Source organism: Pistacia vera, unplaced genomic scaffold (genome assembly GCF_008641045.1).
Source record: "Pistacia vera cultivar Batoury unplaced genomic scaffold, PisVer_v2 Contig859, whole genome shotgun sequence".
NCBI classification, from domain to species: Eukaryota; Viridiplantae; Streptophyta; class Magnoliopsida; order Sapindales; family Anacardiaceae; genus Pistacia; species Pistacia vera.
In genome coordinates, this window is record NW_022196733.1 from 264,175 (window position 1) to 336,263 (window position 72,089).

The following is a 72,089-nucleotide window of genomic DNA, read 5'->3' on the forward strand; positions in this document are numbered from 1 at the left end:
AGAGGATGAAACGTGGATAGTTTTCAATACCAAGGATACTAATTTTGATTCGCTAAACTTAGGGTGAGAAAATATATTTCGACCTTTGTTAAATGATTGAAACCGTTTTGGGTAAGCTATAAGCCCATGTCTGTTTAACACAAATGAAAAAAAGGGTTCCTCTGGTTTGATTATATATAATGCAAAAATTTAGGGTGCATATTAAAGCACACCCATGCCATATTTGGAGCCATACATTTAATTATTCAAACATTCAGGGTGCAATAAATCGTAATTAAGATATGTAATAATTAATGTAAATATAATTAGGGGCCATTAATAATCATAATTAACACTACTTATTATTAATTACTGTTGCTTATAATTCGTACACTGATCTTACTGATACAAATCAATCTAACGATCTGTTCAAGTCAATTCAATTCCATTTTCCACATTCTAATTAAGTCAGCACTTACGTATTAATTGCATACAAATTAAAAAAAAAATTGAATTGCAATGTATTTTATCCAGAAGAAGTAATTTCCGGGAGCCGATTTTGACTAACTCAATTGTTCATTATCAATCAAATTTCCACATTGGTTAGGAGATAAAAGTCTGGTCAATATTAGTCACGATGTTAGTCCAAACTCCAAACGAAATTTGGTGACCCAACAAGAGAAATCAACCAAGTCCAAGTCTTTTCCAGCAATAATCCAGGTCAAACCAGACTAGACAGTGATAGAAATTTTCTTTATTTTTGAGGAATTTCCCGCGATCCCCGTTTAATAAAATCGGAGGAAGGGCCTAGGATAGGGCTGCCTGATGTTTTGGGGTTGTCGTCCCTATATATTAGTGAAAATGTCAGCTGTGAATAATAAATATTGCTATATTATGTTTGGTATAAAAGTTAACTGAACAAAATTACTTTACATAATTAACATATTCAAATTTGACTAATAGCCAACTTTAAATAACCACCAGCCTTATGATCAGACGATAAGACTTTAATTATCTTTGTGTTCGAGTCACACAAAATGATCATTTATCACATTTGTGATTTCTTTGATCTATTGAGTTTGTAAAGTGTTTAATTGATGATAGAGATTAGTTGAGATGTACGTAAGTTGGCTTGGACATTCCGTTTCTCAAAAAAAAAAAAAAAAAAAAAATAATGTTGTTGTAATACATAATTCTAAAAAGTGAAAATCTTTGTTAGTTGCAGATGCCTACTTTCCTCTAATTAGTTGTAGCACGCTGAAAAGTATTGCAAAGTTGTGGCAAATTAAATCCTTTCTGTGACATTATATATCCCATCGTAAAAGACATTTTCTTTGTAGTGCCATATAAAATAGTTTAATTAGAAGGCATTCAAGTTCTTTTTAGAAATCATCAAAATTTATGTTATGATTATTATTTTATTTAAAAAAAAAAAAAAAAAAACCTATCACGCATGAGAGATGATGCTTGAATTTGAGGTCAACTGCGTCAGTATTCTACAAGCATAGAGGTGGAACCAAAGCCGGGCTGCAGCCCCTGTCAAAATTTTCTTAATTTTTTTTGGAATATATAGGATGAGTTTTGGGGAAACAAAGAAAATCAATTGTTGTAGGTTATATTATAAAAACTTGGTTTAAATATTGGGATTTGTATTTGTGCTAATTCTTTCAACAAAACTAAAGATGAAAGGTGAATTCTACAAGTTGCGTAATTGTCTATATTGAAAGAAAATTTGCTTAGAATATTGATTTGGATTCAATGATTGATTAGTTTCACTCTTTAAAGCATTGTAAAACACAACTTCAATTTACCCTGCATTTTCCTTTACTTTTTTATCATATAATTAGAGATTTTTTAGATAATAAAACAAATTTCAAAGGATTAAGGCTCATTATGTCCCCATTAGTGTATAGTTTTTTCCTATTAATAATTTTTTTCATATATTATTAAGTATTATTTTGAATAAAATTCCTGGTTTCGCCCTTGTTCTAGCATATGCATGACTCATGATACTCAGCTATTTATTTTTTCGAATATAATTAATAAACGGATTGGCACTTCATATTCAAATATAATAAAGAAAAGTTGTTTTATATGTAAATTGTAATGACTGGAAGGATTTTTGTTCTCTTCATAAAAAATATTGCACTACATCAATATTTCATCTCATTTAAGTAAAACACAACGTTTTGCATAAATGGTGAATGACACTGATACAGCTTTGTTTACTCTAAAAAAATGCCGAAGTAGAAGACAAATATTGCAAAATCAACAATGGAACTGCAATGTGGACAACAGTTTGAGACAGGTTACTCTCTCTTCCTGCGAATACTATAAATACAATCTGATTAGCAGAGTAACGCAATATTGAGTTCAAACAACTTTCTATTAGATAGATGAATGCATAAAAAAATGTTTGTGGCTTCCTCAAATCTCTGTTTGCAATTAAACAAAATCTTTTGTTGTCATTCTGTAAAGAGTATTTTTCGCAGGGCGTATTCATGCAGAACAAGTAAACAGTTATAAAGATCGATTTTAAATATAGAGCAAGGTAGACCTCATTTTTGTGATGCATCAAGCATGAAATATACCTCTCTGTGTTGCAGAATTAGTTGGCGACGGAGGTGGAGGTGGAGATTGCGTGGGTTCTTCCGATGCTGCCGGGTGACTTGCTGGTGATGATGATGGTGTCGGTGAAGACGATGATGGTGATTGTGGTGATGGTGTTGGTGAAGACGATGATGGTGATTGTGGTGATGGTGTTGGTGAAGATGATGATGTTGAGGGTGAGGGTGAGGGTGTTGCCGCATAAACTGTAGAGTCATAGAAAATACCTTTCTCGTACCTAAAATTACAACTAGGTGCAATGACTCTCCCTCCTTGTCTTCCATCACAACATTGCGGAATCAATGAAGTCGCATTATTTAGGCAGTCAACACATTCCTGCTCAGACAAGTCGGGAGTACACTGCATAAGTGCATATATGGACTGAGAGCTTGGCGTAGTTGAATTTCCTGTTGCAAACTTACGAAGAGGACCACCAGAGGCTGCTTTTTTTGTCAAGTTATTTAACAACTTTCCCAGGACTTCACGGAATTGACTCACTTCCGACACATTATTCACATTATACATCCAAGCATAAGGCGTATATTCCATATTACCAAACAAGGAACGATTTGAGTACCTTAACATACAATCGTCGTACCATACAACGGCTTCTTTCTGGTTGGGACATCTTTTTGTGAGCTGAAGAGATGAATTTTTGATACAACTATGGCAGATATCCGGCTTAACATCTCCTCTAAAAAGTGCCATTGCGTTAACTTTGTCAGTATTTCGGCCATACGAGGCGTTGTAGAAGCCATAGTCGATTTCATTGTTAGAAGTGAGAGAGGAGAGGAGGCGATTGAGGTTTGCCTGGTAACTACTATTTGCGGTGAAGTTTCCCTTGTCATTTAAACAGACGTTCGACAGCAGTTCATTCTGGGCAATGGTGAGAGAAAAAAGGTATATAACAATGGAACACGAGATGAAAAGCAATTTTGGAGAAGCCATTGCTGTAGATAGTATCACTCACCTTACTTTTGTGGCCTTTAAATACCAAACTTAATGACTGATTGTTGTTTGAAATGGTCAATTACTCTGGTGTACCAGAAGCAATTTAAGTGGTCAGTGCAATGTTTGCTTTCATGTCACGTGAACTGTATTCTTCCAATCTTCGATGTTTGGGCCCATTTTACTGAGACTCTTACAGTCACAGCTTAAGATGATTTTACACGTCAATTTGATTCAATAAGCGATTGTAACAAGGAATTTTAATTGTTTAAGACAAACTTCAAGACTACACTAAGATCTTTGGAAACCTTTCAATCTAACATTTGGATTTTTCTCTGAATTTAAATTTGTTTTAGCCATTTTGAAAATTTTTATAATATATTTCAATACTACAGGATCAAAATTTTTGTGCATTATATATCTGTTATTCACAAGCGTTCATGAATATATGGTACTACTACAGCCATTTACTTCTAATTTTTAGTATTCCTTTAATTATGGGTTGACTGGTCTTTGCCCAAAGTGACCACTCAATTTCTAAACTCTTACCTAACATTACCTTGTTTGATTAGAAGACTTTCACTATATATTTAAAACATCTGGAAAAAACTTTAATTGCAAAGACAGTGAAGAACGGAGCAAGAAGACCTAGACTAAGTAATAACAATGAAAAGATAATGCACAAGTATGACCATGTTTTGGGTTCAAAATACTAATTTCCAGCTTGAGAAAGTCTTCTATAATCATGGTTCTTAGCTTTTCACCAGGATTGACGTTAGAACAAAGGAAACTTTTAAAAACCATAACCGTAAGATCTTCTCTTTTATTTTTTCACCATTATTTATCTTTATTTTTAAATATGTGAAGCTCTGTCCATTAAGATCATGAAATCTCTACCTTTGCTAACTAGATTTTCATCAAAGACATAACTTGAATTTAAAATGAATAAGAAGTAATTACAATCTTATTATTTTGGATTGCTTTTGTTAGGTTTAGAGCAAAACAGAAGAAAAAGACGATGAAGAGAAGAGAAAGAGGAGTAAACTGAATATGTTTCTTTTCTGTATTTTTCACAAAATAAGTACAGTTTACAATGAGGCTTTTATAAGCTGCAGTAAGCTTATTGTTGAGTTGAAAGATAGCCAACATTTACCGGCAGTAACAACTGCTTTAACAAACTTAACAGAGTCTTAAACAGACTCTTAACTTCTTTACTAATATCTTCCCTCAAACTAAACTGGGTAAGACTCTTTGCTTCTTTACTACTATCTTCCCTCAAACTAAACTGGGAAAGATTGTTACATTTGTTCTTGCTGACCTCGTCCCTCAAAATGAACTGGGAATTGTTTCTTTTGTACAATCATCTGCCACTTTTACTATCATCTTTCCACAAATTGAGCAGGAGTATTTCATCACATGTAACTGATTGTCAACAACATTAACTGAACACTACACCAGCAGCAACTGATCTAAAACTGAAACTTATGCAACTAACCTCAAGTAAACTGTCACTACACCAGCAACAACTTATCCCAAGTGAAAACTTACATCAACTGAACACTATAGCATTTGCAAACATGACAGCAAACGGATTACCTTTAGCACCACCATCTCAGTGAAGTTTACATTAGCACCAATGATCTCAAGTGAAGTTTACTGCATTTCCAAACATGACAGCAACCATTAGCCCCAACTAATCTCAACTGAATGACAGCTAATTGTAGCAGCTGATCTCAAGTAAACTGACATCAAATCACCACTATACGAGCAGCAACAAATCTCAATAGTAATTGATTATCAATCAACCTGATCAACCTACCATCAAGCAATTAACAGCCCTTTTAACACACAACACCAACAACAACTAATCTCACGCAATAACTGATTATCATCACCCTGATCGAACTGTATCAGGCAGTAAGCAGCCCCTTTTAACACCAACACCATCAACATCATCAGCTTTTTAACACACAACACCAACAACTAAACTCAAGCAGTCGATTATTTCAACCTGATCATAATTAAGCAACCTTTTAGCACACAGACCTTGAACATTGTAGTATACACCCAGTTAGAGGTGGAAATTTGGGCCGGGTTAGGCGGTCAACCCTAACCCAGCCCGAGAAAATGCGGGTTAAACCCGGCAGCAACCCTCGGGCGGCCGAGCTGCACAATGGCAACCCCAATCCGACGGTTGCTGTTTTGTCTCTTTTGCAAGAGACTTGGCAACCCCCGGGTTGGCTTTGTGCCCCCCGGCAGGTTTACGTTACACCCGCCCAACCCGGCGTTGGCCGAAAAAATAAAAAAAAAAATTTTTTTTATTTTTCAAATTACTCCTTTACCCTTGAAATTAGCCGTTGGAGGGTCTTTTTCGTCATTTTTTCTTCCCATTTTTTCCTATAAATTGGCCTTAAACTCTCACACTTTTCTCACAACTCAAATTCTCTCATTCTCTCGTATTCTCTAATCTCTAATCTCTCAATTATTCATTTATTAGTTTTTGCATTTGCTCATATTTTAATTTTATTAGTTTTTAAAATTTTTAATTCATATTTCCAATTTTCCAAATTCTAATTTCCGTCCTCCACCTCTTTCTTTAATTTTTATTTCTTCTACATCAATTTTTTTTTTCAACTACAATGGATAGATATTTCTCTCCCATCAATTACAATGATGACGGAAACTACTATCCTAGTCCTATCCTGCTGATTTACTAACATAAATGCAGGAGGAGATTCAAATAGTCCCGCTTTCCCATTCTCAGAATCCGATACACCTCAAACTATGCCCCCGATTCCAACAGTTCCCGGTGGTTCTAGAAGTCGTCCTTGTAATCTCGTGCTCATCAACTTCATTTCAAGCTGAGGCGGGATCATCAACTACCGTCGGAAGCGAAACAGACACACATCAACGTTTGGCGCATTTTGACAAGTTTTACGAGACAAAAAATGGCGTTCAAGTCAAGAAAGCAGATGCAAATACTGTGGAAATATTTATAAGCTGATTCAGTAATGGTACTAGTACTTTAAAAAGGCATGCTAATAAACATATTAATCAACATGGAAATAGAGAAAGCAGTCAAACTCAAATAACTAATATGGTTATTGACGTTATAGTTCTGATGCATATAGGGAACAGTTAGCTTTATATATTGCTGCAACTGATCAACCTATTAATAGGCTGAAGATAAATATTTTGAAAGATTTGTTCAAAATTCATTTTTTCAGGATTTAAAAGTTATTCTAAAACTTCAACTAGAAATGACTTTATAAAATTGTTTAAAAAAATGAAATTAGAATTAAAAAATAAAATACATACTTGTCATATTAGTGTGGCTCAAACTGCCGAATTTGGAGTGGTAGAGCTAAACAAGATTATATTTGTATGACTAGTCATATTTTATAATGAATGTAAATTAAATAATCTTTATTAGGATTTAATTAATGGATGTTGATCATAGTGGTGAACAAATTTATAATAAAATTGTTGAAGTTTTAGAAGATTATGATGTTGTTAGTAAAGTGATAATTTTAACTTTAGATAATGCAAGTTCTAATAGTAAAGCTATAGATTATTTTCAAAATAATTATCCTTTATATAATAATTTGAAGTTTTTTCACCAACGTTGTGCATGCCATATTATTAATTTAATTGTGAAAAGTGGTATGAACAATTAAAGAAAATATTAATAGAATTAGATTGTTTAGCTTGGATTACTAGTAGTAATAAAGAAATGTTGAATTTCAAGACGCTTGTAAAAATCAAATATGTCTCCTAGAACTTTTGCATTAGACATGCCTGTTGATGAATAGTACTTATTTGCTTGATTCATGTTTACCTTATGCTAATATAATTAGTTATTTTGTAGCAAATAATAGAGTCCTCATTATTTGGTAGAAAATGATTGGCAAATAGCTAAATATTTCATTCTTTTTTTAAACTTTTTACCAATCTACTTTACAACTTTCTGGTGTGTATTATCCTATTAGTCCATTGGTAATACATACAATATAAAAATTTCCGAGTTATTTATAAAAACAAAGACAATGTAATTTAAATGCACCGATAAGCAATGGAATTTTTTTTTTTAATATTGGGAGGTGCTAGATTTGATCTAGAATTAAATTAGCAGGTTTATGGTTTTGACAATTTGTGAAAATTTACAAACCGAAGTATGTGCCAATCAAATAGGAGAGGTAAAAAATACATTTTTCGAAGTTTATTTCCAGTATGAAAACAGGTATGGGAACTCGCAAAGAGGCGAAACATCCAGGGAAGCTGCATCAGAAGAACAAATGAAGCTTCTACTCTTGGGGTGCACTGAATAGCCGAAAGGACCCGAATCCAAGTACAACCTCCTCTTCGAGGCTCCACCAACAACAACAACAACAACTAATGTACTGTCTTCCATGCAGTCGCAGAGTAATGAGCTTCAATTATTTGGCAACCCCTGAAATGTTACCATAGATCCACAACAGAGGCCAACATTGATCTCTTAACTATTGGAGAGCCAGAAAATGTATTTTTTCGGTATTATCAAGACTTGCCTTGGATTTTTTCGCTGTTCCTGTCTCAACCGTCTCATCCGAACAAACATTTAGTGCAAGTGGAAGATTTTAAATGAAAGGAGGACTAAACTACTCACCACAAATGATTGAAGTCCTCACATGTCTTCGAGATTGGAACGGTCGCGCCATCAAGGTCAATACGAGTTGTCGACGATACTTTAATAGAATCATTTCAATTTTAATATAGATGAACGGATGCGAGGTCCTAGTGAACCCCAAAATTAGTTGTTTTGTAAATTGTAACTTGTAAATTAATTGTCAATTATTGCACTCTTTTTTCCTTACAAAGTTTTTGTCCTATTGGTTTTTTCTTGGTGGTTTTTTTAACGAGCAATAATTATTGTAATTTCTTATTTTATTTTTAATAAATGAATAAATTTATTATTCTTATATTACAATTTTAATGTATTAAAATGATTAATATTTGGAATGTTAACAAAAAAAAAATTTTAATTTAATTATTGATATTTGAAAAGAAATTAACAATTAACTAAAAACAATTAATTTATAAATTGTTAATTATTTATTTGAAAAGTTAATTACATTAAACTAATAAAAAATAAAACAAACAAAAATAAAAAAAAAGTCAAAAAGCGATTAACCCGACCTAACCCGCGCCAACCCGGTGGGTTAGGGTTGGCAGTTCGGGTTGGGCCACCAATTCTCTAATGTTGGCGGGCCTAACCCACCCGCCAATGTCGCCGGGGGGTCAGCAACCGACCCGCCATTTGCAGCAACCCGTCGCGGGCTGGTCGGGTCGGGTGGGGCCGGCGGGTTGCTTTTCCACCTTTACACCCAGTCTGAATATGTATATGATTATCACTTCTATTTATCTTTAGTGACCTCAGGAAGAGATTCAACTGTACCAGCAGCATTTGTACCTTGTAGTTTGTTTCTAAGAAATTCAAACCTTAAGTAGACAGGATTTAGTGAATATATCCACTGTTTGATGTTCAGTAGTTACATATTAAACTTTCACATACTAGAAGCAACTTGTTCTCTATATAGTGTGCATCGAGTTCAATGTGTTTAGTCCTAGCATAAAAACTAGATTTGATGCAAGAGAGCCAGCACTCTAATTATCACACCAAAGAACTGGGATTTCAGGAGGATTCAAACCAATTTCAGAGAATAGACTTCTGAACCAGGCTACTTCTGTAGCTCCTTGAGCAAGGGCTCTATATTGAACCTCTATAGAGGAAGCTTACGAGAGCTCCATTGCTATAAGTTTGAGCCAAGAAATAAGCAGCAGCCATTAGTGGATCTTCTGTCCTGAATACTCTCTGCCCAGTCAGCATCGGTGTAGCACTCTAGGTGAAATCTGTGAACTTTGCTGAATTGAATTCCAAAGTTTGTTGTCCTTTTAAGGTATCTAAGAAGTCTTTTACAAGCTTGCTAATGTAGTTGAGTAGGAGCCTTAAGGAATTGACTTAATTTATTGACTAAGTAGGCTATATCAGGTCTTGACAAAGTTAGATATTGTAGGGCTCCAATGGTGCTTCTATAAAGTGCTAGATTATCAAATAACTCACTATCCTCAAAGGTTAATTTGTTGCCTATAGCTATCAGTGTAGAACATGCCTTGGAGTCCAGCATTCCAGTTTTTACTAGAAGATCTTTGGCATATTTTTCCTGACTCATATGAATGCTTGAGTCATGGCTAAGAACTTCAAAGCCTAGAAAATATTTCAGGGAACCCAAAGTCTTCAAGGCAAACTCAATATTCAGTTTGTGCATAATTTCACTCACAAATGTAGCATCACTACCAGTTAGGAGAATATCATCTACATAGACAACAGCATAAGCAACCTGATCATTTTGTTTGTAAATAAATAGACTAGAGTCAGCCACAAAATTGACAAAATCCCACTTGAGAAAAACAACTCTAAGCTTATCAAACCAGGCTCTCGGGGCCTGTTTTAGGCCATATAATGCCTTGACCAGTTTATAAACATGGAGAGGGTTTTTGTCATCCACAAAACCTTGAGGTTGAGACATGTAAACTGTTTCACTCAGCTCACCATTTAAGAATGCATTGTTTATATCTACTTGTTGAATATCTTATCCATAGGTGACTGCTAAGCTTAACACAACTCTGATTGTAGATGATTTAATGACTGGATTGAATGTCTCTAGGTAATCAATTCCAGGAGTTTGTTGGAACCCCTTGACCACTAACCTGGCTTTGAACCTTTGAATTGAACCATCTGCATTATGCTTAATTTTGAATACCCATTTGCACCTAACTATATTCATGTGAGGCTCAGCTAGAACTAGTTCCCAAGTATTATTAGTGAGCAAGGTAGTAAATTCACTATGCATGGCTTCTTTCCAGGCTGGATGAGAGAGAGCTTCAAAAACACTTACTGGTTTAGTTGTGTCAAGGTAAGGGTGCATTGTTTTATGAAGTGTGGTTTTGGATCTAGTAAGCATGGGGTGAGTGTTTAGAGGCGTTGGAGCAGTAGGTAAGGTAGCTGTAGGCTGTGTATTTTCAGTAGAGTTAGTGGAGGGAATATGAGAAGAAAAGTGGTTGTCAAGAGGCAGTTCAACAGCTAGTTGAATGTTGTCAGGATGGGAATTGGAAGTAGTATGAATAGTAGGCTATTTTTCAAATGGTAGTTCAACAACTAATTGGATGTTGTCAGGATAAGGATTGGAAATAGTGTGAGAGGAAGGCTGTTTTTCAAATGGTAATTCAATGGTGAGTTGAACAGGTTTAGGAGGGTGACCAAGCAGTGTTCTGGAACTTGAGGGAATGTGAGGTGACATATTTATAGTTGTATCTTGCTAATCATGTGATGTAATAGGACAATCAAGTAAATGTTCTTGTGACTCAGTAGGTGTGGTAAAGAGATGTTCATGTGATTCATCATGTGTGGGTGAAGCAGAGGAAACAGTAGGTAATTGAAAAAGGAAACAGGGGAGTGATTAGCAGACAAATCAGAATTATAAAATGATGATGCAAAAGTGGATGTGTTATTGGGAGGAGATGAAGAACATGTGGCAAAAGGAAAACTAGACTCATCGAATTTAACACTAGGACAAATATAAAGTTTTCCATTAGAATCCAAACATTTGTATCCTTTGTGATTTAAGCTGTAGCCAACAAAGGTGCACTTGGTTGTGTGAAAATCAAACTTGTGAGGATTATATGGTCTGGTAAATGGATAGGTTGCACACCCAAATACTCTAATAATGGAATAGTTGAGTTTTTGTTTAAATAAAACTTCAAAGGGAGAGTAGTTAGATAAAAAAGAAGTGTGCAGTCTATTGGTGAGAAAAATGGCAATTTGAAAGGCAAACCACCAGTATTTCAAGGGCATACAGGCTTGGGCTAACAATGTAAGACCTTGTTCCATTATTTGTTGGTGTTTTCTCTATACTCTTCCATTTTGTTAGTGAGCGTAGGGACAAGGATGTCTAAAATGAATCCCATGGTCAAGAAAATATGAGGCTAGATTTCTATACTCACCACCCCAGTTAATTTGAATAACTTTTAGAACTGTATTGAACTGTCTCTCTGCTAACTTATGGAACTGTTTAAAAATGGCCTAAGTTTCAGATTTAACCTTTAAAGGAAAGATCCAAGTAAACCTAATATAGTCATCTAAGAATTGAATGTAGTAAGGCCTTTAGGAGATGGGACAGGTGATGGTCCCCATAGGTCAGAATAGACTAATTCCAATGGTTTATCAGCTCTAGAGTCTGATCTAGGAAAGTTGGATTAGCTTAATTTTCCAAATTGACAGGCTGTGCAAAAATCAAAAGTACTTTTGACAGAATAATTTAGCTTTAATGAATGTAATATTTTGGCAAGAACATGTGCATTGGGGTGTCCTAACCGTTTGTGCCACAACATACCACTGGTTTTTTCAACAGGAAAGTATTGAAAAGTATGCATTTTATTGTTATCAACAACTTCATTACACTTGGATACAAATGTAGGAGAATTAAAAGGAACATTATTCTTATAATTATTCTAGAAAGTACAATCTCTACTAATATTATTGTGCTCACTACATTGTGAAACAGAGGATGACAGAGACTGATTTGATATGGCAAAATCTTGAATAGAGGAATTAAAAGCTGAAACTGGAGATGTGAGAGAATCAACAAGAAGATTTGAGGGCAGTGAAGTATCTGGAATTTGAAGCTGATATAGTCCAGCCTTAAGCTTTCCTTGAAGAAGGACAATTTTATATTGCTTGTCCTTTACAACACAATGATCAGCAAAGAATTCAACTATAACACTATTGTTTCTAGTGAATTTAGATATGCTTAATAGGTTTTTAGTAATGTGAGGCACACATAACATATTTTTAAGGTAAAGAGATCTAGAATTGCATGGTAATGAAGTAAAACCAGTATGTGAAATAGGAAGTAACTCACTATTGCCAACCTGGAGCTGCTCATTGCCAGTGTAATTGGACTACATTGTTAGCTGAGAGAAATCTGATGTTACATGGTCTGTGGCCCCCGAGTCCGTGTACCAAGATGCATCTTGGATAGTAGAGGGTGTAGCAGTGTAGTTGGCAGTATGAGATGGATAGTATTGGGACTGTGTTTGAGATAGAATGACTTGATTGTTGGCATTAGTCCCATTAGCTTGAGCTCTTGTGTGTACTTGAGACTGTCCTGAGTGAGAGGGAGCTGCAGTGGAGAATGTAGTTTGAGAAGGAGGATTGTGGCCAAGATGAAACTTATGAGAAAGATTGTGACCAAGATGAAACTGATGAAAACTTTGAAAATGTTGAGGATGTTGCGATCCTTGAAATAGTCCTGGAGATCTAGAATGACCTTGAACAAAATTTGCTCTGCCAAATGAATTATATCCTCTTGTAAAGTTGGTATCGAACTTGTGATAACAGTTTAAAGCAAGATGGGCAACCTTGCCACATACTTGACATATAGGTTTTCCTCGGCCTACTCCTATACCTCTCCCTCGACCACCAGTAAAAGGAGAATTGTAAAATTGATTCTGTGGTATAAATTGACTTGTTCCAGTGACAGTTTGTTGGAGAGTGTAACTGTGAGGAGTAAAGTCAGAGAGTTGTCCAATAAACTGAGATTGTCTATCTTTGAACTGAAGCTGATAATTTCGCTCATTCTGAGAGTTTTTATTGGTTATATCAGTTGAGACATTAGCAAATGTACTGAGCTTCCATGAAATTCGTTGCTAATCACAGAGTTCAAAGCTAAATTTGCCTTCTCTAACCTAAGTTCATATTTTTGCAAAATACTTTGAGCTTCTTGTATAGTGAGAGGATCTAGCCTAGACTCCAAACGTGTAGTAATGTTAACAAAAGCAGCATCATACTCTGAGCTAAGACCATCTAAAATATAATTCATGAGCTCCTCATTGGTAACAATGATACCACTGGCTATTAAATTTTTAGCAAACGCTTTCATTTTAATGAAGTAATCTTGGATAGTGAGATTATCCTTTTTGGTATTTTGTAATAAATTTTTGACATGCAATGTTTTTGTTCAAGATTCAGTGAGAAATTCTTTCTCAAGAGTGATCCACATATTAGCGGAATATTGGCATTTGAAAATCACTGTGAACATTGACTCAGAGATTGAGCTTATAAACCAACTTACCAGCATTTTATCAATCTTCTTCCACTGATTGTACTCTGGATTTGGCTTTTTTCTGTCACAACATCTGTTGCTTCAACTTGAACTTTGACAAACGGTGCTAGACAAGAGATCAATCCAGTTAGTTATTCTTCCAAATCATGAGAACCTACAGCGAAAAGAACTTGGGATTTCCAAAATTGGTAGTTGTCTCTAGTCAATTTGGGGGAAATTGTAGGAAGAATCGAGGATGTCATTTTTGAAGATTCGTGAAATTGGTTGTTTCAGTGTTCAATTGGTAGCTTGAATTATCTTGTTGGGATGAAAAACTGGTGGAATCGACCATCTTTGACGCTTGTCGATAGCTCTAATACCATGTTAGGTTTAGAGCAAAAACAGAAGAAAGAGACGATGAAGAGAAGAGAAAGAGGAGTAAACAGAATATGTTTCTTTTCTGTATTTTTCACTTAATTAGTACAGTTTACAATGAGGCTAATTGTAATACCCACATTGAGGTACGTAACTTATTTATGCTTTAATGCCCTCAATTTTATTTATTTTAAGGTGAAAATTGAAAAATTAGAAATTTCAAACTTCGCCGTGACAAAGGAGTTTTGTCGTTGCGGAATTGTACACACTACCTAAATCGAGTTTTTAGAATTGCAGTTTTCACCGCGGCAAGGAAAGAAGTTTGCTATGACCATGTATGCTCTGGAATGCTTCGCTGAGGCGAAGAAAAAGCTTCGCCGGGGCAAAGAACTTGTTGCATTTTTTAGAAAATTCTAGAAAACTTCCTTAAGGACAAAATGGTCATTGCACCCATAATTAGTTGAAAATGTGGGGAGTGAAAAATAGTAGAATTTCATGGAGAATTCAGTGGAGTTGAGGATATTCTTGTAATTGACTAAAGGGCAAAGATGGAATTTCATAGAAAGTATAAGGGTAGAATGGGAAAGTATGAGTATTAATATGAGATATTAAGGGTTCAAGAATGAAAACCCTACCATTCTCTACCCCACACACGCCACCTTCATCCCCAATTCTCTCAATTTCTTCATCAAATTTCCAAGGCAAATTTAGAGGATTTTGGTTGGATTTTGTTAGACTTTCAATCCTAAGCATCCAAAGGTAAGAATTCTAGCAATAAGATGTGAGATTAATTTCTAAAGTGTTGAATTCTTATAGTTTATATGCTTAGGGTTTAAGAAGAAAAGGAAGTCTACCAAAGAGAGAGGTTCTAGTGTGGAAGTACCCAAGATCAAGGTAAGTAAATTCAACCCTAGTTATGATTTGAGCAATACTTGAGTAGAGAATTTTCTTATATGTAATTTATATGCTTGAGTATTGAGAATTGATGATGATTCATGGTTAGAATTCCACCATGAGGAGTGATGTTTGTGTACATGGTGATTGATAGAAGTTTCGAAGAGTTAATAAAATAGTTGAGTAGAATTTTGGAGTGTGTTTTCTTTGCCAGGTTTAAAGTTGATTTTAGAGATTGTGCTCTAAAGTTTAGTGGCTAGAAAAAGAGATAGAAGTGTAGCTAATTTAATGCTTGTTTGTTCATACCACTTGTTTGATGAAATTTCAAAGTGAATTGCATGTATGATTAGGCTTGTGTATTATCTTGAGAATAGTTTGTGGATGACATGTTTACATGCCATATTGCATCCTTGCATTTAATCAAGAATTGAGAAAGAATTATAAGAAAAATCCATTTACATGAATACATGCATATAAGCACATTAAAGAATAAAGAAAAAGAAAGAGAAGTGCTAAAGAAAAGAAAAGAAATTGAATACTAATTTCTAAAAGAAAGATAAGAGAGAAGAATATTGTTGCGATGGGGAACCTGTGAGTGACAAGAAGAATTTTTCCACATGCACGCCGCCTTCAATAATCGGCCTAAGAATAAGAAGAAGAATTTGTACAGTCCGTAAGACTGCATGTGGATGAGGGCTGTACCCAGAAGAATATACCTACATGTACACCGACTTTAGTGAGTGGCCTAAGAAGAAGAAGAATTCGTATAATTCGTAAGAGTGTATGTAGATGAGAAATGTACTCACTCACACGGCCAGGGTTCCGAATTCATGCCTCAACCGAGTTCGATCGGTAAAGAATATGAAAGAAAAGAAGAGAATAAGAAAGAAGAAAAGAAAAGAAAAGAATAGAAAGAAGAAAAGAAAAGAATAGAACAGAAAGAAAAGAAGAGAAATAGAAAGAAGAAAACACAGAAAAGAGAAAGAAGAAAACACAGAAAAGAGAAAGAAAACAGAATAAGAAATAGAGAAGTAGAAAGAAAAAAAATGCGCATCCTATGCATTTGTGCATTTGCATCATACCTATGCATGATACCATGCTTATAATCATGAGTAGTGAGAGACTAGAATAAATAAAGAACAGAGAGAACTAGAAATAGAGAAAGAAACAGAGAAAGAACAAAGAAAGAATCGAGAAGAATAGAAAGGTGTGATGTGAGGAAAGAAATTCAGAATGAGAACAACGGAGATAGAAGAATAGCGTAGCGGATTTACTTACTGAGCAACTAGTGCTCACCCTGTTGTTTTCAAATGTTTTTGCAGAAAATATGTGAGAAGCGGTCGAATGGAATGTCGAGAACGGAGGAGAATGGCATCACTATCCAACGTATTTTGAGTTTATGTATAAGATACTTTTGTTGTTGTAAAGATTTAGTATATAAAAGTAAAGAAATTTTTTTTGGGCCCACTATCTTCTACTTATATACTTATATATCTTTATGACATTTTTAGTGAATTTATATTATATTTTCTAGAATATACTAGCTAGAAAGAGCTATTATATTTCTATAAGCTATAGTAAGCTCAGTATTGCGTTGAAAGATAACAAACATTTACCGACAGTAACAACAGCTTAACAAACTTAATCAGGGCAGTAACAACTGCTTTAACAAACTTAACAGAGTCTTAAACAGACTCTTAACTTCTTTACTAATAGCTTATAACCTGATATATCCCATTGCAAACCTTATTTCTCCATTAAACTATCTCTAATTTATTTTTATGTATGATTTGAATATCCAATATAAATGACAATTGCAAAAATAAATAAAATAGAAGATTTGCAATTGTGGCTTGGTGTGGGCTCTGCTACAAGTAATGTAATGGATCTACTTTTATATTCCTTTCTTCTATCCAGACCACATAATGATTTTTGAAAAATCGTATCAGTAACTTTGTAAAATCATAACTCAGAATTTGAGGATTTTTGTCTCCATCAACTTGTCTCTGTCTTAGCTTTCAATAAAAATAGAGAAAGATCAGAGGAAAATCTAAATGAGTGGTTGTAAAAACTTTTTACTGTATTTTGAGCTATATATAGAAGGTTAGAATAGTTATGGTTTCTAGTTTTTTCTTTCTCAGTTGAATAATGATGGTGTATGGACGTCACTAAAAGTGTTTAGGGATTGTTGTAACGGTGAAAATGAAAGATAATTGTTGTACTGTGTGTAGCGTTTTGGCGGTGAGGCAAGATGGTAAGTAACGAAGGATTCTAAAGGTTTTTACTCAAATTCTCAAAACAAATGTTGGATTTAAGTGTGGTAATTATAAGATCATCAATGAATAAAAGGGTTGGCCTTTATGTAGGGAAAGTTTGGGTAGGACTTAATTGCTAAAAGAGATAAACAGGAAAGATAGTGATACTTGATTTAACGAAAAAAAAAAAGGTTTATCTCATCAAATGAGGTCTAAAATGTGTTCACGTTCATTTGGGAAAAATATTTAATAAAATAGATAGAATATTTTGATGAGATAAATCTTTAATGGGATAAAAAAATGAATAAATAAATAAAAAACAAATTCATTTGGATGAAAATGAGGCTAGATTCATTTAAGGCAATAATAAACAAAAGAAATTAATGATGTGTGTTGTGCAGGAAATCTGGAGAGGATAATTCCTTATTAGGAGAGAAGATATTTAGATTGGTTCAATTTGAAAGGAAGATATTCAGATTAACTTAAATTCCAACTAAAGTAACCGAAGATCATGCAACTTGCTAATTCTACATATTTAAATCATATCTCAACTTTATCATGTATATGGGTGCTATATAAACCCATCACGACTTGTTTTCTGGGATTGGACAATTGTTTTAAGCAAATTTTACTAGGAATTATACTGTTCTTTGTAAGCTCTCAAAAGCAATAAGATAACAGTGGATGCAGGCTCAAGTTCTAACTTGTTGAACCACTTTAAAAATTTCTTTGCCATTTACTTTATTGCATTTATTATTCATCCACTATTAGTTATCCATAATCACGCGCACATCCATTCTGGTTACGGCAAGGTCAATCGGAATCCTTTAGTTGGTGCAGATTTCTATATCAACATTTTGGCACTAAAATGAGGGACTAATTCACATCAGCTCTCCATGTTTTTATAGCAAGTCTCAACTTTTTCAACAAATTCCAACTTCTTTTTCTAGAATCACGTTATTAAATGTGAAAATCTGAGTAGGATAAAGTTTGAATATAGCTAACCGATAAACACAGGAATTGTATTCCTTTGAGTTAGCTTTTTGATGGTCCAAGAATCATCCAAATTCAAAGTCTGCAACTCAAGTTATCGTCAAAATACTGAAGCTTGTTCCAAATTAGAGCTCTCAAATCGCATGGCTAGATCACTCAGATCGTACTCTTAGATCTCTCGGATTAGAAAGAGCTCACAAGCTCTCAATCTCCCAAGCTATCGAGCTCTCAAGCTCCCAAGCTATCCAGCTCTCAAGCTGTCGAGCTCCTAAGCTATCGAGCTCTTAATCTAGCTCTTTAGCTCCCAAGCTATTGAGCTCTCAAACTCCCAAGCTATTGAGCTCTCAAACTCCCAAGCTATTGAGCTCTCAAGTTAGCTCTCTAGCTCTTCATGCTTTCTAATCGAGCTATGTTCTCAGATTAAGCTTTCCATGCTTTTTAATCAAGCTATGCTCTCAAATCAAGCTCTCCATGCTTTCTAATTGAGCAATGCTCTTAGATCAAGCTCTTCATGCTTTCTAATCGAGCTATGCTCTCAAATCAAGCTCTCCATGCTTTCTGATTGAGCTATGCTATCAGATCAAGCTCTCCATGATTTCTAACAAAACAATGCCCTAAGATCAAGCTCGTCATGCTTTCTGATCGAGCTATGCTCTCAGATTAAGCTCTCATTGCTGTCTAATTGAGCTATACTCTCAGATCAAACTCTCCATGCTTTCTATTCTGATCAAGCTAATCTCAGATCAAGCCCTCCATGCTTTTTGATCGAGATATGCTATCAGATCATGCTTTACATGCTTTCTGATTGAGCTATGCTCTTAGATGAAACTCTCCATACTTTTAAATCGAGCTATGCTCTTAGATCAAGCTCTCCTTGCTTTCTAATCGAACTATGCTCTCAGATCAAGCTCTCCATGCTTTATGATTGAGCTATGCTCTCTGGTCAAGCTCTTCATGCTTTCTGATCGAGCTATGCTCTCAAATCAAGCTCTCCATGCTTTCTGATTGAGCTATGCTCTTAGATCAAGCTTTCCATGCTTTCTGTTTTGATCGAGCTATTCTCTCAAATTAAGCTCTCCATGCTTTTTCATCGAGCTATGCTCCCAGATTAAGCTCTCTATGCTTTCTGATCGAGCTATGCTCTCAGATCAAGTTTCCCATGCTTTTTGATAGGGCTATGCTCTCAGATCAAGCTCTCTTAGCTTTCTAATTGAACTCTTCGTGGTTTTAGATCTAGCTCTTTATGCTCTTTGATTGAGCTCAAAAGCTCACTCATTCGCTTGAGATCATGTGTTCAAGATCTCTCAAATCTCTTAGATCGCATTAGGTATAACTCAAGTTCTTCAGTTTAAGACTGCAGCCTATAGTGCCACAGCCATCCAGATCAAAGACATGAGTTTTTGAAGCCCGATTACACACTCCAAAAACTAGGGGGCTATTGTTGTGTAGGAAATCCGGAGAGGACAATTCCTTATTAGGAGAGAAGATATTGGCTCAATTTGAAAGGAAGATATTCAGATTGACTTTGACTCCAACCATGGTAGCCGAAGATCATGCAACTTCCTAATTCTATATATTTGAATCATATCTCAACTCTATCATGTAAACGGGTGCTATATAAACTCATCACAACTTGTTTTCCAGGGTTGGGCAATTGTTCTAAGCAAATTTTCCTAGGAATTATACTGCTCTTTGTAAGCTCTCGAAAGCAATAAGACAACAATGGATATAGGGTCAAGTTCTAACTTGTCGAACCACTTTAAAAATTTCTTTGCCATTTACTTTATTGCATTTATTATTCATCTACTACTAGTTATTCGTAATCACGCACACATCCATTCTGGTTCGACAGGGTCAACTGGAATTCTTTGGTCGGTACAAATTTTTGTATCAACAATGTGATAAATCAAATGATTTTATCAAGAATATATAAAGATATTAGAAATATCTTCAACAATATAAATAATTAAATAAAGAGATAAAGTGCATATATTGTGAATTATATTAAGATAATTCCAAAAATTAAATATAAGATTATTTTTAATTTCAGGATTAATTTACATAATTCATAATAAATTTGATTATGTCGATAAATAATTTTGGAATATTATCTAATATTTAGAAATAATTTATAAAGTTAGAATGTTTTTAAGAAAAAGGAATTTTGAATTAAATTATAATTTGGAAATCCCATGAAACTACGTAGTTTTGAAGTAGCTTGTTTAGCACTCTTGCAAAAGCATTTGATATAAGGTTATAATGGGCATTTCCCCTTTAACATATTAAATAAAACATTTTTAATAAGTTGGGGGATGATAATGCAATTTTAGCAAAGATTGGGGACCTTTAGGATAGCAAAAGTATATTATAATTACAAATTGGCCCTTAAAAAAATAATATGATTTGAAGAGATTTATTGTAAATTAAATAACCTAAACATCGTTTAAAAATATAAAAATTTATGGGAAATTAGACTTTTAAAAGATGTAAAAAAAAAAAAAAAAAAAAAATTAAAAAAACCAAAATCGACTAATAGTATATTTTCTTTGAGCTGGAGCTTTTTAAAATTTGGTGATGAAGACTTAAGCTCCGTTTGGTTCATTATTGGGTAGTTTTTAGAGTAATATTTTGAAAAAAGTTAAATTAAGAGGGTATTACGATGTAAAATTTTAAAAATTAATAAAAATACCCCAAATGTTTATTTATTTACTAAACACCCTTATAATAAAATATTCAAAGTTAACAAAAGTACTCCCAATCCACTCATTAAATACGACTAGCTGTATCTAGGGGTGTTCAAAAGAACCGGTTGGAACCGGAACCGGCGGGTACCCTGGGTTTGGTTCCGGTTCCTACCCAGAACCAATCATCAATGGGTAGGTTCCGGTTCCAAATTTTTGGAACCGTTACTGTACGGTTCCAGTTCTGGTTCCTATAGTTAGGAACCAGAACCGGAACCAGGAACCAGGAACCGAGACTAATATAAAATAAAATTAAATATTAGGGGGGTTAATAAAAACTTTTGTAGAAAAAGTAATTTGTTAATACTTTTTTATCTTTTAGATTTATATCAATAACCATTACAGTAAGTTTGGTTTGACTTTTGAGAATTTACTTTTACAAAGTAATGGAGTTTGTCATTTTGAATTTATAATTTGTAATTTTATTTTTGTAAGTGCCAGGTGGGGGGGTATTTGTAAGTTTTTAAGGGTTTTTTTATCATTTTAAAAACTTTTGGGGGGTCTTGTAATTTTACAGGGTACCCAGAACCGAAACCGGACCGTTTTACAGGTTCTGGTTCTAGGTATCTAGGAACCGGAACCGTCGGTTCCGGTTCTGTTTCCAAATTTCAAGAAACCGTCGGTTCTAGTTCCGGTTCTTTCAAAAAGTGTAGGGTACCCAGAACGCACCACCCCAGCTGTATCGACCATGCTTGCTCGATCTTACCGATTCGCCATTGATATAACCTTTTCGGTCAGTTCCACCGGTCAGATCCACCATGATCTGTCGGAAAAGGCTAGATCTATGGTCAATTTGGCCATTGATGGCTAAATTTGACTGTATTTGATCATCAACGACGACCGAAGATACGACCCTCGTTGATGGTTATTAAAATTGAAAGTCTAATTAGGGTCTCTTCAAGTGGGCCCAATTCAAAGAGAGATTTAAATTGTAATAACCCTATTGGACTACTTACCACACCATAACCCACTAAATAATGCCATAGCGAAGTGGCTGGGGTCCCACCAGCCTTTGAAATGTCTATATTAGTCCCTCAAGTGGGCCCATTCAAAGACATATTTAAATTGTAAAAACCCTATTGGACTTTCTACTTCCCCACACCATAACCCACTAAATAATGCCATAGCGAAGTGGCTGGGGTCCACCAGCCTTTGGAAAATGAAAGAGATACTTACTCTTGTTTTACCTTAACGTGTCGTTGCTTAAATATTGAATCCTTAAAGAGGAAGTTGCTTGTGTTGGAACGAGTGAGCCTGTGAAGAAGGCTAGTGAGAGAACTGTCTCAGTCTTGGATTAGAGTGGACCTTTAAGAGTCAAAAGTCTTGGGGTTTTACATTAGAAAACACAAAGAGCTTACCCCTAAAAGCGTCGTGGGTTTACTTTAGAAAACGTCAGGGCTTTATTGAGGTCCCCAGAAGCAGGCATTTAAGCATAAGTGGAGCACTGGAGCTTGATTTGTGTGTTTGTACCCATATGGATCTTGATTGTAGCATTGGGCTTCATTGACAAAAGACCATCACCAGTAGTAAGTAGAAAATGAAAGTTAGTTTTATAATTTAAATAGAGATAACTTTGTCATGGTTAAAATTATAACAAGTGAGGTTCCTTTAGTTTGTTAAAGAAGTGCCAATAAACCCAAACTTTGAAAAGTATGAGTCATGGTGAAAATTGTCAGTTTTCTAACATATGGCATTATGTTAATGGACATCCAACCACATCAACATTATGATGTGGGGGACTGTCCCATGTAAGTTTTTCTTTGAGTCAACATACCCCAAGCATTGTGATTTAATAAGATATAATATTTTATGCAGTCCAAAATTAATTTCCAAAATCATCCAAATGGAGTTGCGTTTGCAAACAATTTGAGAGTGAGTGAAGATCTTGAATCTTCAACGACCTTCCAGATTTTTAATTGGTCGTAAGAGTAATATGAATTTTATTTTTATTTTTTTTTAAACAAAGAGAGAAAAGCTTGAGAGAATTTAGAGAAAGCAATCTTTCTTCTATTGTATGACATATATAGAATATGAGAACTGCCTCTCACTACACGGTGGCATAGGACCTTAGTGTAAAACTTAAGGATCTCTGTTTTGTTTATTATTCTACCCATATTCCTAATCTTATTCCCAAAATATGTTTACATATTATTTGAGAAATATTAGTCATTTTTTTTAATTACTTTTAGACCCCTTAAGTTTATTAATTTCACAAATACCCCCCAAAAGTTTAAAATTAATAAAAACACCCCCACCCACCCAATTGTCAGATTCCAGCACCACAGCCGATGTAGCTGGAATTTGTCACAACGGTCTACACCGCCACCGAAATGGCCAGTAATTCACTGATTTGACCTTTTCCAACCAGACTCCAGTGGATCTGGCCGAAAAGGCAAATCTGGCCGTCAGCAATGGCCAAGAAATGGCCATTTTTCGGCCGTCGACGGCCAGATCTAGCTGTAGATCTGGCATTTTCCGGCTAGATCCATGGTGGATATGGCCGGAAAAGGCCATATCAACACCCTACCAGCCAGATTCAATCGGTCTAGTGTGTAAACACATTTTTCAGCCAGATTCTGGTGGTGGTGGCCGGAATCTAGCACTGCGGATGTTGGGGTGGTTTTTGTCATTTTACAAAATTTTATATATTGGAGGTTTTAGTTAAATTACAACGTAGGGGTTTTTTTTATAAATTTTTAAATTTTACCTCATATCTCTCCTATTCAACTATCCAATATTATCCCAAAATCCTTCTAAAATAATAAACAACGACCCTAAAATGTTAGTTGAACTTCGCTTGGTCACTTGCCCAACTAACCCAATTCTTCCGATCAATTCTTATTAATCTCCTTCACATTATCTTCTTCGCTATTTCTTTTCTTTTTTACTTGTTGAAAGATTAGCAGTAAGTTATCAAATTGATAAATTTAAAGAGTTAGTGACAAAATCCTCCTCAAGTATGATATATAATAAAAAATCCCTTTAGGGTTTTTGAAATACAGACATCCCTTGCCGTTAATGATCTATTAGTGTTGTTAAATTTATACTGTTAACATTAATAAATATTACAAAATTGTCCTTTTATTGTTATATTTAACACTTAAACTTAACGATAGAGAATTTTTGTTATTTTTGAAACTTTAAAGGTTTGTTATATATCAACCTCAAAGAATAATGTCATTAACTCAATTAAAAAGAAGTTATTGAATTTGGTAAAGGATGTGATCGTGTAATTCAAATAACTTTTAATATCTCTTTTGTGGTAATAAGTAAAACCAAATTTGGAGTTCCATGAAAAAGGACAGAATAAGATAAACAAAGAAACTGATGAATTTGCAGCATCCGACAACTTGAATAGGAAAAATGACCAATAAACTGACATGGAATGATGAACTTACTTAATAGGTAAAAGAGATACGATTGCCGCCGATCACAGCTTCGGTTGAGATGGTAACAATATATTTTATTTAAATGAGTAGAGGATGGAAAATAATTCAGATGAAAGTTTTCATTTTGTTTGTCAACTGGTATAAATGACATCATTTTATTGAATAGTCTCATCACTGTTACATGTAAGTTTTTATCGTGTGACTGAGGTAAGATACGCTTAATATTTATTATTGGGTTAAACGCGATGCATTGTATCAAGAATTCAGATAAACCATTAAAAAATCGATGGGACATAATATTATAGTGTTAGTTTGTGTGACTGGCTGTCAAAAAGAAGCAAGCACTTTCTTAAAACTAGCATTCTTAAGACCAAGAGTTGCGGGAGAAGGGGGGAAAGCTCCCCTTCCTATTATTCTATGGTTGTATCCTTCGTAAACCACTAGAATCTTTACTTAGAATGAGATTTCAACTCAGTCACCTTTGAGATTTTGAGAAGAGTAATTCTTTGAAGAGCACGGTATGATGAAAGTCGCAAGCTGTGTTGAGTGAGGAGTGTTTGTTTACCATTGGCCTCTGAACTAGTTTATATATAAAAGAAGGTTAAAATATATTTTCATTTTATATTTAATATGTTTATGTAATTTAGTATTATTACAAGGATATATGATCTTCTTGCGATATTAGAAAGTATAATTCTACATAACATTAAACGAAACTGAAATAACTATATTATGCCTTCGGCTCCCGATTCCTTAAAAAGTGCTGGCATAGATATCAAGTCTTCCGCGCAAAAGTAATAATAATCTATGGAACTGGAATGAACGCAACAGTTTGTTTCTTTCCTTTCCTGCCAATTGCAGAAATACAATCTGGAATGAGCACAACAGTTTTGTAATGAATAAAAGCGTGGAAGTTAATTATATAATACCTTTCTGTGTTGCAGAATTGGTTGGTAGTGGAGGAGAAAATTCTAGTTCTTGTTCTGCCGGCAGTTAAGGTGGCCGTGGCCTTGATGATTAGCTGTAGTGTCGTAGAAAATAAAATCTTTCTCGTACCTAAAATTACAACTAGGTGCAATAACTCTACAACCTTGTTTTCCAGCACAAGCTGTTGGTATCAATGCAGTGGCATTATTTAGGCAATCAATACACTGTTGCTCTGACAAATCAGGGGTGCACTGTACAAGTGCATATATTGTTTGACAGCTTGGCGTGGTCCTATTTCCTCTTGCAAACTTGCGATGACATCCACCGGAAGCTGCTTTTTTTATAAGCCTATCCAACAAGGTCCTGGACACATTATTGAATTGACACCAATTCGATACATTATTTGTATTATACACCCAAAAATAAGGCCCGAATTCCATACTGCCAAAGATGTAGCGGTTTGAGTACCTTAACATACAATAATCGTACCAAATGACAGCCTCTTTCTGGTTGGGACACAGTTTTGAGAGCTCAAGAGAAGAATCATTGATGCAACCACGGCAAATGTCTGGCTTAACATCTCCTCTACAAAGAGCCATTCCTCTAACTATATCGGGGTCTTGACCAGACGATGCAATGTAAAAACCATAGTTGATTTTAGTGTTAGAGGAGAGAGACGAAAGGAGTCGATTAAGGTTTGATTTGTATGCACTATTCTCAGAGAAGTTGCCTGGCTCGCTTAAACAAAAGTGTTGAAGTATTTCTTGCTTGGCATTAATGGTGAGAGCAACAAGGTGTAAGGCAACGGTGACAGCAAGAAGCAGCACTCCTAAAGAAGCCATTGCCGAGCTAATTAAAGGACTCTTCTTATGTTGAGTCTTGTGAGAACGGACTGTCTAATTTAACACATATATATAGACTCAGTATATGTTAGATGGTCTTATTGGTAATATAAACTCTGAGGTGAAATCAAATTTTAAAATTATAAGGGAGAGCACTTGTCTAGGTTTGGAACAAACTTTAGGTAAAGATCCAAACTAATAAACCGACGTAAAAATATGATAGGTAAGACACTAACATCTAATGTTCACGAACCAAAAATATCATTTAAAAGCAGTAAATATATAGTCGTCGCTGACATCAATATCGTGTCAATGGGTGCCACTTGACCAAAAATTCCACTAGCCACATCATCGTTGTTGACGGCATCAATGGTCCACTAGCAAATATAGAAGAACAAATTGTGAATTGGGATTCTCTCTTGATTTGAGCTCTCTTAAGTACAAATCAGACCCGGAGAGAATATTGGTCCAAAAAATATAAGGTTTAAATAATAATATTGAAACTAAAAGTGTAAACATATACACATTGAAAGTGTTTTATATATATTTGTATAGATGGTATACTCACATTTCATCATATGTGTATGTGTGTTGACTGTATACAAAAACCAAACCCAAATAGACCAAAGAATTTATAATGGGAAACATGAATAGACTAATACGGAGTTTAAAAACAAAATCATAATAAGAAGACAGCTAGAAATAGAGGAAATAATTTATTTAATACTTATGAGTTGTATTCTTTTCTCATTATTCATACATTATGATGCAACGAGTTAGCATAATAAAACAAAGTTAGCACTCGACTACACCTTTAGAATGATAACAAGTCTCAATCACAAAAACTTTAAACCTTAAAATATGAAATAAAATCTAAATAATTCATTAACATTTGAAATGAAAAATAAGTTTATATAGGGTGACAACCAACCTTAATAAAACTCCTAATAACAAAAGAAAACAAAATCTAACTTAATTAAAAAAAGAAAACCCGAAATAAAATAAGAAAAAATACGTAAAAAACTAAAATAGACTACTAGGTATTCGTAAATCGCACAAACCCATTCCGGTTCCGACAGGTCAATCGGAATTCTTTGGTTGGTGCAGATATTTGTATCAACATATGATAAATCAAATGATTTATCAAGAATAATAAAAAGATATTAGAAATATCTTCAAAAATATAAATAATTAAATAAGAGATAAAGTGCATATATTGTGAATTATATTAAGATAATTCCAAAAATTAAATATAAGATTATTTTTAATTTCAGGATTAATTACATAATTCATAATAAATTTGATTATGTCGAAAATAATTTTGGAATATTATCTAATATTTAGAAATAATTTAAAAGTTAGAATATTTAAAAAAACAAAAAGGAATTTTGAATTAAATTATAATTTGGAAGCCCATGAAACTACGTAGTTTTGAAGCAGCTTGTTTAGCACTTCTTGCAAAAGCATTTGAATAAGGTTATAATGGGCATTTCCCCTTTAACAAAAATAAAACATTTTTAATAAGTTGGGGGATGATAATGCAATTTTAGCAAGGATTGGGACCTTTTGGACAGCCAAAAATATTTAATACAAATTGGCCCTTACAAAAAATAATAGATTTGAAAAGATTATTGTAAATTAAATAACCTAAACCTCGTTTAAAAATATAAAAATTTATGGGAAATTAGAATTTTAAAAGATGTAAAAAAAAAAAAAAAAAAAATACCAGAATCGACGAATAGTATATTTCTTTGAGCTGGAGCTTTTAAAAATTAGTGATAAAGACTTAATTCTATTGATGCGTAGAATAGTTTAGGGAGTTTAGATAATTCTCACATTTTTCTTGAGTTTTTGTAAAAAGAGTTTTCACGTTATTAAATTGAAATGTCTAATTAGGGTCCCTCAAGTGGGCCCAATTCAAAGAGATATTTAAATTCTAATCCACCACCATAACCACTAAATAATGCCTTAGCGAAGTGGCTGGGGTCACCAGCATATGAAATGTCTAATTAGGGTCCCCCAAGTGGGCCCAATTCAAAGAGAGATTAAATCTAATAAACCTATTGGACGTTCTTACTTACCACACCATAACCCGCTAAATACCTTAGCGAAGTGGCTGGGGTCCACCAGCATATGAAATGTAATTAGGGTCCCTCCAAGTGGGCCCAATTCAAAGAGATATTTAAATTCTAATAAACCCTATTGGACTTTCTTACTTACCACACCAAACCGCTAAATAATGCCTTAGCGAAGTGGCTGGGGTCCACCAGCATATGAAATGTCTAATTAGGGTCCCCAAGTGGGCCCAATCAAAGAGATATTAAATTCTACTAAAACCATTGGACTTCTTACTACCAACCATAACCCACTAATAATGCCTTAGAGAGATAGTGCTGGGTCCACCAACCTTTGGAAAATGAAAGATAACTACTCTTGTTTACCTTAACGTGTTGTTGCTTGTAAAATACATTGAATCATTAAGAAGGAATGTCTTGTGTTGGACGAGTGAGCCTTGTGTTGAAGAAAGGCTTGTGAGAGAACATGTCCCAGTCTCGGATTTAGTTGACCTTTAAGGTGTTGTGGGCTTATGTCAGAAAATGCCATTAGCTTACCTTTGAGAGTGTCCTCAGCTTACATTAGAGAAAGCTATGGTTTTACCTCTAAAAGTCTTGGGGGTTTTAATTAGAGAACACAGGGCTTACCTCTAAAAGTGTCGTGGGTTTACTTTAGAAAACGTCATGGGTTTATTGAGGTCCCTAGAAGCAGGCATTTAAGCCTAAACTGGAGCATTGGAGCTTGATTTGTGGTGTTGTACCTATTGGATCTTGATTGTAGCATTGGGCTTCATTGACAAAATGACCATCAACAGTAATAAGCGAAAATGAAAGTTAATTTTAATAATTTAATATAGAGATAGCTTTGTCAGGTGAAAATTATAACAAAGTGAGGTCTTTAGTTTGTTAAGAAGTGCCAATACACCCACCTTGAAAAGTACGAGTCATGGTGCAAATTGTCAGGTTTCTAACTATGGCAGTATTTTAATGGACAATCCAACCACATCAACATTATGATGTGATGGGACTGTCCCATGTAAGTTTTCTTCGAGTAAACATACTCCGCAATTGTGATTTAATATAAGATATAATTTTATTGTAGTCCAAAGTTTTCCAAATCATACCAAATGGAGTTGCGTTTGCAAACAATTTGAGAGTGAGTGAAGATCTTGTAATCTTCAATGACCTTCTAGATTTTAATTGGTCGATTAAGAGTATATGAAATTTTATTTTTTTCAAAAACAAAAGAAAAAAGCTTGAGAGAATTTAGGAATGCAACTTTTGTATGTATCAATATATAGAATAGAGATGTGCCCTTCTACTTGTGTGAATAAACTGAAAATTCAAGAAAACAAAGAAGATACAGAGCTAATCAAGAAGATTTTAGATTTCTTGTTATTGTAACTGAATGTCTAACAGAACAGTACACACGAATATATCTCTTCCCTTTATACAATCACTTGGAACTCAGTAGTCTACTTAGTAGAAGTGAGCTTATTTGATACAAAGACAAAAACGACGACGGTTTTGACAAACATTGAGAGCTCCTACTTTTCTTCAGTTTCGCGTCTGCGTCCCTTTTTACCAACATTCCCCTCAAACTTGACTGGGGGATACTTGGTATTTGTTTCTTTTTACCAACATTCCCCCTCAAGCCTGACTGTAGAGGTTTTGTATTTGTCTTGCCCTAAACCCCTTATTTTGTTAATGCTTCCTTTAATTTGGGCACATTTTGTTTTCTTTAGTTTCGCATCTGCATTTTTTTTACTAACATTCCCCCTCAAACTTGACTGGAGAGACATACTTTGTATTTGTTTCTTTTACCAACTTTCCCCCTCAAGCCTGACTGGAGAGATTTTGTATTTGTCTTGTACTAATACTCCTTATTGTTTAATCTCCCTTTAATTTGGGCGCATCTTGCTTCTTGAATCACAAGTCAAGTAATACACAACAGACCAGTGAGACATTTCCTGAACACTTAATGAATTACTCAAAACTACTACACATTAGATCAGCAAAATAATTCCTGAACACTTCTGCTCTATAACAAATTCGCAAGTCAAATACTACACAATAGACCAGTAAGACATTTCCTGAACACTTGCTCTGAACACATGAATTACTCAAAACTACTACACATCAGATCAGGAAAATACTTCCTAAACACTTCTGCTCTATAACACAATGCAAAGCACTCCTGAACTCTTATGTTCTATAACACAGCATTATCAATGTATTACTCAAGATAAGCCAACTACATATCAGATCAACAAAGTACTCCTTAATACTTCTGCTTACAACTATTGCAAAGTAACTTTCTGAACACTTCTGTTCATAACATAACAGTTAGTAATGTATTCCTAACTCAACAATCAACAATAAAAAAAGTCTGCTCTTTAACACATCTCTGCAACATAGTGTATTACTCAAGACTATTAATCCTTGATCATCAGCGCACTTCTTAAACCAAAAAAAAAAAAAAAAAAAAAAAATTCTACTCTACAGCTTAGGCAAAATCTGCATGAAAAAATAAACATAATAACAGTTTGCTAAAATGAAAACAGAAGATCTCTCTAATCAGCAGAGTCAATAAGAGTACACAGTCGTTTTTGGTGCAATTCAGAAAATTGAGCAACAGATAAGGGTTTGGTTAGTAGATTAGCAATCTGAAGTTTTGAAGGCACATATTGAAACAAGATTTTTTGCTAGAAACTGCTCTCGGATGTAGTAAGCGTCTATCTCTATATGCTTAGTTTGGGGATGAAAAACAGGTTGGAAGCCAACGCACTGCACTAACATTGTCACACCAAATGACGGGGTTGAGTATAAACTGATCCCAGCTCAGTGAATATACTTTGTAACCAAGCAATTTCTGTTGCAGTTTGTGCAAAGCTCTATATTCAGCGTAGAAGACAAGGCTACTACTTTTGTTTTCTGGAACCACTGGATCAAGTTGAGACCCAAATAACAATATCTCATCGTAGATCGTTTATCTTCAACATTGCTTCCCCAATCAGCATCAGCATAATACTCTATGTAATGAGCTTGTTGGTTTTAATTGTATCCCAAAATCGAGTACTTTTATGTATCTAAGTAACCGTTTGCAAGTGCCAATGCACAACTCAGTAGGGACTTGTAAAAACTAATGAGTTTATTAACGGGAAGCTGTATCAGGTTGAGTAGGGTGAGATATTGCAATGCACCTTGGCATCTGTAGATGCGGGATTCTCAAACAATTCACTATCATACGACTAAGCTTTGTACTGATGCCATGGGCGCGGAGCAAGGGTTGGCTTCAAAGTCTTAAGAAGTAAATCTAATGCATATTTAAATTGTTTGAAGGAATTCAGGGAGGATCAGTTGCCTCCATTCTAAAAAAATACTTGAGAGACCAAGGTTTTGAGTGCAAATTGATCATTTAACTCTTCAAACAAAGAGTGATATAGGCTGAATCTCACCCTGTGAGAAGTATATCATCTAGGGGTGGAAAAAATCGGTTAACCAATGCTGAACCGAACCGGTTTTCGGTTTCAAAATAAATTGAACCAAAACGGTCCGGTTTCGTTTATAAACCATTTATTAACCGAACCGAAAATCGTTTGGTAACGGTTAATTAGAATTATGATGGGCTACATTTTCGGCCCAATTCGGTCACACTCACTTTGGCCCATTGTTTTTTTTTCCAGGTTTTTTTTTTTTTTTTTAACTGATGAAAAGTATTTATTGAATTGAATAGTTTGAATTCATATAATTTTAATGTACATCAAATATTAATAATTAAAAATTAAAAATCAAAGTTGCAAAAACAAAGACAGATACAGACTCTGATTTAAATTACAAATCAAACACATGATAAAATAAGAAACATATTTCCACAAAATCCAAATCAAACACATGATTAAAACTAGCAAACACATTTCACAAAACAAACATAACACACATTTCCACAAAACAAACCTAAGACATAACAAGCACATTTCCAAATCAAATAATGAAATGCAAACTTAGAAGATACACAAACAAAGTTCACAAGACAAATATAATATAACAATCCACAAAAAGATTTCAAAGAGGCCACCAAGCAAGCAATTACAACACACCAAGCACATTCCAATCCATTGTCAAATGTCAACTGTCAAAACAAAAAAGTTCCACAACTTGTTAGGTAACTCCATTTTAAATTTCTTTCTTTTTATAAATGTCCAATCAAATCTAGAAATTAGTAAATAGAGAACAAATGAAACTAAATAAAGTATAGTATATACCTCGTATTGGAATTTGGATTGCCCTTCAATAATTTAGTTGAGGACGAGTACTTTCTACTCTAAAAGATGGGAATTCTGAAAAAGTTAGATAAACATTATAATAATTGAAAGCATAATTAACAATCCAACAAATACATAATTAAATAATTGAAAGTAAAGCAAAAATTTTATCCAACTCAATTTTCGTTAACTCATCCAAATGTCCTCAATGGCCATGGTGCACATGTAGTCCGAATGCCTCTTGTGTGCAAAGAAAAGCTTCCACCATTTCGTAGTGGGAGCTACAAAATGGATCCAATCACGACCCCAGTACTAAAGTTGACCTAGATGCAACAGTTGAAACAGGCATAGCCAATACATCTCGTGCCATCAAAGAGAGAACTTGATATTTGTGTGAATTCATCTTCCACCATTTCAAGAGATCAAATGTCTTGTCATTGTCATCTTCAACGTCATCCGCTAAATACTATCTCACTCTGATTTAGGCTGATTAGCTTGGTTTTTAGTCTTTCTCTTTTTAAACTTAACCCTCATGTATTCTTGAGGATCAATATCAACATCACAATCATCAAGTGCACTTGCACCTGAAGATTGTTGACTTGACTACGTAGTAAGAGCCCCGCCACCTACACAAATTGTAATGGTTAAATAAGACAACAAAGTTTTCACACTTTTTTCTTAACTTATCAGCAGTAAAAGCATCATAGGACTCACCAATCACCAAATCAACATATTCTAACTTGTCCCTAGGTCTAAAAACAACCGCAATGAATAACATTATGTTGAATTATCAACATTTGACCAATATTTGTCAAATTTTCCCTTCATCCTACCGTTATAGAACTTAAGCTAAGCAATGACTATGAAGACCATTATGAATCTTCACCCTAATGCTATACTGTCGCATGTACTCATTACCAATAACATAAAAAGAGCTGGACACATACACGGTGCATCATAGAAAATTTTCAGAAAGGGTAACAAGTACCGAGCATATTCCCAATCACTATGTGGGGCAAACCCTTTGACCTGTCCGACTAGAAAGCTCATCTTTGTACTTACTATCTTTATTTCCAATAAGTCAAATGCTCTCTGGAATTTAACTGCGATACAACATCAAATAAGTAGAGTTCACCTTGTTTCTACATCAAGCACCAAATGTTTTACTTTCAATTTTTTCATTCTCCACACACTTCATAAATCTCATTAACCTTGCTGGAGAGACCTCACATATTCCTATAGCACGAATTAAATATGGAGTCATCATATCTTTTAACCTTTTTACAATCAAACTTATATGTGTGCACAACCTCTCGTGAAGAAATTGACACAGACATTTCCCTGCCAACTTGATAACTGAGTCCTAAGGTAGCTTATACCCACTCATTAGAACTTACATTGTCGACTGTTATTGTGAAACTTTAGAAATACCCCAATCAAGCAAGCATCTCTCCACTGCCTTCCCAATGATTAACCTTTATGACAACTTTATGAAAACTTATAGGACAAAAGTTTAAAATCTTTTGTGTAGTTACCAATCGTCATCGATGAAGTGGAGCCATAAGACACCTACAGTTAAGGTCCTGACAACTTGTCATATATTAGTGGTGAGACAAACTATGTGATTGAACTTACTAAAAAACTTTTAGCTTTTCACCTCTCTCAATATAAATCTAAAACATCTGTAGCCACAATCTTACAGGAGGGCATTTGAAACCTAGGCTGTGCCGCAGTCATCACAACGGCGAAACCCCCTACGTCCACAAAATTAAACGTAGCTCATCCATAATGATCATTTGGGAAATAGTTTCTCTAATAAAATCTTGATCAAATTTCCATGACACAATGAAGATTGTGTGCGGTGGCAGACTCACTTGAGAGGTCACGTAATGCTTGTGAAAGAATAATGTCTTGTCTCTTGTCCACCACATTCAAAGGTACTTTTACACTACTTAAGTGGTTACGTAGACAACTTGTACCACTTTTACTGGACAAGCAAGAACATCCCACAATAGTTAATATTGCTGTCAAATTTCCTTATCTCACATCATTTTGGTGAAATGATCCCATATTCAGATGTATTCTTCCTAAATAGTAGATTTTGCACGTTTGGGACATAAAGGTAGGGTGGTCTTGGTGTAGGTGCTTGAGTGTCATATGAAGTGTCAAAAGTAGGTGTGTTGCTGTCACTAGTCGAAGATGCATTAACTAACATTTCACAATGTACACAAAATTACCAATGTAATAAAGCTCACTAACTCCTTAAATCAGCAGTACTTGGGACTTCCCACTTGAATTCCTGAAACAATTAATTATACACAAAAATCAATAAAATAATGAACAAAATAAAATACAATTACACTAAAAAAGAAGAATTAAATTACTGAGGAGAGGACAACTTCTGTTGCCTCTTTTAGTCCTTCAATAGGATTGCAACGTTTCATTTTGAAAACTAGAATTCACAAAAAATTAACAAAATAATCAATACTAACTAATAGGCAGCAACCACAAACAACAAACCACAAAAAGGCCTTATTACACAACATGCTAGTTCGAATCATTCATTTCAAAATGTTCATCTTTTCCAACAAGTAAATAAATTAATGGCTATTAAGATTAATCCCTTCGCATAGAGGACTCCCAAATAATTACCTAAAGCTAAATTTAGTTCCAAGTGCAAAATGCTCCACATGAACTTTAACACTACTAGATTGAAACAGTGCTAAGGTTACAATAAAAACGCAAAAGAGAAAATTATAGAGCATCCCCTTTAGTTATCTTACAGTTATACTTGTTTCTATAAAGCTAAATTCTTAGATGCACATATAGTTCAAGTAATTGCATCATTATTCTTTTAAAAACCATAATATAACAATATCTGTAAAAGAGTTGATTTCTGTCGGTTTCAACAGTTTTGGTTACTGCATACCCAACTTATTTAAAATGCCGATGTCAACCAATTACATGAGATTAGAATTCACAAACGATTCTGAAATGGCATGGTTCAATCCCTCAAATTTTTTTCCTAAAAGATTAGAATTACAGAGATTATATTCCAATATTTTTTTCCCCAAAAAAGTAATGAACTCAAACCTTTAAATCATAATACAACTTCTGGTATTGAGAATTGGTCATATAGATCATTCATTCTACTAACAAATACACATAACAAGAAGAATAATTAAAAAGAATTGTTAAGGACATCAAATTCTGAGCCATGGGCTTTGCTATCATTGCAAGAGATGAGGTCACAAAAAATACAAAGCAAAGAGATGAGGACTACGGAAATAGACGACACGTGGAGACTGGAGCGACGACGGCAACTCACGTAAGGTCATGCAGTAGGTACGCGTGAGGGACCTAGGAAACCCAGACGGTGATGGTAGTGAGCCAGGATTGGTGAAGGAAGAGAGTGGTGACCGCGATAGTGACTGCGACTGTTGAGCAAAAGATCGGAGCAAAGACAGTGGCGTCAGCAAAGATCGTGGCTGGCAACGTGAGAAATTTGTGTGGTACTGGCTGAGGTGTGACCGCTTGACTCGATGTGAGAATAGAGAAGTGAGAGACAGTGAGAGTTCTAGAAAAATTGAGAGACAGAGGGTGAGAGTGAGAGACAGAGATTGAGTCACTGAGACTCTGAGAGTGTGAGGTTACTAAGGGTGAGTGAGGTTTGACTAGTGAGTAGTGAGTACCGTGAGTGAGGTCTGAGACTGAGTAGTGAGGTTTGGAGAGTGAGATCTGAGTAGTGAGAGTGAGTAGTGAGTAGCCAGTTCCCAGTTAGGATGTTAGAATGTTAGTGTTAGGGATTGCAAATAAAAAAAATAAAATGCATAATTTTTTTTTTTTTTAAAATTCGCGTAGAAAACCATTCGGGTAATTGGAATTAATTTTTCCAAAAACCGAAACCGAACCTGATATTTGATTTTTTTTAATATTCGAACCGAGACCCAAAAAAAACTAGATTTTCAGTTTGGTTTGGTTTTTGGGTTTTTTTTTCCCCTAATATCATCCACATAGACCAACACTAGATAAAACCAGTATCCAATTTGAGACTAAAGAGGCTGAATCAGAAATTGAATTTCTGAACCCTTGGCTTGAAGAGCATTTTTAAGCTTGTCAACTAGGCTCTAGGAGCTGTTTAAGTCCATACAAGGCTTTATTCAATTTACACACAAAAGAGGGTTGAGTAGACTGATTCAAACCCCACAGGTTGCTTCATGTAAACTGTCTCACTCAAGGTGCCATTCAGAAATGTATTATTTCATCATTTGTTGTACATCCCAAAAGTTTGTAATAGCTGGGGTCAAGATAATTCTAATAGTAGAGGGTTTGATGATTGGACTAAAGGTTTCAAAATCGTCTGAGCCAAGTGTTTGTTGAAAGCCCTTAGCCACTAAACGAGCTTTATACCTTATAGGGCGCCATGCATGAAATTTAGTGCAAAAGACCCATTATTTCCCACATATTCATATCAGCTGTAGGAGACAAGGGTCTTGGTGTTATTGTGAACAAGTGCCAAATTATGTTTTCATGGCTTCCCTCCAGGCAAGTGCTAGTTAAAGCTTCAGCAACGTTAGTGGTTCTAGTTATAAGGCTGACTTGTGTGTACTAGCAGTACAAAGTAGGTCATCATCATTTTGGCAGAGAAACCACTGCTAAATTGGTCTTGTGATCATGGGGTGATTATTAATAGCAGATCTGAGCTGAATATTTGTGAACTTTGATGGATTTAGATCAACTCAAGTGTGCAGTTGGGTAAGGGACAATTGGAAGGGATAATGGGCAGATTAGAAAATGATTGGGAACTAACTAATGAGGTTTAATTTGGAGAGGAATAGGTAACATGTATTTGTAATCTGAGGCAATATGTTAAGCTGGTGAGGAGGTGCTTGGGACTGCTATAGTAGGATATGAGGTGTCTGTGATGAGGGTGGAGGATGTAAGGCTGGTGGGGAGATATTTAGGACTGCTATAATGGGATGTGTATGAGATCGAGGCAGTAAAACAGAGGGATGACTAACTGCTGTATTATGTAAAGAGGAATGAGGTTGAAAGCCAGTTGCAGAGGAAGAGCAGAACTAGCTAGGAACAGGGACTATGAATATAACAATGGAAAATTGGAGAAACTTGTAGTGTTGGGGCTAACCAAAGAATCAGAATTATGACCAGATACACCAGTGTGTTTTCAAACCTGTTATCTAAAAAAGGGAACTCAATTTCGTTGAACTTAACACTGGGGAAATAACATTTTTCCAACACTTGTACCTTGTGGTAGCAAACATAACGACAAACACAAATTGAAGAATGGAATCAAATTTGTGACTATTAAAATTGCGGGAAGAAAAGGAAAGCAAGACCAACCAATACTCGAAGACTATCATAAAAAGGAATTTGCTTGAAAAGTTTAAAATAGGGTGTGTTATTCTGAAGTACATCAGTAGGTATTCTGTGAATGAGAAACTACCGTTTCAAAGGTAACCACCAATATTTTAAAGGCATGGATGCATGTGCAAGTAGGTAAGACCGTCAACTATATGTCTATGTTTGCGATCACTTCTACCATTTTGCTGGTGAACATGAGCACAAGAGAACCTAATTTGTATAACCATTATCTGGAGATAAGGAAGAAGGGCTTTAATCTCCCCCTGATCAGTTTGAAGACACTTTAGTTTAGTGCTGAATTGCATTTAACAAGGTGATGAAACTTAATAAAAATGCTTAACCTCAGCCTTTGTCTAAGTGCAAACAACCAAGTGAATCTATTAAAGTCATAGGAACTAAACATATATTTAAAACCCTTATTGAAGAGACAGGGGTTGGCCCTACACATCACTATGTACCAGGCTAGTAGAGGTTCAAGTGCATGGGATTGGGAAATGGGAAAACTATTTGATGCAACTTGCCAAGTTGATCTCGTTAGAAAATGAAAGTGGTGGAGACAATTTGTGAAGATGAGATAGTGATGTAGTTTTAGGAAAGGTAGATAAAATTTGGGAAGTACATAAGCATGAGGGTATCTAACCTTGTGCCAAATTGTGCACTGATGAGGTTGCTTACTTACACTTAAACAATGGGTTTTTGTAATGCAATCCAGAATATTATGAATACAATCAAGATTAGTAGTTGAAACTAAATGTTGTAAATGGCAGAATCAGACTGAGAGTACATCAAGACTAATTTTGATATGTTAGAGTGCAAATCAATAGAATTTGGACTTCAAACACAATCATTGTTCTGAACACAATTAGTATTTTATTTGAAATAATGAATCATACATTTCAGAATGAGAGTTTTATTTTCATATTCAATAGAAGCAGATGTGTCCTTCTCCAATGTGCAGAGCAGAAACAGGTTGGTTGCTCTCCAAACTTGATATAGATGGAAGAGACTTATTGTCAACAGAAAAATTGCAAAACATACTATCACTAGACTGACTATTATTAGGACTACTAGACATGGAAATGTTGGAACTGTGATACAAGAGATTAGAAGAATGTTGTAGAGAATAGCAAATCAGCAGCAGGTAACATAGTTTGTGCATTTGTAGTAAAATTTTGAATGGACAGAGGTAGACATTGGCAAAGCAAAAGAGTTGCAAGGTCTGTATGGAATATCCAACTGATAAGACCTCTTTAAGTCCCCCTCGCAAAAACAGGATCTTGGGCTTTGTCCTTTACCATACAACAATAGCACAAGCTCTACATCATATTATTATCTTTGTAAACTTAAAAATGCTAAGGGATTTCTTAGTGATTTTGGGTACACAAAGGAATTCTTCAAATGCAAACATTTGGAATGAAAGTTATTGGAAAAATAGAGTTACTTGTATGGGAAATGGGGATAATCACGCGCAACTTGTAGCCATTCTCACCATAATATTTCTTGCAAATATTTAGGTTGTTCAGTGGAGGTCACATGGTCGTTGCACAGAATCCATGTACCAGGCAGGGTCTAGAGTGTAAAATAGTGGCTGTAGGATGACTTGCTGAGAGTGAAGCGTTGAAACAGGATTAGCAGCTAGACTGTGAAGTTGCTAAATTATGCTAGGAAAAACAGTGGTCCGACCCAGTTTGGACCAGGTGAGCTTAAACTAGGTCCTGATAGCTGTTGAATGGGACTCCAAAGGTAGGAGAATTGAAATTTTAGGATGATTATAATTGGAATTGGACAAACTAGAGTGAGTGTAGATAGGATTATGAAATGGGCTATCGTACCAGTATTCACATCAGTGTACTGAGAGCCAGATAATGCTGATGATCAGAAAGATATTCTATGTGGGACAATATTGGGAGGACCAATGTACGGGAATTGTGGTAATGTAGATTTCCAGAATAAGCATCGCTGTGTTAGAAAAAGCATTGTTGGAGGGAACATTAGAGGGTGGAGACCATATAGGTGGAATTGAACCTATGATAGCATTGGTAGACGATGCCCTGCCTTATTGCAGACTGGCATATAATTCTCCTTTGCCAGTGGCTGACCTCTGCTCTTCCATAGTAGGAGGTTCTTGGACCATATGTGTTGGGGGCTGCAAAGGTAGGAATGATTGGGAAGGTGATTGGAAAAGGTATATTGTTGAGAAGGCTGAGATGAATTTGAGTAGATTGAGGACTGATATATGTTTGTGGATAATGTGGATTCCCAGGGATATCAATGAAGGAACATTACTAGACTGATTGTTGTCAGGATTTTTGCTGCATTATGACTAGATGAATACTCCCATTAGAGACATTGTAACATCATAGGTTATGAACTGAAGCTACATGTGCTGAGGAGTATAAAAGATCTACAGAATTGAACTTTTCCAACCTCTATTCATACTTTACAACAAGAATTGGGCTTCTTGCAAAGAAACAGTATCAATCTTGGACATCTAATCTAGATGTGAGTGTCACTACCCCAACATCACATTTAGGACCCAATCCATCTAGGACATATTGTAACAGATCTTCATCAGACACAACTAATCCACTAGATGAGACTTCCGAAATATCTTTCATTTTCTTTGCATCTATCTCAATAATTAGATCCCCTTCGTGTGTGGTTTGCAAAAGATTTTTTAGTTGTAAAGCCTAGCTTTTGAATCTGTAACGAATTCATTCTCTAAAGCTAACCAATTTAGTGGAAGATCTACACTTAGATACAAACCTAAACATGCACTCTGAAATTGAAGCTAATAACCAACTACTATAAGCTTATCTGTTCGTTTCCCAAGACAAGGCTGGATTAAGACTTTCACCAATAGCACTACTAGTTCTATTTTGACCTAGCTCATTGTAATATCAGAATCAAAAACTAATGGGGGAGGACAAGGAATTCTACTAATAAGTGGTTCCAAATCGTGTGACCCAACAGTGGAGAGGACTTGTGAACTCCAATCAGTTTATTCCGTCAATTGGGATTGATCACTTGCAAGCTTGCGGCAATGCTGTGGTGGTTGATTCTAACACTCAGGCATCGTTCTTCTATGCTATTAAGCGTCTTTGAAGAATCAAGATCGGTAGCCATGAGTGAGTCAGGCTTTGATACCATATGAATAAACTGAAAATAGTTCAAGAAAACAAGAAAGATACAGGGCAATCAAGAAATGATTTTAGATTTTGTATTGTAATTGAATGTCTAACGAACAAGTACACACGAATATATCTTCTTCCTTTTATAAAATAACTTAGACTCAGCTCAGTCTACTTAGTAGAAGCTGAGCTTATTTGATACAAGACCAAAACGATGACGCTTTGACAAATAGTTGAAGAGCTCCTACCTTTTTTAGTTTGCATCTGCATCCCTTTTTACCAACGTTCCTCCTCAAACCTAATTAGGGAGACATACTTTTTACCAACACTAGCATGGTGGCATAGGACCTTAGAGAAAAACTTAAAATGTTAGTTGAACTTCGCTTGGTCATTGCCCAATTGACCCAATTCTTCCGATCAATTCTTATTAATTCCTTCATATTATCTTCTTCGCTATTTCTTTTCTTTTTTACTTGTTGAAAGATTAGCGTAAGTTATCAAATTGATAAATTTAAAAGAGTTAATGACAATAATCCTCCCCAAGTATGATATAACACAAAATCCTTTAGGGTTTTTGAAATAACAAATATCCCATTGCCGTTAATGATCTATTAGTGAGCCGTTAAAATTTACATTGTTAAGAGTTAGTAATATACCAAATTGTTTTCTACCGTTATATTTTAACACCTAAAACTGAACGATAGAGAGATTTTTGTTATTTTTGAAATTTTAAATATTTGTTATATATCATACCTCAAAGGAAACTAATGTCATTAACACAAAAAAAGAATTATTGAAATGTCGTAAAGGATGTGATCGATGAGATTCAAATAACTTAATATTCTTTGTGGTAATAAGTAAAAAAACAAAATTTGGAGTTCCATGAAACAAGGACGGACTAAGATAAACAAAGAAACTGATGAATTTGCAGCAATCCGACAACTGAATAGGAAAAATGACCAATAAACTGACATGGAATGATGACGTTACTTAATAGGTAAAAGAGTACGATTGCCGGCGATACCAGCTTCGGTTGATGGGAACAATATATTTATTAAATGATTAGAGGATGGAAAATAATTCAGATGATGAAGTTTTCATTTTGTTTGTCAACTGGTATAAAATGACATCATTTTATTGGAATAGTCTCACCACTGTTACATGTAAGTTTTAGTTGACTTGAGGTAAGATACGCATAATTTATTATTAGGTTAAACGCGATGCATTGTATCAGAATTAGATAAACCATTAAAAAAATCGATGGGACATAATATATAGTAGATTAGTTTGTATGACTGGCTGTCAAAAAGAAAGACAAGCACTTTCTAAAACTAGCATTCTTAAGACCAAAGAGTTGCGGGAGGAAAAGGGGGAAAGCTCTCCATTCTATTTTCTATGGTTGTATCCTTCGTAAACCACAGAATCTTTACTTAGAATGAGATTTCAACTCAGTACACTTTGAGATTTTGAGAAGAGTAATCTTTGAAGAGCACGGTTATGATGAAAGTTGCAAGCTGTGTTGAGTGAGGAGGGTTTGTTTTACCTTGGCCTTGAACTAGTTTATATATAAGAAGGATTAAAATTATTTTATTTTATTTAATATGTTTATGTAATTTAGTATTATTACAAGGATATATGATTTCTTGCGATATAGAAAGTACAACTTTACAAACATTAAAAACTAAAACAACATATTATGCCTTGGCTTGCGATTCCTTAAAAAGTGCTAACATAGATATTAAGTATTTCACGCAAAAGTAATAATAATGGAACTAAAATGAACGCAACAGTTTGTTTCTTTCCTTTCTTGCAATTGCAAAAAACAATCTTGAATGAGCACAACAGTTTTGTAATGAATAAAAGCATGAATTTTCGAGACATTATTAAGTTATACAATCCAAAAATAAGGTGAATTCCATACTACCAAGATGTAGCGGTTTGAGTACCTTAACATGCAATAATCATACCACATGACAGCCTCTTCTCGGTTGGGCCACAGTTTTGAGAGCTCAAGAGAAGAATCATTGATGCAACTACGGCAAATGTCTGGCTTAACATTCTCTCTACAAAGAGCCTTCCTAACATAGGGGTGTGACCATACGATGTAGTGTAAAACATAGTTGACTTTAGTGTTTGAGGAGAGGAGATAAAGAGGTGATTAAGGTTGATGGTATGCACTATTCTTACAAAAGTTGCATGCTCGCTTAAACAAAGTGTTGAAGTTTTTGCTTGGCTTAATGGTAAAGCAACAAGGTGTAAGGCAACGGTGACGAAAGAAGAGTAGCACCTAAAGAAGCCATTGCCGAGCTTATTAAAGGACTCTTCTTATGTTGAGTCTTGTGAGAAAAGAGTGTCTAATTTACACATATGTATAGACTCGGTATATGTTAGATGGTCTTATTGGTAATATAAACTGTGATGAAAGCAAATTTTAAAATTATAGGGAGAGTGTAAGGATGATATGAAGAGGCAAAGGTAGCAGTTCGGGATGGTTGATACTGCCAAAGTATGCTGAGAGAAGGAAAAGAGGAAAAGATTTATGTATTTCATTATTGTATAAAACTGTACAGTGTTAATTTATCACTTTTTGTAATTGTAAACATAGAAAAACAATGAATACAATTAAATGTAAGTACTCATCAATCACATAAATGGATTGATTGAATGAGAGAATTGCTCCTGATACAAACCAGCATGAATCAAGGAATTTGTGCATTCCATATTTCGTCACTCCCCCTCAAGCTTGTGGTTTGTAAATGTCAAAAACTCTAAGTTGCTAAGTAAATATGGTTGTCTAGTGCACAATGGCTTTTGAAAAGTCTGCTGGTTGTTCTGGGTACGAATGTGCAAAGTCTTGTTACCCTTCTTGTATCTTGTTTCTGACAAAGTGGCAATCAATCTATTATGTTTTGTTCTTTCATGGAATATTGGATTTGCTGCGATGTCATTTGCAGCTTTGTATCATAGTATAAAAGGACAGGCTTTCTTACTGTACCTTAGATTTCTCAATAACCCCAAAATCCAGATGATCTCACATGTTGTTTTGGCCATGACTCTGATTTGGCTTCTGCAGAAGATAGAGATACTGTTGATTGTTTGGTCTTCAAGAAATAAGAGCTCCCTAGCTTGATTAGAAACCTGTAAGGATTTTCTTGTCATTGGACATGTGGCCCAGTCTGAGTCACAATGAGTTATGAAAACTATTCTTTTTTTGGGGAAGGGGTCCTAATCCAGGACATCCTTCAGTACTTTAGACTTTATGTGCTGCACTATTGTGAGATTGTTTAGGCCCATGCATGAACTGGCTAAGAATGTGACTGCATAACTATGTTTGGAGAGTCATGGTGAGATAGATCAATTGCCCACAAGTCTTTGATATTTGTAGGATCTTCAAAGCTGGATCATTTCGGAAGATGATATCCCACTGTCAATTCTTGCGTAGTAGCTTTGTATTTTGTTCTCTGGAATGATACTTGGCTTGCATCTGATGGTCCTGAATCAGAGAAGTTCCAAGACTATGTATGTTGGCTAAGGGATATTCCTGCTGGGGATCTTGCAATTTCAATGCCTGAAATACTTTGGCTATCCTAATCCTTTATTTGGAATTGTCTGTAAGATGTCCTTTAAGGATTGATGCCTGTTTCATCATTTCCTGTATAAGAATGTCATCGACATATATGATGAGAGCAATAAAAGTTTTACCTTTGTTCCAGGTAAATAATGCATAGTCATGTTTGGACTGAACAAATCCTATACCAGTGAGAACTTTACTAATTTCTCATCATTGTCGGGATGCTTGTTTTAGCCCATAGAGGGATTCTACAGATGAAATAGTGTTCTCCCCTGTCTGCGTAATCCCGGTGGAAGATCTATGTATATTTCTTAATGAAAATCCCCATGAAGAAAGGCATTATAACGTACCATTTGATGGAGATGCAGTCATGAACAGAATTCTACGGTAAGAAAAGTAGAACAATGACTGTTTGGCTACGGGGGAAAAAGTGTCTGATAATCAAAACCCCCGCTGAGTGTATCCCTTGGCCACTAATCGGCTTGTGCCATTCTATGGAACCATTAGCATGATGCTTGATTTTGTAGACCCATTTACAACAATAGGTTTCTATTGAGAGAGGCGAGGCCACAGATCCCAAGTATGGTTCTGAGAGGAGAGCAGTAAGTTAGCAGCATGGCTTGACGCAGTGGAGAGTGTTAAAAGCCCTCTAGTAATCGTGGTGTTCTCTTTCTGCGGAGATGTTCTGATGCAAGTCATATATAGAGGAGAGAGACGATCAAGTACATAATGAGGTGGGATACAGTGGAGGTTGAAGGATCGAAATGGCGGGACACTCATAATCTGTTGCCCAGATTGGTGGTTTAGTCTGACGAGTGCTGCGACAAGTAGGAACATTAGGAGCCTGAACGATCTGGGTAGAGGAATAAAGAGTTGATGGTTTGTCTCTGACTGATATGGTTATTAGTGTTGGTTGTGTCAGAGTCAATAGTAGGAGTGCTAGGTGCAGGAACTGGTGGATTAGGAACCATAGTGAACAGGGATCTTGAAGAGTATCATTGTAGGGAACACTAGGTGATAGTGAGTGAGGTGATGGTGATGGTGATAGAATAGTGTCTTTGTGGCAATGGAAAAATGTCTTCATGAACACATCTCGGGAGATCAAAAACTTGTTTGTAACTGGATAATATCGCTGTATCCTTCTAAAGCATGGATATCCATAAAACACAACGGGTAGCCCGAGTACCAAACTTATCATGTGATCCAAGAGTGGCAGTCATACAAGGACAACCAAAGACTCGAAGATGATCAAAAGATGGTTGCTTCTTGAATAATATCATAAGGGGTCTTTCCATGAAGGACTCTACTGGGCATGCGGTTGATCAGGTAGGTAGCAGTGATCACACATTCCCCCCAAAAAAGATAGTAGGTGGGCTTGGTGTTTAAGGGCACAGGCTATTTCTAGGAGATGACAGTGTTTTCGTTCGACAACCCCATTTTGTTGTGGAGTATAAGTGCAAGAGCTTTCATGTAGTATCCGCAGGATGAAAAAAAAGGGAAGACAATTATGATTTAAGAATAGATCTCCTAGCATGTCTGTTCTAATCCTTTGGACAGAAGTATGAAATGTGTGTTGACCACGGGTAGAAAGTGTGTGATGTGCGTAGTGTTTGGGCTTTGGATTGCATGAGAAAAGTCATGTACCCCAGGAAAAGTCATCACAATGGTGAGAAAAATTGGGATCCATCATGATTTGGAGTGTGATAAGGTCCCAAATATCAAGATGGATTAGGGTAAAAGGTTGTGTCATAGTGGAAGTGCTATGTGGAAAAGTAATCGAGCTGTTTAGCTAATGGACAGATGGGACAATGAGGTTGGGGATAGTAACACTGTGACCTAACTTTGAGGAGAATAAAGAGCTTTATTAATTGTTGCATTACAATTGGTAATTTTATTGGTTGTAATACAGGAGTGAAAATTCTAGAAGACTTAGCAGGTGCCCAATAGTATAGACCTCTATGACCTTACCCAAGCCCATCAGTTTTCCAGTCGAAGGGTCCTGAAATTCAACGTGTTAGGACAAAATTTTACAGTGCAAGTATTGCTTCACTAGTTTGGATACTGATATGAGGTTAAAATGAAAAATAGGGACACATAATACATTTTTAAGGAAAAATTTTGGATAATTGGACAATTCCTATGTGAGTGGCGGGGGTTATGTTTCCTTCGGCATGCGAACAGAGGTGGATTGAAGTGTGCAAATAGAGTTGAAAATTTTGGATTACAAATGATGTGCACATAGCCCCTGAATCAATAACCACATGTCAGTAGTAATTAATTGAAAGTAAGATACCTGCATAAGACGCTGTAGTGTGTGGGGCATTATTGAAGCTGGAGCAATTGATTATATGATCTAAAGTGAGAACGGGTGCTTGCGGATTGTTAGAAGAAACTGAATCAACCTGAAAAAGAAAGAAGAATTGTTATTTTTGTCTTTAGGACGACCATGTAATTCTAGCAATGGTCTCGATCATTATTTGTTCTTTTGCAATATCACATATAATAGCCCCCGATTAGATCGTGAATTGTCAGATTGATTGGACCCGTTTCTAGATCCGTTTGAACCAAGACTGGGCCCATTTGACTAGTTGTTGACCTTTTGACTCTGATTGTGATGTGGCTCGATTTGAGCTTAGATGTGTTTTAAAAACGCAATTAGCTTCTGGCGTCAGATCGCGAGATGAAATCTGGGCCTTTCATCTCTGCATATAAATTCATGCCTTCTCTTTGCAGGTTTCCCTACTGCGAGCGCACATCTTCTGTTTTCCTTAGTCCTGCAAAAACCAGAGAGTCAGTGGATGCCGATCGGAGTGCAACTGGCGTTGGCTCTCATCCTGCACCGCCAGTTGAAAATCCAGCGAGAGAGGTGGTGGAGATGTAGCCGAAATTTGGGTGCGAAAGCTAAAAGCTTTTGTTCAACCCGAGCAAAAGTGCGACAGGCGGTCACGATTGCAGATCAGTTGGTACTAGTGGAGAGTTTCTGGGGCCCTTTAGAGTTCTCTCAATAGCGTCCAACTCGTTCCAACGGCGAAGAGCCGATGAAATAAGTGGTATCGCAAGCGTTTTCCTTGTTTAAGTTCGATCAATCGTTGCCGAAGAGTGTATGTTTGGCGAGACGAGTTTTTCATACATCTATCTGATGTATACCTATATATCGCGGCCATCTCTGTGGTGGGAGTCTGGCCGATGAGAATGTAAGATGCAACTTACTGATCCATGAGTGGACCAGTGTGTTGCAACGGCTTCAGTGGCGTTGGAGGTGTGGCTGTGGTGGTGGTTGGAAAATTTTGTAGGAGAGCTCTGTTATCTTTTGCGAGTGGAGATATCTGAATCGGAGCCCAGGATGCATAATTGTTTGAACCCATAAGGGTTTGTTTGATGAGGACCATTCGGTCCATCGAAAACCGACGAAACAGAATGTCGCCTGGTTCAGGGACTGTTGCTGGTGGCTAGGATGAGGTGAAATGGGTATGGGTGAGGGATTTGGATCCGTACCGTGGAGAAAAACAGATTCCAGTTGGACTCGGTACGCCAGAGAGTTGGGTCGAGGTTGGTTGCGGGTAAAAGATCTGGTCATAACCTAACATTCCTATGGGTAACGGGCTGGGTTAGGCCTGGTTGTGTGTTTGGCGATTGGGATTGAACTGTTGGGAGTGGACTAGTTTGTTTTGATCTAGGTCGGTCGTTGGAGTTGGATTTGCAGTTTTGGTGGGCTGTATTTGATTGAGTTTGAGTTGGGTTTGGATATCTATCTGCCATTTGCAGAAAAATAAACACTAAAATGAGTTTTCTGTTTGATTTCAGGGATAGAAAAGAGAAGCTTGTTTGTGCGGAAGCGTGAAGATATGGCTCTGCTACATGTAAGGCATTGATATGAAAGGCAAAAAGTAGCAGTTCAGGACGTTGATACTACCAAAGTATGCTGAGAGAAGAGAAAGAGGAAAAGATTTTGTATATTTCAATTGTATAAACTGTACAATGCTAATTTATACACTTTTTGTAATTGTAAAAATGGAAAACAATGGAATACAATTAAATGTTATATTCAATCAATACAATAAATTATGGATTGATTGAAGAGAGAATTGCTCCTTGATCAAGAAAAACTAGCATGAATCAAGGAATTTGTGCATTCCATATGCGTGGCAAATGTCTGGCTTAACATCTCCTCTACAAAGAGCCATTCCTCTAACTATATCGGGGTCTTGACCAGACGATGCAATGTAAAAACCATAGTTGATTTTAGTGTTAGAGGAGAGAGACGAAAGGAGTCGATTAAGGTTTGATTTGTATGCACTATTCTCAGAGAAGTTGCCTGGCTCGCTTAAACAAAAGTGTTGAAGTATTTCTTGCTTGGCATTAATGGTGAGAGCAACAAGGTGTAAGGCAACGGTGACAGCAAGAAGCAGCACTCCTAAAGAAGCCATTGCCGAGCTAATTAAAGGACTCTTCTTATGTTGAGTCTTGTGAGAACGGACTGTCTAATTTAACACATATATATAGACTCAGTATATGTTAGATGGTCTTATTGGTAATATAAACTCTGAGGTGAAATCAAATTTTAAAATTATAAGGGAGAGCACTTGTCTAGGTTTGGAACAAACTTTAGGTAAAGATCCAAACTAATAAACCGACGTAAAAATATGATAGGTAAGACACTAACATCTAATGTTCACGAACCAAAAATATCATTTAAAAGCAGTAAATATATAGTCGTCGCTGACATCAATATCGTGTCAATGGGTGCCACTTGACCAAAAATTCCACTAGCCACATCATCGTTGTTGACGGCATCAATGGTCCACTAGCAAATATAGAAGAACAAATTGTGAATTGGGATTCTCTCTTGATTTGAGCTCTCTTAAGTACAAATCAGACCCGGAGAGAATATTGGTCCAAAAAATATAAGGTTTAAATAATAATATTGAAACTAAAAGTGTAAACATATACACATTGAAAGTGTTTTATATATATTTGTATAGATGGTATACTCACATTTCATCATATGTGTATGTGTGTTGACTGTATACAAAAACCAAACCCAAATAGACCAAAGAATTTATAATGGGAAACATGAATAGACTAATACGGAGTTTAAAAACAAAATCATAATAAGAAGACAGCTAGAAATAGAGGAAATAATTTATTTAATACTTATGAGTTGTATTCTTTTCTCATTATTCATACATTATGATGCAACGAGTTAGCATAATAAAACAAAGTTAGCACTCGACTACACCTTTAGAATGATAACAAGTCTCAATCACAAAAACTTTAAACCTTAAAATATGAAATAAAATCTAAATAATTCATTAACATTTGAAATGAAAAATAAGTTTATATAGGGTGACAACCAACCTTAATAAAACTCCTAATAACAAAAGAAAACAAAATCTAACTTAATTAAAACAAGAAAACCCGAAATAAAATAAGAAAAAATACGTAAAAAACTAAAATAGCCTCTAAACAAGCAAAAACGGTTGTTTTTGATCTGAAAAGCAACTTGCAATTGGCTAAAGAGGTTCCCACATTGTCGGGTTTGAAAAAAGCTTTCCGTTGATATCTTATGAGTCCCAAAACTTCTTTCGAATTAAAAGTTATGATTGTTTGAATGAAACGTACTCATTTAGAACCTTTGACTTTACGTATGGGCTTTAACGCTCAGCACACTTCAGGAATTTTTCCGCTAGATATTCTACGTCACATTAATTAAACACATAAATTGATTAATGAATTTTATTGTTGTCTTCATAAGTTAGGTGTTTTGAGAATCAAAAGTGACTATCTGTGATTTGCTATAATTATCCAGCCAACTTAGAGGCCAGAGAGTGTTTCTGCACAGAAAAAGTCCCACACTGTACTAATAATTACCACAGAGAAAAAACTTAAAGCGAGACAATAGCACCAAGCCCACCATCCATTTGTATATTTGAAAGGAATTAATAAGTACACAGATCTTTTTAAAATTTACATGAAAATTGGACCACGTTTATATATATTTATGATTGGAGTATCCAGACTAACTTATATATATTTCAACTAATCTTTTAAGACCTTAAAACTATTTACTGGATAAGTGCTCTAGTGGCCACCTTGAACTGGGTAAGAGCTCTAATAAGTTTTTCTATTACAGGCCATATGGACTTGAACTTAGAAGATTATGCAAACTTAGATCCTCTTTTATTTTTTTACCATCAGATCACCTAATGATGATTGTTTATACATATATTTGCGTGCTATGTGATTCATTTTTCATTTGACAAAGTTGGAAAAAGATAAAGAAAAAGCACTCGCAGAAGTGATGCGACTGTTTAAGTAAGCAACCATCAAAGAAAACTACTTAGACTCCAACGAGGGTAGCCGAAGATCATGAAACTTCTTAATTCTACGTATTTGAATCATATCTCAACTCTATCATGTATGAGAGCTATATAAACCCATCATGACTTGTTTTCTGGGGCTAGACAATTGTTCTAAGTAAATTTTCCTAGGAATTATACTGTTCTTTTTAAGCTCTCGAAAGCAATAAGATAACAATGGACGTACGCTCAAGTTTTAACTTGCCGAACTACTTTAAAAATCTCTTTGCCATTTACTTTATTGCATTTATTATTCATCTAATACTAGTTATTCGTAATCACGCACAAACCCATTCCGGTTCCGACAAGGTCAATCGGAATTCTTTGGTTGGTGCAGATATTTGTATCAACAATATGATAAATCAAATGATTTTATCAAGAATATATATAAAGATATTAGAAATATCTTCAAAAATATAAATAATTAAATAAAGAGATAAAGTGCATATATTGTGAATTATATTAAGATAATTCCAAAAATTAAATATAAGATTATTTTTAATTTCAGGATTAATTTACATAATTCATAATAAATTTGATTATGTCGATAAATAATTTTGGAATATTATCTAATATTTAGAAATAATTTATAAAGTTAGAATATTTAAAAAAAACAAAAAGGAATTTTGAATTAAATTATAATTTGGAAAGCCCATGAAACTACGTAGTTTTGAAGCAGCTTGTTTAGCATTCTTGCAAAAGCATTTGATATAAGGTTATAATGGGCATTTCCCCTTTAACATATTAAATAAAACATTTTTAATAAGTTGGGGGATGATAATGCAATTTTAGCAAGGATTGGGGACCTTTTGGACAGCCAAAATATATTATAATTACAAATTGGCCCTTACAAAAAATAATATGATTTGAAAAGATTTATTGTAAATTAAATAACCTAAACATCGTTTAAAAATATAAAAATTTATGGGAAATTAGAATTTTAAAAGATGTAAAAAAAAAAAAAAAAAAAAATACCAGAATCGACGAATAGTATATTTTCTTTGAGCTGGAGCTTTTTAAAAATTAGTGATAAAGACTTAATTCTATTGATGCGTAGAATAGTTTAGGGAGTTTAGATAATTCTCCACATTTTTCTTGAGTTTTTGTAAAAAGAGTTTTCACGCTTATTAAAATTGAAATGTCTAATTAGGGTCCCTCCAAGTGGGCCCAATTCAAAGAGATATTTAAATTCTAATTCCACACCATAACCCACTAAATAATGCCTTAGCGAAGTGGCTGGGGTCCACCAGCATATGAAATGTCTAATTAGGGTCCCTCCAAGTGGGCCCAATTCAAAGAGAGATTAAATTCTAATAAACCCTATTGGACGTTCTTACTTACCACACCATAACCCGCTAAATAATGCCTTAGCGAAGTGGCTGGGGTCCACCAGCATATGAAATGTCTAATTAGGGTCCCTCCAAGTGGGCCCAATTCAAAGAGATATTTAAATTCTAATAAACCCTATTGGACTTTCTTACTTACCACACCATAACCCGCTAAATAATGCCTTAGCGAAGTGGCTGGGGTCCACCAGCATATGAAATGTCTAATTAGGGTCCCTCCAAGTGGGCCCAATTCAAAGAGATATTTAAATTCTAATAAACCCTATTGGACTTTCTTACTTACCACACCATAACCCGCTAAATAATGCCTTAGCGAAGTGGCTGGGGTCCACCAGCATATGAAATGTCTAATTAGGGTCCCTCCAAGTGGGCCCAATTCAAAGAGATATTTAAATTCTAATAAACCCTATTGGACTTTCTTACTTACCACACCATAACCCGCTAAATAATGCCTTAGCGAAGTGGCTGGGGTCCACCAGCATATGAAATGTCTAATTAGGGTCCCTCCAAGTGGGCCCAATTCAAAGAGATATTAAATTCTACTAAACCCCATTGGACTTTCTTACTTACCACACCATAACCCACTAAATAATGCCTTAGAGAAGTGGCTGGGGTCCACCAACCTTTGGAAAATGAAAGATATACTTACTCTTGTTTTACCTTAACGTGTTGTTGCTTGTAAAATACATTGAATCATTAAAGAAGGAATGTCTTGTGTTGGAACGAGTGAGCCTTGTGTTGAAGAAAGGCTTGTGAGAGAACATGTCCCCAGTCTCGGATTAGAGTTGACCTTTAAGAGTGTTGTGGGCTTATGTCAGAAAATGCCATTAGCTTACCTTTGAGAGTGTCCTCAGCTTACATTAGAGAAAGCTATGGTTTTACCTCTAAAAGTCTTGGGGGTTTTACATTAGAGAACACAGGGCTTACCTCTAAAAGTGTCGTGGGTTTACTTTAGAAAACGTCATGGGCTTTATTGAGGTCCCTAGAAGCAGGCATTTAAGCCTAAACTGGAGCATTGGAGCTTGATTTGTGGTGTTGTACCCTAATTGGATCTTGATTGTAGCATTGGGCTTCATTGACAAAAATGACCATCAACAGTAATAAGCAGAAAATGAAAGTTAATTTTAATAATTTAATATAGAGATAGCTTTGTCATGGTGAAAATTATAACAAAGTGAGGTTTCTTTAGTTTGTTAAAGAAGTGCCAATACACCCACCTTTGAAAAGTACCAGTCATGGTGCAAATTGTCAGGTTTCTAACATATGGCAGTATTTTAATGGACAATCCAACCACATCAACATTATGATGTGATGGGACTGTCCCATGTAAGTTTTTCTTCGAGTAAACATACTCCGAGCATTGTGATTTAATATAAGATATAATATTTATTGTAGTCCAAAGTTAATTTCCAAAATCATACCAAATGGAGTTGCGTTTGCAAACAATTTGAGAGTGAGTGAAGATCTTGTGAATCTTCAATGACCTTCTAGATTTTTAATTGGTCGATTAAGAGTATATGAAATTTTATTTTTTTCAAAACAAAAAAAGAAAAAGCTTGAGAGAATTTAGACAATGCAATCTTTCTTGTATTGTATGGAATATATAGAATATGAGAAGTGCCCTTCTACTATGTGTGAATAAACTGAAAATAGTTCAAGAAAACAAAGAAAGATACAGAGCTAATCAAGAAATGATTTTAGATTTCTTGTTATTGTAACTGAATGTCTAACAGAACAGTACACACGAATATATCTTCTTCCCTTTTATACAATCACTTGGAACTCAGCTTAGTCTACTTAGTAGAAGCTGAGCTTATTTGATACAAAGACAAAAACGACGACGGTTTTGACAAACATTGAAGAGCTCCTACTTTTCTTCAGTTTCGCGTCTGCGTCCCTTTTTACCAACATTCCCCCTCAAACTTGACTGGGGAGACATACTTGGTATTTGTTTCTTTTTACCAACATTCCCCCTCAAGCCTGACTGTAGAGGTTTTGTATTTGTCTTGCCCTAATACCTCCTTATTTGTTTAATGCTTCCCTTTAATTTGGGCACATCTTTGTTTCTTTTTAGTTTCGCATCTGCATCTTTTTTTACTAACATTCCCCCTCAAACTTGACTGGAGAGACATACTTTGTATTTGTTTCTTTTTACCAACTTTCCCCCTCAAGCCTGACTGGAGAGATTTTGTATTTGTCTTGTACTAATACCTCCTTATTTGTTTAATGCTTCCCTTTAATTTGGGCGCATCTTGCTTCTTGAATCCACAAGTCAAGTACTACACAACAGACCAGTGAGACATTTCCTGAACACTTAATGAATTACTCAAAACTACTACACATTAGATTAGCAAAATAATTCCTGAACACTTCTGCTCTATAACAAATTCGCAAGTCAAATACTACACAATAGACCAGTAAGACATTTCCTGAACACTTGCTCTGCAACACAATGAATTACTCAAAACTACTACACATCAGATCAGAAAAATACTTCCTAAACACTTCTGCTCTATAACACAATGCAAAGCACTTCCTGAACTCTTATGTTCTATAACACAGCATTAATCAATGTATTACTCAAGATAAGCCAACTACATATCAGATCAACAAAGTACTTCCTTAATACTTCTGCTCTACAACATATTGCAAAGTACTTTCTGAACACTTCTGTTCTATAACATAACAAGTTAGTAATGTATTCCTAACTCAACAATCAACAATAAAAAAAGTCTGCTCTTTAACACATCTCTGCAACATAGTGTATTACTCAAGACTATTAATCCTTAGATCATCAGCGCACTTCTTAAACCAAAAAAAAAAAAAAAAAAAAAAAATTCTACTCTACAGCTTAGCCAAAATCTGCATATGAAAAAATTAAACATAATAACAAGTTTGCTAAAATGAAAACAGAAGATCTCTCTAATCAGCAGAGTCAATAAGAGTAACAACAGTCAGTTTTTGGTGCAATTCAGAAAATTGAGCAACAGATAAGGGTTTGGTTAGTAAATTAGCAATCTGAAGTTTTGAAGGCACATATTGAACAACAAGATTTTTTGCTAGAACTTGCTCTCGGATGTAGTAAGCGTCTATCTCTATATGCTTAGTTTGGGGATGAAAAACAGGATTGGAAGCCAACGCACCTGCACTAACATTGTCACACCAAATGACCGGGGTTGAGTATAAACTGATTCCCAGCTCAGTGAATATACTTTGTAACCAAGCAATTTCTGTTGCAGTTTGTGCCAAAGCTCTATATTCAGCCTCTGTAGAAGACAAGGCTACTACTTTCTGTTTTCTGGAACTCCACTGGATCAAGTTGAGACCCAAATAAACAAATATCCACTAGTAGATCGTTTATCTTCAACATTGCTTCCCCAATCAGCATCAGCATAATACTCTATGTAATGAGCTTGTTGGTTTTAATTGTATCCCAAAATTCAGAGTACCTTTTATGTATCTAAGTACCCGTTTGCAAGCCTGCCAATGCAACTCAGTAGGGACTTGTAAAAACTAAATGAGTTTATTAACCGGGAAGCTGATATCAGGTTGAGTAAGGGTGAGATATTGCAATGCACCTATGGCACTTCTGTAGATGCTGGGATTCTCAAACAATTCACTATCATTACGACTAAGCTTTGTACTGACTGCCATGGGCGCGGAGCAAGGGTTGGCTTCAAAGTCTTAAGAAGTAAATCTAATGCATATTTAAATTGTTTGAAGTGAATTCCAGCGGAGGATCTAGTTGCCTCCATTCCTAAAAAAATACTTGAGAGAGCCCAAGGTTTTGAGTGCAAATTGATCATTTAACTCTTCAAACAAATGAGTGATATAGGCTGAATCTCACCCTGTGAGAAGTATATCATCTAGGGGTGGAAAAAATCGGTTAACCAATTGCTTGAACCGAACCGGTTTTCGGTTTCAAAAATAAATTGAACCAAAACCGGTCCGGTTTCGTTTATAAACCATTTATTAACCGAACCGAAAATTCGGTTTGGTTAACCGGTTAATTAGAATTTATGATGGGCTACATTTTTCGGCCCAATTCGGTCACACTCCACTTTGGCCCATTTGTTTTTTTTTTCCAGGTTTTTTTTTTTTTTTTTTTAACTTGAATGAAAGTTATATTTATTGTAATTGAATAGTTTGAATTCATATAATTTTAATGTACATCAAATATTAATAATTAAAAATTAAAAATCAAAGATTGCAAAAACAAAGACATGATACAGACTCTGATTTAAAATTACAAATCAAACACATGAATAAAATAAGAAACATATTTCCACAAAATCCAAATCAAACACATGATTAAAACTAGCAAACACATTTCCACAAAACAAACATAACAAACACATTTCCACAAAACAAACCTAAGTACATAACAAGCACATTTCCAAATCAAATAATGACATGCAAACTTAGAAGATACACAAACAAAGTTCACAAGACAAATATAAATATAACAAATCCACAAAAAGATTTCAAAAGAGGCCACCAAGCAAGCAATTACCATCCAACTCCAAGCACATTCCAATCCATTGTCAAATGTCAACTGTCAAAACAAAAAAGTTCCACAACTTGTTAGGTAACTTCCATTTTAAATTTCTTTCTTTTTATAAATTTGTCCAATCAAATCTAGAAATTAGTAAATAGAAGAACAAATGAAACTAAATAAAGTCATAGTATATACCTCGTTATTGGAAATTTGGATTGCCCTTCAATAATTTAGTTGAGGACGAGTACTTTCTACTCTAAAAGATGGAAATTCTGCAAAAAGTTAGATAAACACATAATTAAATAATTGAAAGCATAATTAACAAATCCAACAAATACATAATTAAATAATTGAAAGTAAAGCAAAAATTTTATCCAACTCAATTTTCGTTAACTCATCCAAATTGTCCTCAATGGCCAATGGTGCACATGTAGTCCGAATGCCATCTTGTGTGCAAAGAAAAGCTTCCACCATTTTCGTAGTAAGGGAGCTACAAAATGGATCCAATACACGACCCCAGTACTAAAAGTTGACCTAGATGCAACAGTTGAAACAGGCATAGCCAATACATCTCGTGCCATCAAAGAGAGAACTTGATATTTTGTTGAATTCATCTTCCACCATTTCAAGAGATCAAATGTCTTGTCATTGTCATCTTCAACGTCATCCGCTAAATACTTATCCCACTCTGATTTAGGCTGATTAGCTTGGTTTTTAGTCTTTCTCTTTTTAAACTTAACCCTCATGTATTCTTGAGGATCAATATCAACATCACAATCATCAAGTGCACTTGCACCTGAAGATTGTTGACTTGACTACGTAGTAAGAGCCCCAGCCACCTTACACAAATTGTAATGGTTAAATAAAGACAACAAAGTTTTCATCACTTTTTTCTTTAACTTATCAGCAGTAAAAGCATCATAGGACTCACCAATCACCAAATCAACATATTCTAACTTGTCCCTAGGGTCTAAAACAACCGCAATGAATAACATTATGTTGATATTATCAACATTTGACCAATATTTGTCAAATTTTCCCTTCATCCTTACCGTTATAGAACTTAAGCTAAGATCATGACTATGAGACCATTATGAAATCTTCACCCTAATGCTATATATCTGTCGCATGTACTCATTACCAATAACATAAAAAGAGCTGGACACATACACGGTAGCATCATAGAAAATTTTCAGAAAGGGTAACAAGTACCGAGCATATTCCCAATCACTATACGTGGGCAAACCCTTTGACCTGTCCCGACTAGAAAGCTCATCTTTGTACTTACTATCTTCTATTTCCAATAAGTCAAATGCTCTCTGGAATTTAACTGCGATATCCAACATCAAATAAGTAGAGTTTCACCTTGTTTCTACATCAAGCACCAAATGATTCTTACTTTCAATTTTTTCATTCTCCACACACTTCATAAATCTCATTAACCTTGCTGGAGAAGACCTCACATATCTCACTATAGCACGAATTCTAAATATGGAGTCATCCATATCTTTTAACCCCTCTTTTACAATCAAACTTAATATGTGTGCACAACCTCTCATGTGAAGAAATTGACCACCCAAGACATTTCCCTGCCAACTTGATAACTGAGTCCTAAGGTAGCTTATACCCACATCATTAGAACTTACATTGTCGACTGTTATTGTGAATACTTTAGAAATACCCCAATCAAGCAAGCATCTCTCCACTGCCTTCCCAATGATTAACCTTTATGACAACTTTATGAAAACTTATAGGACAAAAGTTTAAAATCCTTTTGTGTAGTTACCAATCGTCATCGATGAAGTGAGCCATAAGACACATACAGTTAAGGTCCTGACAACTTGTCTATATATTAGTGGTGAGACAAACTATGTGATTGAACTTACTAAAAAACTTCTTTAGCTTTTCACTCTCTTCAATATAAATCTTAAAACAATCTGTAGCCACAATCTTACAGGAGGGCATTTGAAACCTAGGCTGTGCCGCAGTCATCACACGGCGAAACCCCTCACGCTCCACAAAATTAAACTGTAGCTCATCAATAATGATCATTTGGGAAATAGTTTCTCTAATAAAATCTTGATCAAATTTCCATGACAACAATGAAGATTGTGTAGCGGTGGCAGACTCACTTGAGAGGTCACGTAATGCTTGTTGAAAGAATAATGTCTTTTGTCTCTTGTCCACCACATTCAAAGGATACTTTTTACACCTACTTAAGTGGTTACGTAGACAACTTGTACCACTTTTACTTGGACAAGCAAGAACATTCCCACAATAGTTACATATTGCTGTCAAATTATCCTTATTCTCACACTCATTTTTGGTGAAATGATCCCATATTTCAGATGTATTCTTCCTACTAATAGTAGATTTTGCACGTTTGGGACATAAAGGTATGGGTGGTCTTGGTGTAGGTGCTTGAGTGTCATATGAAGTGTCAAAAGTAGGTGTGTTGCTGTCACTAGTCGAAGATGCATTAACTAACATTTCAACATGTACACAAAATTACCAATGTAATAAAGCTCACTAACCTCCCTTAAATCAGCAGTACTTGGGACTTCCTCACTTGAATTCCTGAAACAATTAATTATACACAAAAATCAATAAAAATAATGAACAAAATAAAATACAATTACACTAAAAAAGAAGTAATTAAATTACTGAGGAGAGGACAACTTCTTGTATGCCTCTTTTAGTCCTTCAATAGGATTGCACCGTTTCATTTTGAAAACTAGAATTCACAAAAAATTAACACATAAATAATCAATACTAACTAATAGGCAACAACCACAAACAATCAAACACACAAAAGGCCTCTTATTACACAACAAGCTAGTTCGAATTCATTCATTTTCAACTGTTCATCTTTTCCAACAAGTAAATAAATTAATGGCTATTAAGATTAATCCCTTCGCACAGAGGACTCCCAAATAATTACCTAAAGCTAAATTTAGTTCCAAGTGCAAAATCTGCTCCACATGAACTTTAACACTACTAGATTGAAACAGTGCTAAGGTTACAATAAAAACGCAAAAGAGAAAATTATAGAGCATCCCCTTTAGTTATCTATACAATGCTTATACTTGTTTCTATAAAGCTAAATTCTTAGATGCACATAGTTCAAGTAATTGCATCATTATTCTCTTTAAACACCATAATATAACAATATCTGTAAAAGAGTTGATTTCTGTCGGTTTCAATCAGTTTTGAGTTACTGCATACCCAACTTATATTAAAATGCCTCGATGTCAACCCAATTACATGAGATTAGAATTCACAAAACGATTCTGAAATGGCATGGTTCAATCCCTCAAATCTTTTTTTCCTAAAAGATTAGAATTACATGAGATTATATTCCAATAATTTTTTTCCCAAAAAAAGTAATGAACTCAAACCTTTAAATCAATAATACAACTTCTGGTATTGAGAATTGGCTCATATAGATCATTCATTCTAACTAACAAATACACATAACAAGAAGAATAATTAAAAAGAATTGTTACAGGACATCAAATATCTGAGCCATGGGCTTTGCTATTCATTGCAAAGAGATGAGGTCACAAAAAAATACAAAGCAAAGAGATGAGGTCACGTACCGGAAATAGACGACGACGTGGAGACTGGAGCGACGACGGCAACTGCAGCTAAGGTCATGCAGTAGGTACGCGTGAGGGACCTAGGAAACCCAGACGGTGATGGTAGTGAGCCAGCGACTTGGTGAAGGAAGAAGAGTGGTGACCGCGACTAGTGACTGCCGACTGTTGAGCAAAAGATCGGTGAGCAAAGATCAGTGGCGTCAGCAAAGATCGGTGGCATGAGCAACGTGAGAAATTTGTGTGGCTACTGGCTGAGGTGTGACCGCTTGACTCCGATGTGAGAATAGAGAAGTGAGAGACAGTGAGAGTTCTAGAAAAATTGAGAGACAGAGGGTGAGAGTGAGAGACAGAGATTGAGTCACTGAGACTCTGAGAGTGTGAGAGTTACTAAGGTGAGTGAGGTTTGACTAGTGAGTAGTGAGTACCGTGAGTGAGGTCTGAGACTGAGTAGTGAGGTTTGAGAGTGAGATCTGAGTAGCGAGTAGCCAGTTTCCAGTTAGGATGTTAGAATGTTAGTGTTAGGGATTGCAAAATAAAAAACCTAAAATGCATAATTTTTTTTTTTTTTTAAAATTCGGTTCAGAAAACCAGTTTCGGGTAATTGGAATTAATTTTTCCAAAAACCGAAACCGAACCTGATATTTGATTTTTTTAATATTCGAACCGAGACCCAAAAAAAACTAGATTTTCAGTTTGGTTTGGTTTTTGGGTTTTTTTTTCCACCCCTAATATCATCCACATAGACCAACACATAGATAAAACCAGTATCCAATTTGAGACTAAAGAGGCTAGAATCAGAAATTGAATTTCTGAACCCCTTGGCTTGAAGAGCATTTTTAAGCTTGTCAAACTAGGCTCTAGGAGCCTGTTTAAGTCCATACAAGGCTTTATTCAATTTACACACAAAAGAGGGTTGAGTAGCTGATTCAAACCCCACAGGTTGCTTCATGTAAACTGTCTCACTCAAGGTGCCATTCAGAAATGTATTATTTACATCAATTTGTTGTACATCCCAAAAGTTTGTAATAGCTGGGGTCAAGATAATTCTAATAGTAGAGGGTTTGATGATTGGACTAAAGGTTTCAAAATCGTCTGAGCCAAGTGTTTGTTGAAAGCCCTTAGCCACTAAACGAGCTTTATACCTTTATAGGGCGCCATTTGCATGAAATTTAGTGCAAAAGACCCATTTATTTCCCACAATATTCATATCAGCTGTAGGAGACACAAGGGTCTTGGTGTTATTGTGAACAAGTGCATCAAATTATGTTTTCATGGCTTCCCTCCAGGCAGTGCTAGTTAAAGCTTCAGCAACTGTTAGTGGTTCTAGTTCTATAACAGGCTGACTTTGTGTAACATAGGCAGTACAAAGAAGGTCATCATCATTTTTGGCAGAGAAACCAACTGCTAAATTGGCTCTTGTGATCATGGGGTGATTATTAATAGCAGATCTGAGCTGAATATTTGTGAACTTTGATGGATTTAGATCAACTTCAAGTGTGCAGTTGGGTAAGGGACAATTGGAAGGGATAATGGGCAGATTAGAAACTGATTGGGAACTAACTAATGAGGTTTAATTTGGAGAGGAATAGGTAACATGTAAATTTGATAAATCTGAGGCAATATGTTAAGCTGGTGAGGAGGTGATTGGGACTGCTATAGTAGGATATGAGGTAGTCTGTGATGAGGGTTTGGAGGATTGTAAGGCTGGTGAGGAGATATTTAGGACTGCTATAATGGGATGTGTATGAGACCGAGGCAGTAAAACAGAGGGATGACTAACTGCTGTATTATGTAAAGAGGACTGAGGTTGAAAGCCAGTTGCTAGAGGAGGAGCAAAACCAGCTAGAGAATAGGGACTATGAATATAACACATGGAAAATTGGAAAAACTTGTAGTGTAGGGGCTAACCAAAGAATCAGAATTATGACCAGATACACCAGTAGTGTTTTCAAACCTGTTATCTAAAAAAGGGAACTCAATTTCGTTGAACTTAACACTAGGGGAAATACATTTTTTTCCATCAGCTCTTAGACACTTGTATCCTTTGTGTAGCAAACTATAACCGACAAACACACATTTAGAAGAATGGAAATCAAATTTGTGACTATTAAAATTGCGAAGAAAAGGAAAGCAAGCACAACCAAATACTCGAAGACTATCATAAAAAGGAATTTGCTTGAAAAGTTTAAAATAGGGTGTGTTATTCTGAAGTACATCAGTAGGTATTCTGTGAATGAGAGAAACTACCATTTCAAAGGCTAACCACCAATATTTTAAAGGCATGGATGCATGTGCAAGTAAGGTAAGACCCGTTTCAACTATATGTCTATGTTTGCGATCACTTCTACCATTTTGCTGGTGAACATGAGCACAAGAGAACCTAATTTGTATACCATTATCTTGGAGATAAGGAAGAAGGGCTTTATACTCTCCCCCTTGATCAGTTTGAAGACACTTTAGTTTAGTGCTGAATTGTCATTCAACAAGGTGATGAAACTTAATAAAAATTGACTTAACCTCAGCCTTTGTCCTAAGTGCAAACAACCAAGTGAATCTATTAAAGTCATCTAGGAACTAAACATAATATTTAAAACCCTTTATTGAAGAGACAGGGGTTGGTCCCTACACATCACTATGTACCAAGGCTAGCTAGAGGTTCAAGTGCATGGGATTGGGAAATGGGAAAACTATTTTGATGCAACTTGCCAAGTTGACTCATGTTAGAAAATGAGAAAAGTGGTGGAGACAATTTGTGAAGATGAGATAGTGATGTAGTTTTAGGAAAGGTAGATAAAATTTGTTGAAGTACATAAGCATGAGGGTATCCTAACCTTTTGTGCCAAATTGTGCACTGATGAGGTTGCTTACTTACACTTAAACAATGGGTTTTTGTAATGCAATCCAGACTATTATGAATACAATCAAGATTAGTAGTTGAAACTACATGTTTGTAAATGGCAGAATCCAGACTGAGAGTACATTCAAGACTAATTTTTGATATGTTAGGAGTGCATACATCAATAGAATTTGGACTTCAAACACAATCATTGTTCTGAACACAATTAGTATTTTTATTTGAAATAATAGAATCATACATTTCAGAATGAGATGTTTTATTTTCATTATTCAATATAGAAGCAGATGTGTCCTTCTCAATGTGCAGAGCAGAAACAAGTTGGTTGCTCTCCAAACTTGATATAGATGGAAGAGACTTATTGTCAACAAAAAAATTGCAAAACATACTATCACTAGACTGACTATTATTAGGACTACTAGACACTGGAAATGTTGGAACTGTGATACAAAGAGATTTAGAAGAATGTTGTAGAGTAATAGCAAAATCAGCAGCAGGTAACATAGTTTGTGCATTGGTAGTAAAATTTTGGAATGGACAAGAGGTAGACATTGGCAAAGCAAAAGAGTTGCAAGGTCTGTATGGAATATCCAACTGATAAAGACCTTTTTTAAGTCCCCCTCGCAACAACATGGATCTTGTGGCTTTGTCCTTTACAATACAACAATTAGCATCAAACTCTACAATCACATTATTATCTTTTGTAAACTTAAAAATGCTAAGGAGATTCTTAGTGATTTTGGGTACACAAAGGATATTCTTCAAATGCAAACATTTGGAATGAAAGTTATTGGGAAAAATAGAGTTACTTGTATGGGAAATGGGGAGATACTCACCGCTGCCAACTTGTAGCCATTCCTCACCATAATATTTCTTGCAAATATTTAGGTTGTTCAAGTTGGAGGTCACATGGTCTGTTGCACCAGAATCCATGTACCAGGCAGGGTCTATGAGTGTAAAATATGTGGCTGTAGGATGGACTTGCTGAGAGTGAAGCACTGTTGAACAAGGATTAGCAGCTCCAGACTGTGAAGTTGCTAAATTTATGCTAGGAAAAACAGTTGGTCCTGACCCAGTTTGGACCAGGTGAGCTTAACTAGGTCCTGATAGCTGTTGACTAGGGACTCCAAAGGTAAGAGAATTGAAATTTCTAGTATGATTATAATTGGAATTGGACAAACTAGAGTGAGTGTAGATAGGATTATGAAATGTGCTATCTGTACCAGTATTCACATCAGTGTACTGAGAGCTAAGATAATGCTGATGATCAGAAAAGATATTCTTATGTGGGACAATATTGGGAGGACCAATGTACTGGGAATTGTGGTACTGTAGATTTCCAGAATAAGCATCCTGCTGTTTAGAAAAAGCATTCTGTTGTGAGGGAACATTAGAGGGTGGATGACCATTATAGGTGGAATTGAACCTATGATAGCATTGGATAGACGAATGCCCTGCCTTATTGCAGACTTGGCATATAATTCTCCCTTTGCCAGTGCCTTGACCTCTGCCTCTTCCATAGATAGGAGGTCTTGGACCATATGTGTTGGGGGCTGCATAAGGTAGGAATGATTGGGAAGGTTGATTGGAAAAGGTATATTGTTGAGAAGGCTGAGATGAATTTGAGTAAGATTGAGGACTGATATATGTTTGTGGATAATGTGGATTCCCCAGGGATATCAATGAAGGAACATTACTAGACTGATTGTTGTCAGAGATTTTTGCTGCATTATGACTAGATTGAATACTCCCATTAGAGACATTGTAACATCATAGGTTATGAACTGAAGCTACATGTGCCGAGGAGTTATAAAGATCTACAGAATTGAACTTTTCCAACCTTATTTCATACTTTTACAACAAGAATTGGGCTTCTTGCAAAGAAACAGTATCAATCTTGGACTCTAATCTAGATGTGAGTGTCACTACCACAACATCAATTTAGGACCCAATCCATCTAGTACATATTGTAATAGATCTTCATCAGACACAACTAATCCACTAGTAGTGAGACTTTCCGAAATATCTTTCATTTTCTTTGCATACTCTCCAATACTTAGATCCCCTTCGTGTGTGGTTTGCAAAAGATTTTTTAGATGTAAAGCCTAGCTTTTGAATCTGTAACGAATTCATTCTCTAAAGCTAACCAAATTTTAGTGGAAGATCTACACTTAGATACAAACCTAAACATGCACTCTGAAATTGAAGCTAATAACCAACTTACTATAAGCTTATCTGTTCGTTTCCACAAGACAAAGGCTGGATTAAGACTTTCACCAATAGCACTACTAGTTCTATTTTGACCTAGCTCATTCGTAATATCAGAATCAAAAACTAAATTGGGGGAGGACAAGGAATTCTACCTAATAAGTGGTCTTCCAAATCGTGTGACCCAACAGTGGAGAGGACTTGTGAACTCCAGAATCAGTAATTATTCCTCGTCAATTTGGGATTGATCACTTGCAAGCTTGCGGCAAATGCTGTGGTGGTTTGATTCTACACTTCAGGCATCGTTCTTCCTATGCTATTAAGCGTCTTTGAAGAATCAAGATCGGTAGCCATTGACATGAGTCAAGGCTTTGATACCATATGAATAAACTGAAAATAGTTCAAGAAAACAAAGAAAGATACAGGGCTAATCAAGAAATGATTTTAGATTTCTTGTTATTGTAATTGAATGTCTAACAGAACAGTACACACGAATATATCTTCTTCCCTTTTATAAAATAACTTAGAACTCAGCTCAGTCTACTTAGTAGAAGCTGAGCTTATTTGATACAAAGACAAAAACGATGACGCTTTGACAAATATTGAAGAGCTCCTACTCTTTTTTAGTTTTGCATCTGCATCCCTTTTTACCAACGTTCCTCCTCAAACCTAATTAGGGAGACATACTTTTTACCAACACTATGCATGGTGGCATAGGACCTTAGAGTAAAACTTAAAATGTTAGTTGAACTTCGCTTGGTCACTTGCCCAATTGACCCAATTCTTCCGATCATATTCTTATTAATCTCCTTCATATTATCTTCTTCGCTATTTCTTTTCTTTTTTACTTGTTGAAAGATTAGCAGTAAGTTATCAAATTGATAAATTTAAAAGAGTTAATGACAATAATCCTCCCCAAGTATGATATAACAACAAATATCCCTTTAGGGTTTTTGAAATAACAAATATCCCATTGCCGTTAATGATCTATTAGTGAGCCGTTAAAATTTACATTGTTAAGAGTTAGTAAATATTACCAAATTGTTTTTCTACCGTTATATTTTAACACCTAAAACTGAACGATAGAGAGATTTTTGTTATTTTTGAAATTTTAAATATTTTGTTATATATCATACCTCAAAGGAACTAATGTCATTAACTCAATCAAAAAAGAAATTATTGAAATTTCGTAAAGGATGTGATCGATGGAGATTCAAATAACTTTTAATATTCTCTTTGTGGTAATAAGTAAAAAAACCAAATTTGGAGTTCCATGAAACAAAGGACGGACTAAGATAAACAAAGAAACTGATGAATTTGCAGCAATCCGACAACTTGAATAGGAAAAATGACCAATAAACTGACATGGAATGATGAACTTACTTAATAGGTAAAAGAGATACGATTGCCGGCGATCACAGCTTCGGTTGAGATGGTAACAATATATTTTATTTAAATGAGTAGAGGATGGAAAATAATTCAGATGATGAAGTTTTCATTTTGTTTGTCAACTGGTATAAAATGACATCATTTTATTGAATAGTCTCACCACTGTTACATGTAAGTTTTTATAGTTGACTTGAGGTAAGATACGCATAATATTTATTATTAGGTTAAACGCGATGCATTGTATCAAGAATTCAGATAAACCATTAAAAAAATCGATGGGACATAATATTATAGTAGATTAGTTTGTATGACTGGCTGTCAAAAAAGAAGCAAGCACTTTCTTAAAACTAGCATTCTTAAGACCAAGGAGTTGCGGGAGAAAAGGGGGAAAGCTCTCCATTCCTATTATTCTATGGTTGTATCCTTCGTAAACCACTAGAATCTTTACTTAGAATGAGATTTCAACTCAGTCACCTTTGAGATTTTGAGAAGAGTAATTCTTTGAAGAGCACGGTATGATGAAAGTTGCAAGCTGTGTTGAGTGAGGAGTGTTTGTTTACCATTGGCCTCTGAACTAGTTTATATATATAAGAAGGTTAAAATATATTTTCATTTTATATTTAATATGTTTATGTAATTTAGTATTATTACAAGGATATATGATCTTCTTGCGATATTAGAAAGTACAACTTTACATAACATTAAAAAACTAAAACAACTATATTATGCCCTTGGCTTGCGATTCCTTAAAAAGTGCTAACATAGATATTAAGTATTTCACGCAAAAGTAATAATAATTTATGGAACTAAAATGAACGCAACAGTTTGTTTCTTTCCTTTCTTGCCAATTGCAAAAATACAATCTTGAATGAGCACAACAGTTTTGTAATGAATAAAAGCATGAATTTTCGAGACATTATTTAAGTTATACATCCAAAAATAAGGCTCGAATTCCATACTACCAAAGATGTAGCGGTTTGAGTACCTTAACATGCAATAATCATACCACATGACAGCCTCTTTCTGGTTGGGACACAGTTTTGAGAGCTCAAGAGAAGAATCATTGATGCAACTACGGCAAATGTCTGGCTTAACATCTCCTCTACAAAGAGCCATTCCTCTAACTATATCAGGGTGTTGACCATACGATGCAGTGTAAAAACCATAGTCGATTTTAGTGTTAGAGGAGAGAGATGAAAGGAGGTGATTAAGGTTTGATTGGTATGCACTATTCTTACAGAAGTTGCCTTGCTCGCTTAAACAAAAGTGTTGAAGTTTTCTTGCTTGGCATTAATGGTAAAAGCAACAAGGTGTAAGGCAACGGTGACAGAAAGAAGTAGCACTCCTAAAGAAGCCATTGCCGAGCTTATTAAAGGACTCTTCTTATGTTGAGTCTTGTGAGAACAGAGTGTCTAATTTAACACATATGTATAGACTCGGTATATGTTAGATGGTCTTATTGGTAATATAAACTGTGAATTGAAAGCAAATTTTAAAATTATATGGGAGAGTGTAAGGAATTGATATGAAGAGGCAAAGAGTAGCAGTTCGGGATGTTGATACTGCCAAAGTATGCTGAGAGAAGAGAAAAGAGGAAAAGATTTATGTATATTTCATTATTGTATAAAACTGTACAGTGTTAATTTATACACTTTTTGTAATTGTAAACATAGAAAACAATGAATACAATTAAATGTAAGTACTCAATCAATCACATAAATTATGGATTGATTGAATGAGAGAATTGCTCCTTGATCACAACCAGCATGAATCAAGGAATTTGTGCATTCCATATTTCGTCACTCCCCCTCAAGCTTGTGGTTTGTAAATGTCAAAAACTCTAAGCTTGCTAAGTAAATATGAATGTTGTCTAGTGCACAATGGCTTTTTGAAAATGTCTGCTGGTTGTTCTGGAGTACGAATGTGCAAAGTCTTGATTACCCCTTCTTGTATCTTGTTTCTGACAAAGTGGCAATCAATCTCTATATGTTTTGTTCTTTCATGGAATATTGGATTTGCTGCGATGTCATTTGCAGCTTTGTTATCATAGTATAAAAGGACAGGCTTTCTTACTTGTACCTTTAGATCTTCTAATAACCCCAAAATCCAGATGATCTCACATGTTGTTTTGGCCATGACTCTGTATTTGGCTTCTGCAGAAGATAGAGATACTGTTGATTGTTTCTTGGTCTTCCAAGAAATAAGAGCTCCCCCTAGCTTGATATAGAAACCTGTAAGTGATTTTCTTGTCATTGGACATGTGGCCCAGTCTGAGTCACAATGAGTTATGACAACTAATTCTTTTTTCTTGGGGAATGAGGAGTCCTAATCCAGGACATCCTTTCAAGTACTTTAGAACTTTTATTGCTGCATCTATGTGAGATTGTTTAGGCCCATGCATGAACTGGCTAAGAATGTGGACTGCATAACTAATGTTTGGATGAGTCATGGTGAGATAGATCAATTGCCCAACAAGTCTTTGATACTTTGTAGGATCTTCCAAAGCTGGATCATTTTCGGAAGATGATATCCCACTGTCATATTCTTGCGTAGTTAGCTTTGTATTTTGTTCTACTGGAATGATACTTGGCTTGCATCTTGATGGTCCTGAATCAGAGATAAGTTCCAAGACATATGTCTGTTGGCTAAGGGATATTCCTGCTGGGGATCTTGCAATTTCAATGCCTAGGAAATACTTTGGCTATCCTAAATCCTTTATTTGGAATTGTCTGTTAAGATGCTCCTTTAAGGATTTGATGCCTGTTTCATCATTTCCTGTAATAAGAATGTCATCGACATATATGATGAGAGCAATAAAAGTTTTACCTTTGTTCCAGGTAAATAATGCATAGTCATGTTTGGACTGAACAAATCCTATACCAGTGAGAACTTTACTGAATTTCTCATTCCATTGTCGGGATGCTTGTTTTAGCCCATAGAGGGATTTCTACAGATGACATACTGTGTTCTCCCCCTGTCTGCGTAATCCCGGTGGAAGATCTATGTATATTTCTTAATGAAAATCCCCATGAAGAAAGGCATTATGAACGTCCATTTGATGGAGATGCCAGTCATGAACAGAATCTACGGTAAGAAAAGTACGAACAATGACATGTTTGGCTACGGGGGAAAAAGTGTCCTGATAATCAAAACCTTCCCGCTGAGTGTATCCCTTGGCCACTAATCGAGCTTTGTGCCATTCTATGGAACCATTAGCATGATGCTTGATTTTGTAGACCCATTTACAACCAATAGGTTTTCTATGAGAGAGGCGAGGCACGAGATCCCAAGTATGGTTCTGAGAGAGAGCAGTAAGTTTAGCAGCCATGGCTTGACGCCAGTGAGAGTGTTAAACAGCCTCTAAGTAACTAGTGGGTTCTCTTTCTGCGGAGATGTTACTGATGCAAGTCTATATATAGGAGAGAGACGATCAAAGTCACATAATTTGAGGTGGGATACAGTGGAGTTGAAGGATCTGAAATGGCGGGACACTCATAATCTGTTGCCCAGATTGGTGGTTTAGTCTGACGAGTGCTGCGACAAGTAGGAACATTAGGAGCCTGAACAGGAGATCTGGGTAGAGGAATAAAGAGTTGATCTGGTGAATCTGCTATAGTGTTATTAGTGTTGGTTGTGTCAGAGTCAATAGTAGGAGTGCTAGGCTGAGGAACTGGTGGATTAGGAACCATAGTGAACAGAGGATCTTGAAGAGTATCATTGTTAGGGAACACTTAGGGTGATAGTGATGGTGATGGTGATGGTGATGGTGATAGAATAGTGTCTTCTGTGGCAAATGGAAAAATGTCTTCATGAAATACAACATCTCGGGAGATCAAAAACTTGTTTGTAACTGGATAATATAGCCTGTATCCTTTCTAAAGCATAGGATATCCCATAAAAACACAACGGGTAGCCCGAGTACCAAACTTATCATGTGATCCAAGAGTGGCAGCATAACAAGGACAACCAAAGACTCGAAGATGATCAAAAGATGGTTGCTTCTTGAATAATACCTCATAAGGGGTCTTTCCATGAAGGACTCTACTGGGCATGCGGTTGATCAGGTAGGTAGCAGTGATCACACATTCCCCCCCAAAAAAGATAGGTAGGTGGGCTTGGTGTTTAAGGGCACAGGCTATTTCTAGGAGATGACAGTGTTTTCGTTCGACAACCCCATTTTGTTGTGGAGTATAAGTGCAAGAGCTTTCATGTAGTATCCCGAGTGATGAAAAAAGGGAAGAACAATTATGATTAAAGAATTCTCTAGCATTGTCTGTTCTAATCCTTTGGACAGAAGTATGAAATTGTGTGTTGACCACGGCTAGAAAGTGTGTGATGTGCGTAAGTGTTTGGGCTTTGGATTGCATGAGAAAAGTCCATGTACCCCAGGAAAAGTCATCAACAATGGTGAGAAAAAATTGGGATCCATCATGATTTGGAGTGTGATAAGGTCCCTAAATATCAAGATGGATTAGGGTAAAAGGTTGTGTCATAGTGGAAGTGCTATGTGGAAAAGTAATTCGAGCTTGTTTAGCTAATGGACAGATGGGACAATGAGGTTGGGGAATAGTAACACTGTGACCTAATCTTTGATGGAGAATAAAAGAGCTTTTATTAATTGTTGCATTACAATTGGTAATTTTATTGGTTGTAATACAAGGATGAAAAATTCTAGAAGACTTAGCAGGTGCCCAATAGTATAGACCTCTATGAACCTTACCCAAGCCCATCAGTTTTCCAGTCGAAGGGTCCTGAAATTCACGTGTTAGGACAAAATTTTACAGTGCAAGTATTGTCTTCACATAGTTTGGATACTGATATGAGGTTAAAATGAAAAATAGGGACACATAATACATTTTTAAGGAATAAATTTTTGGATAATTGGACAATTCCTATGTGAGTGGCCGGGGTTATGTTTCCATTCGGCATGCGAACAGAGGTGGATGAAGTAGTGCAAATAGAGTTGAAAAATTTTGGATTACAAATGATGTGCACACTAGCCCCTGAATCAATAATCCACATGTCAGTAGTAATTAAATTGAAGCAGTAAGAATTACCTGCATAAGACGCTGTAGGTGTGGTGGGAGCATTATTCAGAAGCTGGAGCAATTGATTATATTGATCTAAAGTGAGAACGGGTGCTTGCGGATTGTTAGAAGAAACTGAATCAACCTGAAAAGAAGAAGAATTGTTATTTTTGTCTTTAGGACGACCATGTAATTTCTAGCAATGGTCTCGATCATGATTTGTTCTTTTGCAATATTCACAATATAATCGCCCCCGATTAGATCGTGAATTGTCAGATTGATTGGACCCGTTTCTAGATCCGTTTGACCAAGACTTG

The 72,089-nt window shown here is 35.5% G+C and overlaps 2 protein-coding genes across 4 annotated transcripts; both read right to left on the minus strand.

The window, feature by feature from the left end:
• Nucleotides 1-2,166: 2,166 nt before the first annotated feature.
• On the minus strand, nucleotides 2,167-3,593 carry LOC116118759 (cysteine-rich repeat secretory protein 38-like). 2 transcript variants are annotated; one of them, XM_031404735.1, is made up of 2 exons: nucleotides 2,571-3,593; nucleotides 2,167-2,301 (listed from the first exon to the last, which is right to left on the minus strand). In XM_031404735.1, the coding sequence occupies exons 1-2, from the start codon at nucleotides 3,532-3,534 to the stop codon at nucleotides 2,210-2,212; spliced, it is 1,056 nt and encodes a 351-aa protein (XP_031260595.1). In that variant the 5' UTR covers nucleotides 3,535-3,593; the 3' UTR covers nucleotides 2,167-2,209. The 2 variants fall into 2 exon arrangements, with proteins under 2 accessions (XP_031260595.1, XP_031260594.1); XM_031404734.1 differs by having other exon boundaries at nucleotides 2,167-2,310.
• A 21,342-nt stretch (nucleotides 3,594-24,935) lies between these two features.
• On the minus strand, nucleotides 24,936-48,979 carry LOC116118775 (cysteine-rich repeat secretory protein 38-like). Of its 2 annotated transcripts, none has more exons than XM_031404747.1 (3): nucleotides 48,644-48,979; nucleotides 25,250-25,813; nucleotides 24,936-25,168 (listed from the first exon to the last, which is right to left on the minus strand). In XM_031404747.1, exons 1-2 carry the CDS (start codon nucleotides 48,917-48,919, stop codon nucleotides 25,292-25,294), a joined length of 798 nt encoding a protein of 265 aa, XP_031260607.1. In that variant the 5' UTR covers nucleotides 48,920-48,979; the 3' UTR covers nucleotides 24,936-25,168; nucleotides 25,250-25,291. The 2 variants fall into 2 exon arrangements, with proteins under 2 accessions (XP_031260607.1, XP_031260608.1); XM_031404748.1 differs by lacking the exon at nucleotides 48,644-48,979 and having other exon boundaries at nucleotides 25,250-25,610; nucleotides 25,716-26,149.
• Between the last annotated feature and the right edge of the window lie 23,110 nt (nucleotides 48,980-72,089).

Coding starts and splice junctions, on each gene's coding strand:
- LOC116118759 (XM_031404734.1), bottom strand. CDS start 3,534: ATGGCTTCTCCAAAATTGCTTTTCATCTCGTGTTCCATTGTTATATAC. Junction 2,311..2,570: donor TAATTCTGCAACACAGAGAG/GTATATTTCATG, acceptor TTGTATTTATAG/TATTCGCAGGAAGAGAGAGT.
- LOC116118775 (XM_031404747.1), bottom strand. CDS start 48,919: ATGGCTTCTTTAGGAGTGCTGCTTCTTGCTGTCACCGTTGCCTTACAC. Junction 25,814..48,643: donor GAGGAGATGTTAAGCCAGAC/ATTTGCCACGCA, acceptor GTTAAGCCAGAC/ATTTGCCGTGGTTGCATCAA.